The sequence below is a fragment of the Ipomoea triloba genome, chromosome 10 (assembly GCF_003576645.1).
Source record: "Ipomoea triloba cultivar NCNSP0323 chromosome 10, ASM357664v1".
Lineage (NCBI taxonomy): Eukaryota > Viridiplantae > Streptophyta > Magnoliopsida > Solanales > Convolvulaceae > Ipomoea > Ipomoea triloba.
The window spans coordinates 1,836,837-1,908,925 of record NC_044925.1 but is presented as its reverse complement, the minus strand read 5'-3'; the positions used below and the strand labels follow the sequence as shown (position 1 = coordinate 1,908,925).

Below are 72,089 nucleotides of genomic sequence, written 5' to 3'. Positions count from 1 at the left end.
AGGTTGGAGGGCCAAATTCAACATCTTACCATCAAAACGTGACCATGTTAATTGCTATAGACATTGGTTGCAAATTTCCATTGTCATCCAAAAGAAAAATAAAAATAAAGTAACACATTTACAACTAGCTATAACTTTTTAAGATAGTATTAAGTGTTTTATTTTGACAACTAAGCTAGTACAACTTTTAGCTAGTTAGCTAGTGCGTGTAATTTTGTAAACGTGTTTCTTTCGTATTGCATTGCGTACTTTCAATTCACAATGGAATACAATATTGTATAGGTTTACATGGGTAAAAAGCATATACGGAGTAATAATTAGTAATAAAACATCTTAATTAAGCCGGCCTACATTCTTAGGTAAATAGACGTATGTAAAAGATAAGTTTGGGAGAAAATCTAATTTAATGTTAACAAAAATTGACTTTGAAGAAGTACTTCCACCATGGAAATTGATAGGACGTACGTTAATTAATGTTGGTGTTGGTTGCAAATTGCAAATTGGTTTAGTCCATCTTGCTTTGCAAAAATAGTGGAGTGAGCTTTGAGTTTTATGATTCGTCAAATTGGTGAGTTTTTTAGTCTGTTTGATCAAGACAAATTATTGCATGGATCAAAAATAAAAAGTACATTATTTTTATACCGAAGGTACATTACTTTTTGTACTGTAGGTACATTTACAAAAATAATGTACATTTTATTTTTGGTCCACACAGCTGTGTGGACCATGGTCCATGCAATAATGATTGTTTGATCAAATGGTGGGCTTTAGTGATTTTGAAAATTGAAAAACAAAAAGAATTGTTCAATTTTGATGAAAAATAAATTTCCCAAATTCCTATATCTCACCCAGTTCTTTCTCCTTTTAAGTGGTTTCAAATGAGCAGGTTATTAAATCGTCATTTGTTTGGTTATTATTTGTGCTAGACTGAGGTAGGTCGATTAAAATATGAATCTGTTAAAGTTAGGTTAAACAACAAAGATCTTCGTTTGACCTATAGCCCAAAAGATTTAAAAACATTTGCTTTTTTTTTTTCTTCAAATTTTTAGTTTAAATCTATTACATTTTTTAAAGATGGATTAAAATATGAATTGGACTGAATTAGACTACAAAATAAAAAATGTTGCACGGCCCACAACCCAATTTTTTTAAAATTAAATTTTTTTATCTTCAATTTCTTTAATTTAAAGTTACTACATTTATCATTTTATCAATCACAATTTAAAAATACATTTAATTTATCATTATAATAAGTGATATTAAATCTTAAATATGGGTTGGGAAGCAAGAATATGTAAAAGAAAAGAGTAATGGTTCTTTTGGACAGAGCCCATCGGGCTCTTGAATGGTACACAGTAACCCCAGCCCGTTATCCTCCCACTGCAGAGAGGGGAAGGTTTTCACTGCTCTGTGAACCCAGCCTCATGCGATGCCCTTCACTTTAGGGTCCACGATGCCTCCACCTTCGTAGAAGCACCATGGGCCAGCTCTCAGCTTGGAATGGGCGGGCCAGAAGATTGCTACTGGTGACCGGCCTTCGGGCTTGACCAAAGTTCCATCACTCGTTGCCCCCGCACGGGTTACAAGCCCACGCTACTTGGCTCGGCGTGTATGATTTTCAGCTAGTATTACATATAGTGAGAAAATGGTTCTTTTCCCCTCGATGTGGGAGCTTCATTATATTAACATTAACACCTATAATTCTGTGAAAAAAGCACTAACGTATGACTTGTAGAAACATTTCGTTTTGTTTAGATAAGATTTGGAGTTCCAATCTCGCTGTTCTTAGTACCTGAAGAAGAATAGAGAACGAATTCAGGCTCATCGTTAAGATTCATGCCAGACAAGGAAACAAATTTAATGGCATTCGTAGGTTGTTGTAATTAGGGCGGTTAACGAACCGAATATGAACGAACGAAGGTTGTTCGTGTTCGTTTATTAAAAATTTTGGAGTATTTGTGTTCATTTGTCTTAATAAACGAACGCTTACCAAACACAAATACGAGTAATTTGTCGAAATCTCTGTTCGATAACATCTCTAGTTCTAATATATTTTCTCCCATTTGATTTATGTTTTTCAATGGATGGAGACTGTGGCTGTAGATGATAAACAAGAAACTAGCTAGTTTTTACTTATTGATTTATGTTTTTCAATGGAGATTGATGTAGATGATAAACAAGAAACTAGTTTTTATTTATTTATTTGTTTTTTTAATTTATAAATATTAGGCATTCATCTTCATGAAACCCAGAGCTAACGAGGCAGCTTGCTAACATGTTGTGGGGGGATCGTTTTGTCAGGTGGCTAAACAAGTGGTTATTGAGACTAATATTTGAGAGTCCAGCTTCGATCCAAAATAAATAAATAAAAACCATTCTAGACAGCCTTACATAAGTTACTTCCCATTAATCATTTCTTGGCATGTCATTGTTTTATTAGATATGTAGATTACTTCCTCGCACGAGTTTAGTTCATTAGTTTAGTAGGCGGGAGAAGAAACCAAGATTTAAATTTCAACAGCGACAGTGTAAAAATTATGCGTAAAGTAGGCAGAGCATTTGTGCACGCTGGCATTTAGCCCTATTTACTGGGCCATTATTTAGATTACTTATTAACTAAGAGTGAAAAATTATATTGTGGACTAACTGGCTCACTTTGCAAGATAAATCCATGTAAATAAAAATAATATTTTATATACATAAAAATAATATTGCAAATACATAAAAATATTTTTATTGCAAATACATAAAAATTTAATCAATAGTTGTGAATCTATATAGTACGTTACAGTAGTGTATCTATGTACCTAATACATGTAGATTTATTTTTTTTTAAAATAGAAAAAATTATATCAATATAAGTGTCATTTCAAAAATATTAGTAAGAACTTTTTAATGATATAGTGAATATTTTTATACATCTACTATAATATAATCTAATAAGAGTCAATAAAGTTAGATATATAACATAACTAAAAAAGGTTGGTATAATTGTTTGTTGAAATGAATGGTTAATATGATTTTGATTTTAGTATGTTTTTTCCTACTTTACCTTCTATTATTATATCATTTATTTTTCTTAAATACCGTTGTATTACGTCAGTGTAAACTTTAGTAAAAGAATATTTCATTAACAATTTATTATTCTTAACTTATTCATTGATTTTCATAAGGACGGTCTTAGGTTCAAAACCTATCCTAATCAGAGTTGATATGAACATATACTATGAATATGTTAAAGTGTATTAAAAAAAGAGTAATTCTACATGGACTCCCAAATTCAACTGACACCCACTCGCTCATCGGCCGTCGCCTACTCAACTGTCGCTATATGTGAGCTTCCAGTCTCCTAGTTTCCATCTTCACCCTCAGGTCAACCGTCTAGACGCCAGCAGCCGGCTTCGTGTTTACACTTTAAGTTTTTCCCCTTTTATTCTTAATTTAAGAACACATGCATCATATTCTCAGATAATTTAAGGTCTGGTGTCTCAATTTGGAAACCTTAATCTTTCTTAACTTGTAACCTCTCTAAGATAATATAAGATTTGTGTTTCTCAATTTGAGAAATCCTACTCCGAATTTGGTCCAGTCCCAGAAATACGAATGTGTGTATACCCTTTAGTTTCTCTGTCATTTTTCCTGAAAAAATCAAAATGTTAATTATAAGAGTATACCAAATAACATTTATGTTAAAATATAGAACTATAACAACTCTACTATAACCGCTTTTAATTAATGTTTCTTTAATTTTATTTAACTAAGCATTTGGAAAAAAATAAAATACTCTTCTATATGCTCATTTAATTTTTGTTAATATGTCTTTTATTTACTTAATTAAATATTTCCAAACAATAGTAACAATAGAGTTGTAGTACGAATATAAATTGTATTATTACCATATTTTACAATATTACGTTGCAGGGAAGTGTATGTACAATATTATTACGATTTGTAATTTTAATTTAGAATTGTATTACGAATAGGAAAGAAGGAAAGAATATATTGTATTATGAACTGTATTACCATATTTTAATGTACAATTATATTGTAATACGAATAGGAGTTGTATTATCATATTTTACAATATTGCACAAACCTTAATAGTATATGAGTGTTTTTTGCGGAAAGTTAAAATAGACGATTTTATTTTTATTAGTAGTATAGATAGATTTTTCAATATAAGTATTATATTGCAATATTAATCCGACTCGGGGATCGTTACGATTCGTCTCACAAATCATTATTTGTAAGACGATCTCACACAAGTGTGAGTCATCACATACTATTCTCACCAAAAAAAATAATTATCACATACTAGGCCTTTCAATTTGTGATCTTTTAGAATCAGGGTTGCAATTCAAAACATAATCTAATTACATGGACTTCATCAATAAATCCTACTAAGATTATGATGATTACATAATTAAATTACCACTATATCCTTTTTCCCATGAAGCCTCTTTTTATCTTTATCTCTATCTTCACAATACATGCGATACCTAGTATTTTTTGCTCCACTTTTTCTCATCTCATTACGTAGGGTTTTCAGGTTGCCGGAATGGGTGGCGAAGCGTTGGCGACGAGCTGGGCCGATCAGTGGGGCGATCCAAGTGGGAACCACAAAAAGGGCAACAAGGGTTTGGTGAAGGTGACGTCGGCGGCATCCGCGGGGTTCGATAAGGCCAAGGCAGCTATCGCCGTTGGATCTGTTAAGGCCAAGGCGGCGGCGACGGGGCCCGGGGCCGACAAGGTCAAGGCCGGAGCGAATAAGGCTAAGGCGGCGGCTTTGGTCGGAGTAAAGAAGTTGAAGAAGGGCACCTCTTTGGGGATCAAATGGATCAAGGCTAAGTACTCTAAAAAGATGACCTCCAAATAATTCTGTATTTGATCGATTTCTTTTTTGGAATTTCGCATTAATGATGCTTTATTGATCATTGTTATATTAATTCGGATTCTTTTAATATATAATTCATGTTTTATTTTAGATTTCACATACATATAGATGAACGGAAAATCATTCATTTATTAAGTTCAGAGTGACCATATCGGGTCAGGTCAATATTAGGTATGATGATTGTTCATATTTGTCTTTCTATATATGTGTTGTTTGGGTTTTCTAGTGAACATGAATGGTTGTTAAGTCTTTTAAGAGATTGGCGTAGGTGTTTTTAATGACTTTGACAGACATTTAGCTCTATATAGTATCAGATATTATTGATATCAGTGTTGATCAGCATCATAGATTGTCAGATTTTAAACTATTTTTTTATGAATGTATCAAAGTCTAAAAAGAAAAATACATGTACTAGGTTTGTTTAAGGTGATGTTGTTTTACCCATGAAAGATAATAACCAGCATTTATATGTATATATGAGCGGAAAATCATTCATTTATTAAGTTTAAGGTGTGATAATTGTTAATATTTATGTGATCAAATTGATACAGTTTAGCCAAAGAACATTTGTTGTTTGGATTTTCCGACCTATGGATTGATTCATAAGCGAAAATGTGTATGATATTGTTAATATTTGTATCTCCGAAAATGTGTTTGGTTTTCTACTCTTCTCTCAATTATTGCCTACTAAACCAGTGAGCATATGTTTGGTTTTCTATCTTCCCATGCCCCATATGTTTGGTTTTCTATATCTTCCCATGCCCCAGCTTAACAGAGCATCTGGAAGGATGTAAATCATGGTAATTCAGTTGAACAAAGAGGCTAGACCTTTGCTTACTGCGTACATATATAGAGCCTCCCTCACTTTGAGAGATTGCTCCCACACTGCTGCTGACTCGATACTTGGTTTTTCTTTCCAAACTTCACCACTGTGACCAACTGAGCTGCCTATGTGGGCATATGTTTGATTTTCTAGTAAACATGAATGGTTGTTAAGTCTTTTAAGCGATGGGATAGGTGTTTTTAATGACCTTGACAAATATTTAACTATACATAGTATTAATGCTTTTAACATCAGTGTCGATCAGTATTATAGAATATCAGAATTTAAATTGTTTTTTCCACTTCTACGGATGTATCAAAGTCTCTTGTTTAAGCTGATCTTGTTTTACCCATGAAAGATACTAATCAGCATATGTCTCTGGATTGAATGGCTCTTTTGTGTTGTTGATCTGATCTATAAGCCATTGAGCAAGTACGTACTGCATGCCAATTTACATCATCTATGGTTGTTTATTTGTTACCTCGAGGCTCGAGAGAAAAATTATTATAACTTAATGATCTTTTAAGTAGAAGGAGGACAAATTCTTTTAATTTAATTATGAGCTCTTGTTTTCAATTTAATACTTGAGGATCAACTGAGCTATCATGTGAGTGTTATTGTGAATCTTTACCAGACTGGGAAATGGTTTTAATTTAATTTGGTGGTTTGTGCAGTTGTTATCTATGCTTTGCTGCTCATATTTGGGCATTTGGTATGGGATGAGGGACGTGTTGATTTTGCAATCACAAACATATATAATGGGAGTTCTTTTATACCTATTCTTTTTTTATTTTCGGTAAATTATTGAAATAGTCTATTGACTATAATGATTCCATCACTTTAGTTCTCGATACTTAGCTTTATATATCTAATAAAATCCCTGACTATCAAATGTATTGTGTAAACCAAATCACTATAGTCATCAATCGATGAAAGTCGTAAACTAAAATGGTGAAATTATTATAATTGATCGATTATTTTAGAAATGTAATCTTTTATTTATTTATTTTTTTGTTGATTATTGACCTACTTTATGTAAACAGTCAATTAGACTCTTGAATTTTTTTTATTTTTTTTTTAAGTAAAGAAAAATTTTATTGATGAAAACGTCTAGGGGCAGAAAAACCCCGAAGATCGTACAAAAAGGATGAGCGAACCGAAATAGGCAGTAAATCAAAAGAAAGAAAACAGATCGGCCTGGTGCAAGAGAGTCCGACAGAAGCTAAAGCATCAGCAACTGAATTGGCTTCACGGTAGACATGGGTGACCGTAGAAGAGCTGAAGGCAAGATGGTCCTTAATACGAGCGATAGGGCCTCGTATTCGCCATGGAACCTGAGGAGCTGGAGAAGAAAGGAAAGAAGCAAGTAGTTTTGAATCTACCTCAATAAAATGAGGCCATTTACCCGCAAGGTTACACCAGTGGAGGGAAAAATCTAAAGCTAATGTCTCTGCCTCCAATGCTGAGGACGCATCAATAGAGAAAGCCAAGGCAGCAATAAGGTAGCCACGAGAGTCTCGAATGCATGCCCCACCAGCACTCCTTGTCGAAGAAAAGGCTGCGTCAGTATTGAGCTTTAAGCGCCCAGAGGGTGGTTTAAGCCATTTAATCCACGAAATAAAAGATTTTTTCTTGGGAGCAAAGGCAGCAATAAGATTTTCAGACAATAACAAGGAGTCTGAAGATTTTTCAAAGATTGGTGGACGAGCAATCGACAACTGAAAAAGTTGGCGCCTGATGTTGTTAATTAAATGTTGGTTGGTTGCTCTTGTCCCATCGAAGATAGCTGAGTTGTACGCTGTCCAAAGTCCCCAAATAATGTAGCTTGGCAGAATCCTGCAGAACGTATGAACAGCAGAGCTTCCATTCGCATGGATCCACCAAATATGACAAACTGAACGAATAGATGTAGCTTGGCCAAAATTAATGCCAAAAATTAAGCCAAAATGATGCCAGATTGCCAAAGCCACATCACAGGAAAAAAGGCAGTGTTCCATTGAGGCCTGCGAATTCCAACAAAATGGGCATACCGTGACCAAGTTCACTCCAAAACGTCGCAGGGTTTCGGGAAACGGAAGAGCGCGTCGGAAAAGTCTCCACATAAAGATTGAGATTTTTGACGGGATGTTAATGTTCCAAATAGATTGTGCTGAAAGAGTCTTGAATTTTTAAAAGTATAGCAATTAAACATATTAACATGTTATTTTTGTGTATCGATGTTCAAGAATTGATTACTAACCTGTAATAGTTGGTCATTAAGTTTCCAACAACTAAAATCGATGATCAGTGAACGGTCACTGGTGGCCTTCGTCATTGAAGAAAGCGACCAATAGATTGCCTTCTTCGTTAGTGAAGGAGGTGATTGCTGTCTGATGAAGACAACCGGCAATCGATATGTTTAATTGTAACTTTTAAAAATTTAAGGGTTTAATTAACTTTTCATATAATGTTAGCCTATTTAACCCTTGCCCTTTTCCTACTTTCCAAACGAACCCTTAGAGTTATCAATGCAATCAGAGGCCCGCTATTTAGTGAAGCCTAAAGTAGGTTATTGGCCCACCCTACCTACCGCATCCTAGTTGTTATATCGTGGACTATAGTCCACAAAGCTTTGTCGACCACGATTCAAAAATGGCACCGTTTCTTTAAGTAAGGAAATGGCCGTCACATCTTAACGGAGCTCCGTAAATGAAATTACAGTTCATCTCAATTGATACTGCCTAACATTTGTTTTTATATTATCAAATGAAACTATAGTTATATCAAAATGAAACTGTTGTTGTGTTAAAAAGAAAACTGTAGTAGTAGTAGTAATAATAATAATAATAATAATATAATAATAATAATAATAATAATAATAATATCTATTTTTGTTATTATTATTATTCCCCCAAATTCTTACTATTACTATTATTCTTATTGTGGTAGGCGGTATTTTGTAACTCTTTCTTTATTTTTTTTTAGAATATTGTAATTAATAATTAATTAATTATTGATGATTTTTAATATATCAAACCCACCATAAACTAAATAATACAGAAAAAGATAAATATAATACTACGTAGTGCCATTAAAATAAAAAAAATAAAAAAAATAAAAAAAAAGAGGCTCACTAGCCAAAATTTCGAGTCCATCCAAGTCAATGGGCTGCCCAATAATCTTTTCTAATTTGTGAGGAAGTCATGTGGAAAAGACAAACTATGAATATGTGTCATTTGGTGATGATGTATAGTCAGGAAGACATAGGATCAAAATACCAATGTTATGTGAGATATTTGAAGGGATATACCACTCCCGACTATGATCCACATAACTGCGTAAATAAATACAATATATACATTTTAATATACTAAAAGTATAGTATTTATGTACTGAATATAAATTATTTGATAATATATAAAAAATCATGTACTTTCAAATAATGTATTTTATGTATACAAATAATATATTTTTAATATATTAAAAATGTATTTTTTATTTATAATTCACACAAATGTGTGGACCATGGTCCATGCAATGATGATTGATAAACCACTCTCGTTGTTGTGAAATTAAATGTTCAAAAACTATACCTTACATACTACGGAGTAATAATCTCAAAGATTCATTAATTTAAAAATTTTAAATTATTAAATATGACAAATGTTAATAAATTAGATTATCTTAACTCAAGATAAATAAACTTTAACACGGAACTATCTTTACTTAATTAGATAACATTTAAAAGTAACAAAATTTTTTGTCTAGACGGTATAACAACTTTTTTTTTTTTTTTTTAAAAAAAGAAGAAAGAAATTGTTATTGTATTTTTAAACTTTTATTTTTTAATAGATGTATTCATTCATCAATCTTTACCTCATATATTCATTAAAAGTTTTTCTTCCAATAAAAAGAAGTATGAAATTGACTTTGTTGTAGGTAATAATAATATACAAGCCAGCATTTAGGTTCGATCCTGTAAACAAATTTCCTGATTAGAGTTAATGACTTTTGTAGACTTTTTAATATGAAAAAGTTTTTAAAAGTTTATAAATGTTTGTCCTATGGATATTTATAGATTCTTACAAAGTTGATGAAAATTTAAAAGATCCTAAGAAAGTATACGAAAACTCTACAAACGTCAATTATAATCCATTACTTTAAAAGTCTTTAAAAGTTTTAATTGAATACCCCTTTAAATTTTAAATAGAAACAGTAAAACGTTGAACATTAGGTTATATATTACAATCTTCTCATTAAAAGTTTGTGTTGTTAGGAAGGGGGTTTGCTTAGACATGATATCCCCACAACAACATCACATTTTAATTTGTACGACAACTAACACACTTTCTTCATGAATTCATTGGGAAGAACCGGCAAGCTAAGCCCCAATTCCAATAAAGCCATGTCTGCCCAAGGGAAGTGATTAGTCTTATTGGCAGAAGAAGCCTAGCAGTTAAATGCTCCATTTAAGCACTTATTAGGCCTTTGCACCTTCTTCAACAAAGTCAATGAATTCAAAATTATTCTTTCCCATTTTACTCAATACCGGTACCATATTCTATCCACTAGAAATACAAGTTAGACATTGTACTACATATTAATATTGTACTACATATTATTTTATACAACTCGTAGTTGTATTAGGTACAACACGACACTGATTTGATCTGTATTATTTGTCACTATAGTAGTCATTATTGAAACATGTACGTTACTGACTACTAGACGCATATAAGGAAATAAAATTGCGTCTTTATTACTTCGTACCTATAATCCGCAACTACAATCCAAGGAGGCGTACTAGCATGATCCCTCTCCTGTGTAATATCCAGCAAACTACATAGGAAAGTTAAACTGTACTAGGAAGATCTCGTGCGACGAACTTGACCCAAAGGGTATTGGCCTGGTAAGAATCAAATTCGTAACTTTTGACATATTGATAAGTATTTGATCTTGAGTCTTGACAATTATATTGATATCAGAGAATGCCGTAAGTCGGGGATTATTGACAGAGGCTTGAATTGAGGTACGGCATAGCTACTAGTTATAATTTTTGATACAGTGATTTTATCTGAAATATGGATATATACATAAAATATTTGTGTTTATACAATCTTTTGTAGCATTTGTTAAAATGATTCTTATTTCTTGATTGTTGGGGGATATAATTAGGCACAATATTATCAAGAACAAAACCAACATCCTCTGCCCTACTCCATACCCTAATAAATGCAAAGCATTAATAACTTCAGATTTGTCTCCCCCTTGAGTCCCTTTTCTCACGATTCCTCCACCTTCCTCTACTTAATATTTCCAACTCCCTTTCTTGTGAAGTGGTTGAACCAATTAATGCCAACTCCCTTCAACCCACCACCTTTTTTATTCTCATTATCACAGGAGATTCTCCCATCAAATTAAAAGTACCCTTCATTTCTCCTCTCTTCTTTCTCTAGCTACCCTCCATCTATCTATGGTCTCTTTCAATCTCTTTTCATTTCCAATCCCCCCATCCCATTTCATATACCTTAGCTTCTCCCTTTTTTGTTTCTTCTCTTCATCATTCACTCTTTCACATTGCCCTTGCTTGCCTTTTTTCGTTAGTGTTTTGTGTTCTCTAACTTTTCTTGCTTTTATAGTCAAAGGAGTGGGAATAAGATATCCCGGGAGAGGTAGTTGTAATGGTGGTGGTGCGAGAATAATCTATGAGGACAGATTTGGTTGATTGTTCTTGTACCGGCCAATGTATGCACGAGATATTAGTGCGGTTCAATGGGAAAGTAAAGCTCAAAAACGTTTTGACCTGTTCTTTTTTATTGAGCCGTGCCAATATCACGTGTCGCATATGCTGTAACTTTGTGCCGGGGTCACCATCAAAATGTAATGTGAATATCCCATGGTAAGATGGGATTTATTATTTTTTTCTTCTATTCTCATGATTCTTTTGAACCTTTTCAAATCGTTAACTTGCAGGTTGAACAAGGTTTAATGTATACACTTTTGTTACGTTGTTGGTGAAACATTAATTTTAAGTTTTTAACCCATTTATCTGTCGAATCTTGTAGTGAAAGTGGACACTAACTTTAAATTATTTACAAAAATGTTTTTATATAGTGGTAAACATGGTTTTTTTTTTTTACTCCTTCCGACATTATAATTTTTTTAAAAAAAGATTTTATTTGTTCAGTTTCTGACTCTATCCTAGTTAAAATGTATAATCAGAATGATAAAAAGTTCCAATGTCTCACTATTAGACATCTTGTGAGTTACACTTCTCTATCACATATTGACATAATACAATATTTTGATACATATAAATTTACCTAAGTTGTATAGATTATGTGTAACTGAGAATTATTATTATTATTATTATTATTATTATTATTATTATTATTATTAAACAAAAGAGGGGAGCGTTCCAGGAAAAGAAAAACACTACAATTATTATTTGTGTTTTGTTATATGGATGTCCAGATGGGAATAAAGATATGAATTTGAGTTATAAATGGGTAGATTGGATAGCGGGTAGCCGGGTAGCTATTAATTTTTTTTTTCGACATTTATGGTCTCCTCGTGTGTGAAATGGTTTACAGTTATACCTCTTTGCTATTAATTTTATTGGTTCTAAATCACCACCTATATATTTATAGAATTTTTATTGACTTCTTTCAATTCCTTTGTACGGAAAAAAAATTTGAGCATCTTTTTACCCCTTTTTTTAGGCAAACACCCTGCGAGATGTCAGGAAACAATAAAAATGGAGTGAAAATAAAAAGAAAATAAGTGTAGCATTACTTAAAAGTTATTCAGTGATTAATATTTTCACTTTATGATTATCAAAAAGAGATCGAAAAGTAAGAGTTTAGAGACTGGACATGATCTTTACCCTCACTTGTTTTTTTTAAAAAAGATTTTTGGGTATGCAATAATAACTAGTAATGCCACCAGTATTAGGTGTGTATTAATGAGTTTTAAGTGTAAAGGGATTTCTCTTCCAATGATTCTATTTCCAGCTAATGGTGGCGTTTTTGGAGATCTGAACTACTTAAGTAAGCTTTAATTATGGTCCATTTATAATACCTAACAGTCTGCATCACCTAGCATGCAACCAAACTATAGAGTTTGATGGGTCTTTAATTGTTTGAGCAAAAATCATAAATTTAAGTTTTAAATCATACAATGTATGAGTCATGAGTCATGACCGGTTGGGAAGACAATGTAGAAATATCCAAGGCAACAAAGTTTAAGATTCACAAAAGGCCAAACAAGCCCTTCAGGGCATAGTCCAGTGATTGAAAGGACAAATAGGCCGGGATAATGGCGGCCAAGGTTGATAGTCGTAGTGTGAGTAGTTCGAACCCTAGCAGATCTAACATTCAGACCCTACTCCACTAGTGAGCATCATGCGATTTGCTCCTTTAATCAATCCTTCACGATTGTGTTTAACTTTACAAAAGGCTAAACAAAACCAATTGTGTGAAACATCCAGACCCTACTCCACTAGCATATCATGTGATTTGTTCCTCTAGTCAATCTTTGAGACGAGGAACTAGAGGCCCTCGGAGTCACAGGTTGTTTGCCATGAATGCAACTAGCCAGGATTTGTTTGGCCTTTTGTAAAGTCGAACCCCACCTTGATGGCCTCTATCCCTAGTTCGAACCCCAATATATCAAATTGTGTGCAACATTCAGACCTTACTCCACTAGCGCACATCATGCGATTTGCTCCTCTAGTCAATCTCTAAGGCGAGGAACTAGCTAGATCATATAGACTCGTCTATAGACGCCCTCGGGGTTGGGATTCAACTTCACAAAAGGCCAAACAGATCCTGGCTAGCTGCATTCATGGCAAACAACCTAAACAGCTTGTGATCCAATTACCTATAATGCAATTTGCTTGAGCACACTACAACTTGTGCATAAAGAGGGGGACACTAGAACTCACAAGAACTATATGATCTGCATTTATTAACATTATTAATTGCAGGGTCCAGTCCAGTGAATGCTGCTTAGTGCTTACACTTCTGCCATTCATCCAGTCACCAAAAAGAAAAAGAGAGCTTTAAAAACCTTTTATTTCTACCACTCTCCTCTACTATGATCAACAACATATTTTTATGTTATTGCACACTATGCAGACTAAATACTCTTTTGTTCCTATCTCTCGTGCTATGTCTATCAGTGTATGTGTGTGTGTGTATGTATAGTTTCGCTTACTTAACGCGAAACAAGAGAACTGCTGGCGCGGGATTGAGCAGAATGCTGTTAATCTTCACCCCGATCGAGCTCAGAAAAAGCGTGTATGTAGCGTTTCAGAAACTAGCATTCCACAGCGCTTTCTCACCCTCGCCACACCGCCTGTGAACCTCCTTTATCCTGTCAACCGACCTGCAAATCCCGCTGCAGGTCCAGTCGAACGAGGCAACACAAATGTTGCCCGCTTGCGCCTTCCATTCACAGTCTGCAAGAAAGAATTAATGCAGATGAGATGAGAAAGCTGAAATTTAACTTTTTTATCGCTGTAAATGTTTCGTTCTGTCAAATTAATAGCTTTAAATTACCGGGTGGAGTTCCACAACACAGCCTTCGATCATCAATGTGCTGCACGTCGAGCCCTATAAACCAAGACCCCAACGAAACATCCTCGTTCGCAAACTTGTGCAGTACATGCCTACAACGATAACAAGATTATTTGCCTGGCCTTCGAGAATTTGATCATCATGACAGAATTTCAATGAAGGACTATGAAATTAAAACAGCAATTGAAACATCCTTAACTGGTTTACTGAAATATATGTAGCCAAGTCTTTCGAGATTGCATATAACTGTCCCGTGGCATGGCGAAAATATTTGTTGCCATTATCCCCAAATTTCCAGTACTCCGGTTCGTGGTACCTAACTCCCCTGCCACACGAAAATTAAGGTTCTAAACCTCAGACCTTAACAAATACTATGTTTAATTCAATTGCATAAAACATATCAAGGCTTCTCACTTCTGAGATAGGACAGGACCCGACTTCATGCACCCGATGTAGACACGAGGTTTCTTCCGGTGTCTGGCTAACGTTTCCCCTAGCGTTCCTACAATACAACTAAAGATTACAACGAACCCTCTGCGAAAACACCTAGAAAAAATTGGCATTGCCACTCGATCATAAGATCTTTTCCCGTTACCTATATTTACATGAACATCATCGTCGACCTTGATGTAGTATTCTGCATCCCATAACTTCACAGCGGTGGCAAAGTAAGTTCTCGTCTTAGCTGACAACTCAAGATATCCTTCGACATGATCCTGCATACATAGCCATCAAACAGAAATGTTCGGTTTTTTCTATTCGTTACGACATATGATGGATTAGAGCAGCGGGGAAAGGACTTACGAGTCGCAAGAAATCTCCATGCTTGCTATCCTCGGCATCAATAGCTCTATCCAGTATACCTCCCGACATTGCACTGCAGGAAATATAAACGAATAAACGATGCCATTAGTCAGAACTTAATTACACACTGTCATCTATATTCAAACGAGAAGTTAAAACACATAAGAACTGGAAAAATGAGTTCAAAAACAAATGAGAATATAGACCTTACCCATGACCAATGACGAAACGAATGATAATCCCTTTCTCTTCTTCCAATTTCTTCCTTTTTTCGCCTATTGCAACAAAACGGAAGAAGGAGAAATGTGAGAACTTACATTAACTTAAAATCGAAGAAAAACATAAGCTCAAAGACAGAGAAATTAAACCTTGTGGCATCCATGTAGCCCGAACTGAATCTCTTCGTTTTCTGCTGCTAAATGCAGTATTAATTCCTACAACCATAAAATATTTTCTTCTTCGGGACAAGCCGCTCTTCTCATTGTCCTCCATCACAGTACCGCCCCCGAGAATTGATCCCTGGGCTGCTTTCGCAGCAGCCAACTCCATCTCCAAACTCGAAATAGTTTTATCCAGTGTCCTGCAAAAGGTGTAATATAAACTCATTCAATTGAGTTCATTATATTGCATCAAGAACTACAAAACGAAATCATAACCGTGTATGTAAAGAAGGAATCGAAGCAAAACTCACTTGATAGCTTCGTCTTTCCTATGATCTTCCCCAAAAACGCCTTTGGATACCTTTACATACTTCGCCTGCATTTCAATGATAACATCATAAATGAAAGGAAAAAAAATGCAGATTAGGAACCTAGAAAGTGGAGAAAGAAGAGGGTTTCAAGATTCTCACATATTTTGTATCACAACCTTGTGATCCTAGCTTCAAACCTTCATCCTCAGATGTAGGAGTTATACTAATCTCTTGTGATTCAGGAAGTACTCTCCACATTCTGCCAGAAATTATTTGCAGTTTAGGTCTAAAACTTTAACTGCAGCAAGAATGTGATCTCTTCACATACAGTAAATCAAAACAATAATGCCTCTGAACAAAAGTAACCACGGCAATCCAGTCAAATTGGTCAAACTGTTAACTTGATAACCATACAAGGTAACTCCCAACGGGAGCGGCCTGTTGACCTTCTTGATTTAAACCAGTCAGCTATGAACAATCCATGCCAATTTACCCATTTGTGATTCTTTACCGACCAAGATCATAAGGTAGGTTAATAGTTAGGTTTCTCTCAGTAACTCAAAAGTAATTAACCCCATAGGGTAAATTCAATGGTTTCTCCAAAGCAAGTAATCTTTATATATATAAATCCAGTCTCCCTCAACACCTAATATGCATATTCCCCAATTCACAAAATCCCATAATTCTTCAATTCAAGAAAATACCAAAACTAAAAAGCTATATATAGGGGGTGGGGGGTAAATTTGGATTGAAAGAAACAAAAGATTGAAGCTTTTACCTATTGGTGAAAAACATTCCAGCACAGAAACTACCTATACACAGAAAAAGAGTCCATTTTTTAGAAATTACACTTCTTGAAACTTTCTCTGCTCCTCCACCGACGCCACCACCTCTGCTCTTCACAGACATTTCCAACACAAAACACCTTTCTTCTCGAAAACCCAGTTTGCAAAACTGGGTTTGAGGATCAAACAAACCCCAAATAGCTACACAAAAAAGAACTGTTTGAAACTTGAAGAGGTTGTTCTTGGAACAAATTTTGAGGAAGATACTATGATGCTACTACTATAAACCCCTCTCCAACCTATTATTACTAGGTTGCTAAAAGAGGATTCTTTGTTTTACTTGCAAATTGTTCCTTTCTTTTATACTCTGTTTTGTTTACTCTCTTTCTCTCTCCATAGACAGCAGAACACTTTGCAGGGAAGGTACTTGGAATAGAAGTGAGGGCAGACTCACTAACTACCAGAGATCATATACCGAATTTACCAAACTGTCCTTGTTAGAACAAAACAGTTAGCTTTATTAAATTGCCCTTTGTAACTGTAAAGTTTGACAGTTTACACCCAAGCCCACCCCTTAAATAGTTATTTCAATGAGTTAACATCATTTGGGTCCTTTGAGCAGAATGGGTTTGCCACGTTTAGTTTTAAATTTTTAAACTGGCCACCCATAGTCGTTCGACTTTCAAATTGTTAGTATCTGTGGTCCAAGTTAATTACTCATAGTCTTTCAACTATCAAATTTTAACGACCCATGGTCCTTATAGGAGGACCGTGACTGGCTAAATTTTGAAAGTTGAAGGACCATAGGTGATTAACTTGGACCATAGATGGTAATAATTTGAAAGTCGAAGGACCACAAAACTATACTCAAAGGACCTCAGATGACATTAACTCTTATTTCAGTTTTGCATCAATGAATACTGAGTGGATCAAATCAAAATGCGCGTTTATCCGTGGACGTGTATCATGCAAAATTATATCCGATCATATATAAAAGTGTACTGCAAACATGTGTACCTAGTGATATGTAAAAATACAAGTGGAGGACGGATATACTTTATAATATTGTGTGGTGCACTTTTAAAATTTGAACGTTTTTTCAGTTGCATTTTTTACATATTATCGGATGCGCGTTGTAGTTTTACGTAACACATTTTTCGTTCGCATTTAAATGTGTTGTTCTCACTTGAACTGTTGAACGTTCCTAATAAATAAAATTTATGTATTTACACATTACATTAATTGAGATGTTTTATTGGGAATTAATTCAACTAAGTTAATATATTAAATGATGCATTAATTAACTTGAATATTAGACTTATATAATGAAACAATAAAAACCAATAAAAAAAGTCATTAATCCTCGTCTGCATTCTGCAATGAGAACATATGCTTGAAAGCTTCTTACAGGCAATGTATAATTGTAGAATAGAATCAGAATATTAAAATGCTAAAAAATAAAGAAATTCTAAGCCATTGACTGATTAACAGGTGTAAGTGTGTAACTGTACAAGTACATCAGTATATAAATACTAAAATGGACAACCCATTGCTTCAAAATAGGTTTAAAAGTCAAGTACAATAACGTTGATAATGACAATCACTAATGTTAATTATTGACTATGGTTTATATATTAAGGTTTAATAATCCAATGAAGTCTCTGTTATTTGACCATGATTTTCTCTATTAAAAACATTAAATTTAGTTTAAACTGCAATGTCTTATATCTTGTATTCTTGTATTATCTTCCCCCTTCTCCCCACCTAAAAAAATGATCCCTTGAGATTTTTTATTTTTTTTAAAAGTAATGCTACATACCCTCATTTATTTCTCTTACACCCTTTCCTTCATGATGTGGCGTTATTTGATTATAAACTAAATTTCTTTTTTAATTAGTGATGGGTTAAGTCAATTTATTGGGAAAATATGGGAGGAGAAATTCATGGGAGAAAATAGCATTCTCAATCTATTTTTTGCATCCCTAAGAGTCAATACCTCATCACTAGAGTTCGATCCTACGACCTTTCCTCAAGGAGAGCCACAGATGTGTCATAAAAAATAACTAATTTTCAAACAATGGCAAAATTGTACTTTTAGTTTGATTTTCTTTCTTTTTACTTAATAACTCAAATGGGAAACTACCATTTTCGCTATTCATCCCCCATTTTTATAATCCAGTACTCTCTTAATTATTATAGGGACTACTATTGTATTCATTATTTTTGTAATTGATTACAAAAGTACAATTTTTTTCATTGTACAACCTCACACATATAGAAATGAGTAACTTGCCTAAATGTACTCCAATTGCAAAATCGGAGAGTATAATGACAAGCCTTGGATCAATTAAGATAATATTAATTTGCAAAAATATGATATGAATAACTAAAACGACAATTTCTCATTCGAATTGTCATTTTCCTATATTAGTATTGTTTAGGTCTTTGTCTAAAATAAAGACATCTACCAGAATGACTAAATTAAATAAGTTAAGTCACCGGGTAAGCTGCCTCAATTGGAAGTTGAACTTGTAACCTAATAGTTACGAAGTCAACCATTTGGTTGTGGATTTGTCATATTTCACACAATTTTGATATTACATGTGCACATTCAACTCGCATCCTTAATTTATTTTAATGGAGACAAATGCAGTACCAACTATGATAGCTAACACCAAGATATAAATTAATTGCTCAATGATAATAATTATTTCAATTAAAATAAAACCATTTAGTCAACATTGTTGGATGATGTAGATAGAAGTTGTTGAGCTGATTAATACTATTTTTTTTGTGAACCTAAATAGCAATTAAAGAGGACTTTATCATGGAAAAGTGTAAACCAACAAATAATTGTGAAAATGACACCGCTAGCTAGACAAATTAAGTATATTCAAACTAAATTAATAAGCCAAATAAATTATATGCTCAATAATGATTATTAAGTTATTTATTCATTTCTATATTTTTAATTTATTATTGTTGTTATTTTCAAGTAAGAATATGATCATGTTTGGTAAATAACGGATTTGTCAAATTTTTGTGGATTTAATTAATTTAGTGGTTTGACTCAATGAATAACGAATAAAATTAATTAAAAAAAAGCTATTTTATAAATAATGAATTTCATTTACAAATAAAGTGAAAGCCACTTAAATGGGAATTAATTGCTAATTAGAAATAAGAATTGAAAACGAAAATCATGCTCCATCTATTTGACCACCTCTTTTAGAATAGTCAAAGAATTCTTTGAAGTTATATATAATGTCGTATACTTTGTAAAGCATAATTAAACTCGTGATCTTTAGATACGAGAATCATATTTCACATACGTGGCCTCTCTTTTTGGGACAATCAATGAACTATGCTCGGTAAAGCATAATGCACAACATCGTAACCCACAATATTATAAAATTAACAAAAATTTGTGTGAGACTGGTGTAACGAAATAATCTTGCGAAAAAAATTATTTTTGGAAAAATACAAGCACAAGCAAAGATCAGGTTTCGGGTGTTAGTACGAGTCGAGCGAGACACTCTTTCCTTAAAACCTTATTTGCTACCTCCCAAAGGTGTTAGGAACATTGTAGCCTAGGTTTTTTCAAGATAATACTACGACTCAATGTTTTAGCACTCAAACAAATGAGCCCGACGAACTAGACCACAGGAAGGTTTTTGGAGTAAGTTGAGCAGAGTTTTGATGAGAGTTGAAAACGTAGGATTTGTTGTGTCTAAAATTTGCTGCTCAACTACGCTTAAATAGGAGATGCAAAATTAATATCAATTAACATGGCATTCAACACTAGTTTAATACCCAGACTGTAACTTTCCTAATAAACAACCATTACTTGCGTACTCAATGTTTGAGCGCAAATTATATTGTGGACCATAAACATGTCTGATATTGCAGTTGTGTTGAACGGATAGTGCAGTTGTGTTGAAAAGATACTGTAGTTGTGTTGAAAGGAAATTGCAATTGCGCGGGACAGAGACTGTTCATCCGTTCAACACCACTGCAGTATCCTTTCAACACAACTGCACTATCCGTTCAACACAACTATAGTATCAGTTCAACACAACTGCAGTTTCAAACGGATGACACGACCTCTGTTTCGCGCAACTGCAGTTCCCTTTCAACACAATTACAGTATCCGTTCAACACAACTACAGTATCAGTTCAACACAACTGCAGTATCAGCCATGATCCATGGTCCACAATGCATTGTGGACCATGGTCCACGATATAACGAACAAATGAGCTAGAACACAGGACGAACATAGGAAGGTGAAGATTGGTTGTTGGAGTAAGTTGAGCAAAGTATTATATTTTTCCTTAAAAGTATTACACTTTCCTTTATAAATTACAAACACTTTATTCTTAATTAGTATTACAATTTTTAGTACAAATATTACATTTATATCCTGACTAGCCGGTTTCACCGATAGAGATCCATGAAACGGTCTCACGATAAAAACACTCTATGAGATTTTCTATAAACTGACATGTCTATTTTATCTTATTTTTTTTATCTTATTTATTTATTGTATATTTTGTCATGTCTTATAAGCGCGTAAAAAGGATAAATTTCTCCAATAATGGACCTACTTGCCTTTAAATATCAAGTCGACTTATCTTTTCTCTTCATGCTGTCTGCTTGACATTTAGGTAATCGTCATTACTCATACATTCAATTCGTTTACACAATATATTTGTTGAAAATAATTCATTACAACATTTTTCTCAAATAATATTTTGCAACCATAATTGATATTCTTGTAATCTCAACTCCACAATATGATTGATAAATTTTACATATTCTGATTCTGATCGTGACTGCCAAGGCTACCCAAGTACAAACCAAACACCCCTTTAATAAACCACAAAAGAAGAAAGTAAAATAAAGAGAGATTATTGGTCAAGAAATCAGCAAATCATCTAAAGCAAAATTGGTTTTTCCTATGGCCTTAGCTTCCTGATCAGTACACTGCGATGTTGCAAACATTTTGCATAGGAGAGCTATTTGCAATACAATTCAAGTTCTGTCTATAAAGGTCTTGTATATATATATATAGTGGTGCAAATATAATCCTCTTGTATTTTCAGTGTGGGACAAGTGCTTGATTTAAGTCTTCCCACTCTCATTTTCTAACTTAAATTCTACTTTGAGAATCAATTTCTGGTTCACCCAGTATCGGTTTTAAGCGTATAATATATCGATTTCTTCGTCTTACTACGAAGAACCCGAATATGCTTTAACCGAACTAATTCTGAACCGATATCAAACCAAACTATAATGCTAAACTAAATGGTATCATTTTTTTAATACCGATATCAAAACTGAAATTGAAAAACATTGAACCGAATCCTGAAACGCACCAGTTGTTTGGAGACATTGGGAATTAAAGTATGTGCTCCATCTCAACTAAAAGCTTAAGCTGATAGTTGGACTGCACACATTATATGTATGCTCACACGCCCCCTCAACGTGTGCGGTGGATTTCCGAGCGCAACACGTGGAAGTCTCTTTTTGAGGGTGACGCGGAGATTCGAACCCATGATCTTTTTGCATGGCTCTGATACCAAATTGAATCATGTGCTCCATCTCAACTAAAAGCCTAAGCTGATAGTTGGACTGCACATTGGGAAAATTAAAATGTCGGCAGAAGCAAGTTATTAATTTCACTACATATTGGAGTAAAATAAACCTTGTCTACATACATTGCTTCTTAAGAAATTTTGACATTTTCAAATTCCAAAAAATACTCTCCTTTTTTTCATGCTGGAGTATGTTCTAATGTATGATTAAGATAAGCAACCTAACTTAGTATCCCTGTTAGTTGCATCGGATCTCATATTTCAAGGAATTCATATCAGCTTGATTGTGCGTTACATTATATTCTATTACATAATAACAATTAAATAATCTCAATCACACCTAACTAAACGTCTAAACTAATAGATTGACTACATATTTACGTTTTATGTAGATGATTATATGCTAAACACACTTCAATCCCCTTCAAGTATGCGAGCTAATTACTTTTTAATTGGCTCTCATGACCTATTGCATGGGTTTGCAACTAAAAGCATGTTGATAGACATGGACTGAACATGTATATCGATTTACAACTAAACGTATGTTGATAGGTGTGCGAGTTGTTTTGATGAGTTCAATGACCTGTCACATGGGTCTGTAAGACTGTAACTAATAGATGAACTATATATTACTCTCTCACATGCATGAGTCGATTATTTTTTTATGAGTTCCAAGTTTTTATCGTCGAACACGGTGACTAATCATCTAATCCCTCACTGAATCATATACATCTTTAATGGGTGAAATAACTTACCTGGAAATTCAAGGATACTCCATACCCAAAGTTAAGAATGGAACTTTTAATTTAGGGAAGGATAAATGAGTCTCTTCTACTTAACCACACCCTAGGTTCAACTAAACAGTTGTTCATAGATAATTGTTATATATGCTTAGGTAAGGCTGAAATAAATACTTATCAAATTTGAAAAATAAATAAAATTTGAAAAAAAATTATTATTTGACTATATGTCCTATTTTTTTTTTGATACATGGAGACTTTGGTGGTAAAATGACAGAATTTGCCGTCACTTTCAACTTTATGTGGTCCACTAGCAGAGTTGCATCTATAAATCTCGAATATATGAGCATTTAACCATTGAAGTTAACCTTTAAAATGACTTGCTCATTATTATTGTTGGATTTTAAATGTGAAGAATGTAAAATTATTATTGCGTAATTTTATAGTAAAATACCCCATCAATAAAAAGTGAACATTACAAGATAATTTTAAAAGATGAAAATAATAATTTTGTTTTTAATTTTTATTTGGGTTATTAAAAAGAGAAACCTAGAAAGAAGTGTTGAATATGTCCTTGAGAAAGTTATCGTAAATGAGACCTGACGGAAACTTAACTAAATTAGTCGTATTTTTGAAAAATATTATTATTGAAAATTTACAGATTTTCAATCACCCGACCTAAAAATGGTCAAAAAGTTAAGATTTTCGATCAAAAATAAATTTTTCCACCACTTTTAAAATCTGAATTAAAAATCTTCTCGATAATCGGTCAAAGTATTAGAATTTTTTTATCACTTTTCTAACCTTGTATGGATATCAATATCAATGCATTACCATAGAAATAAAATAAAAATAAGGAGAAAATTAAATCTTTGAAAGGTAGGAAGGCCAATCATGAAAAGTGGGTGGTAAGAAGTCTAGGTCAAACTTCAAAGTAGTTGAAGTAACACAAATAATGTTATATATGGAAGCTAAGGTGATGATGCATTTGGTCAACATGTGGATGGATGCCAAGTGTTGTAGATTACATTGCCAAGAATCATGTGATGCAACATGGGAATTCTGAGATCCAAGATGAAAAGGATTAAATTAAAATAAATAAAATAAATTTAATGGTCTTGGATAAAGGGAAAAAAAATAGTTTTCATTATCACATTATGCGTTAGGCTGCATATAGATTAAGAAGTCCATTGCCCTAAACCACGAGCAATAATTTCAATATGATTACTATAAATATTTATTGTTGTATATAGTAAAACAATATTTTTAGTATTTTATGCCAAGGACCTTGTAGTTCAGTGGTATCAAACCTTTTCCTTTATACAGGAGGTGGTGGGTTCGAGCCTCAGTGGCAGCAATGCTGATTAGTTATGAACAGATACTGCATGAGTAGCTCAACTGGTCACATGGGTAATTTTACCATAAATATCTATCCTACGTAACGATTTATTTTTAATTCAAATTGATATTAAATTTTCTAACATAAATATTACAATTTCTTTCATAAATAACATTTCACATATAAATATTACAATATTTACATTAGAATTACACTTTGTAAGTATCTAAATTTTAGTTATAAATATTACAATATTTATCATTAGTAACAATCATTTTATTATCCTAAATAGTATCACAATTTCACATGTAAAAATTACAATATCTATTAAGTATAAGTAACAGTTTATTTATTTCAAATTGGTATTAAATTTTTTGTAATAAGTATTATGATTTTTATCATACATGACAAACAACTATCATAGATTCGACTTGTCTCATAGATTAAAATTTGTGATACGGTCTTAATTAATATACACATGTGATTCTAATGATTTTTCTTTTAACTTATAAATAAATATTATTGTGAGTAATTGCCAACCACTAGATATCATAAAATATGTTTGCCACAGTCTAATTTGTTTATAGATATATTATTTATAAAAAAATTTAGTCAATCAAGATAGATACTTATTTTGTAATTTTCTCAGTTAAGAATATCAACGGCTAGCAAGAAGCCAAGAACTATCAAATGTACCATTTGTAAGTGGCCACATACCATGTTTAGAAACCATGAAATGGTTATGTTTATCCTTTGCATTACTGGGCCTTGTTTCTGATCCAATTCGATGAGGAGAAATAGCCCAACTGCTAATGCTGAATGTTAGGGCTTAGCATGAATAGGCCCATTTAACACTCCATGAAATCTGGTGGCAAACTTGTCTTTTATGGATCAATTTGAATTTTTGTTGGTAATATTGTAGAGAACTTTTAAAGATTAAGATCAACAACTCAACAATTGATACTGGACTTGGCCAACATATGCCTATTCTATTCGGGACTGGACTGGCTCTGATATCAATTGATGAATCTCAGCATTGCACTATACTTATTTTCTCAGTAGGTCACCCATCTTTTAAGTCAAACACGCTTAACCACAGAGTTATTTAGTTATCTAGATGTTATATCCTTCTTAAAACCAATTGGTGTTAAGTATGTGGAAAGTAACCATTATTTAACCACATTCCTTCATAGTAAACCATAACGTCACATCTCGAATCAAGGAGTTGAACTTGGCCGACCTAACTGACACCCAACAATATGTGACTATAAGGTCAAAAGTGTCGTAGCTCGATTTGTGCTAGATAAAGGGAGTTTGCAATTCCAAGTGATATCTATCTACTAAATAAATCTAATAAGAGTCAATATAAAGTTAAGCCTATAATGAGAACTAAAAAATGTCGGCCCAATTGTTTTTGAAATGAATGGTTCATATTAATTTGATTTTAGTTTTTTTTTTTTTTACTTTACCCTCTACTATATCATTTATTTTTTCTAAATACCCCCGCTTTCCGTCAGTATAAACTTTAGTAACAGAATATTCCGTTAACTATTTATTATTCTTAACTTATTCATTGATTCTCATAAGGAAGGTCTTAGATTCGAACCTTATCACAATCAGTATTGACATAATTGTTAAGTATATATACTATGAATATGTTATATTGTATTCAGGATGGCGTCATATCAAACATACAAATATTAAAATTAGAAAAACAACAAATGAAGTTAGCTTTTATTCCTTTTTCTTTTGTATTATTTACCACATGCCAACTCCTTTTTTTTTTTTTTTTTGTCAAAATCCCAAGATTTTGTACATTTGAGAAATAAGTTTTGATGTGATAATTAAATATTTGTTGACAATTACTATGTAGTGTGATGACACGATTACTCTTTCATTAAATAGGGTACCACAACAACGAATCTTGATGGTGGAGTCATTGATGACATAGTTAGGCGATTAGTTACGTATGTACTGTTAGTTATAAGTCTCTCGGTGTGTACCGAGATATGAATATGACAATTGGTCTTTCTTGGACTTGATGCCAATAGGAGGAGGATGAGAAATGACATTTTTGGGGACCATTTTCTTGTCTTTTTGGATTCAATTTCGCAGCACTTATAATTAAAGTGCCATAATAATAGATTAATAGGAATAGTAGTGAGCACCCTCCACCCTAAAGTGGCCTTTATGACCATACCAACTCAGAAAAAGGGTGTGTGTGTGTATATTCCCTTACACTTCTCAATTCTAATACTTTTATTTTGAGCAAAAGATCTTATGCCACAATTTTTTGATCCATAAAATGGTATGAAAGAAATGTAGGAAAATAAGTCGATTTTATCTCATTATAATTTTAGAAAAAATAATAACACCAAGAAAAGAACAGAAAAAGGAAATTCCAAGTCATATGTAAACACACTTTCCTTAATACCGATTCTCTACTTACCAAGGGTGCTAGAAGCTTTGTAGCGTCAATTTTTCAGAATAAAATGAATTACGGTAAAATAGTTTGAGCACTCAAACAAAATTACGATCAACAAACTAGAACAACAGCTTGAACACAAAGTTTTTCCGAAATATATGGACAAAGATTTTGGGAGAAAAGACAGCGTAGGAGTGAAAAATTAATTGCATATGTATGTATGTATATGTATCGATTTTAAAATTTAATTCAAAATGTATGTATCACCCCTAATACCAAAAATAAAAAGTAAATAGGACAAATATATAGAGACAAATTAGCTAAAGAATGTAATGCATGCATGTTTCATTATCAATAGTCTAGTTGTGTACTTTCCTCATATTGAAAATGTTGCCTTTTAACAATTCCTGGTATAAATTAGGTACAACGTTGCAACCAAACATGTTGCCCAACCCCACATACACAAATATAATGTACAGCATGTTCTAACTATATACAATAAATTAAATGAAGAATGATTGTTTTGAATGATTTTTAAATGAAGAATGATTGTTCAATATACAAGCCATCAAAAATAAATTATAATTACTAATATATATAATTTTATGTGTTTAAATAAATCGTAATCACTTATAAAGAGTTATTACTTACTTACAAATTAAGATTATTTAATTTGTTTTCAGTATGAGTCCTTGATAACATATGGGCTAAGGAATAACATTAGGGGTTCTTCACGTAGTCAGACAAGCTCCGGCTAAGGTGACCTTTTTCTCTTTTTAATTGGGTGATTGTTTAATTAAGAAGCTAGATAGTTAACTAATGCACAGTAATAAATTTAAAAAAAAAAAAGAAAAGAAAAAAAAATGATCACCTTAGATTAAGTTGGTCCTAGAAATATGCTTATAATTTTCTTTGTTAAAAGTTGCGGCTTTCATAATAATTATTAATATTACTGTATATCAAAAGTTGTAACTAGTAGTAAATAAATAATTTTATTTTCTATACTTACATTGAAACCAATGCTATATTTGAATGACAAGATGTTGATATTGACCTTTCAAACCTCTGCCTACACAGCCTTCTATATCAGTATTACTTAGAACGGGAGATGGTAATAACGAGTTTCAATAGTTAAGTCACTTGTTGGTGGGTTTCCTACACGCCAACTAATCATGTTAGAAGTTCATCTATCATATCTTTTGTTCTTTTTAATTCACCAATCAATACAGGACACTCTATACAAAAATTTCTTGGTCATGCATGCTGCTCAACTTCTTTTTTGTTTTCGTTTTTGTTTTGTTTGTGTGTGTGTGTTTCTTTTTTTTCTTTTTTTTTTTTGCTTGTAATTATGGCTAAACATGTCAAGAACTTTAAAGAAGGCATAAATGGGTTAATAGAGGTAAAGAATATTTTCTTGTGTGTGTATGTAATACAAGTATCAAATATTATCTATGTATCATGCTAGAAATACACAATTTATTTAAGAAGGTAAAATCCTTTTAACAATTGGTCCTTTAATTGCTTTTTATTGAGATAAGAAAGAATAAAAACTTCATTGACTTGCTTGATACATTTATAAAGTAGTATTGTACGGAGTAACATTCAATGTATATTAAATATTAATTTTTACCGAAAAGAGGCAACCCCTCTCCTCCCACCCCAAAAAAAAAAAAAACATATTATTTTTCAACTTTTTTTTTTTTGTGTGACAATGGAATCTGTCATCACTATTCAACATTATTTACATAATATTAGTAGTAGTATATATATATATTTTTAAAATAATATATTAGTTATAATTATTTAGTATACAATTTTTATTTGATTTAATTTGAATAAGTTTATATTTACAAATTATATATGTTAAAATAAGAAAACTACATATTCCAGTTGGTAAGATAGTTGGATTGGTAATCACACAATCATTATATCATGAACCATGTATGAGCCACTTAATAACCGATATAATATACATTTTTAATAAAGTACTTTTTTTTTTTGAAATATAAAGTACTTTTTTTTAAACACACTAAAACTACATTTTTAATGCATTATTTGGTAATATGCTAAATAATGACGGAAAAGACATATCGATCTCCATCCAACCTAGTCGAGACGAAGGAGGCAACCGCCTCCTCAATGAGGAGGGAGTAGTACCTCTACCGCCAGTATAATGATTGATAAATTTATAAGGTTAAAAGTATAGTACGGCGAAATTAAGAAACTTAATAAAAAGAGTAACACTAGAGACCCCTAATATTTTTTTTTCCTCCAATCAATCCCTCATGATATGGCAACATCTAATTTATAGCTAAATTCTATTTTAAATTAGTGATGATGTCAATTAATTTATGGCAACCAATGAATGAATGTCACATCAAAAGGGAAAATACAGAATGTGAAATCTAGGAGGCAAAGAAAACATTTTACATTGCACGAAGTGGCTCTCCCAACTGTGAGGTCATGAGTTCGTGAACATATAGTATATTATAATTGAGTCGGTAGTACTAAAAAAAATAAAAAATGAAACATTTTCCATTAAAAAATACACATCGTATTGGTAGGCATTAGCCCACAAATTTTACTGTGGATCGCGATCCACAATGCATGGTGGTCCATGCATCAAAACGACGTCGTTTTGATTAATGAAAATAAACGGCAAAAATGGCTCCGATCCGCACCGTTAACTCTGTGTGTCTAACATATTCAGTTTCATTTTATATACAATGCAATTCCCTTTCAGCACAACTACAGTTCTTTTTTATATAACTACAGTTTCATTCGACATTATACACTCAAATATGTGAAAATGTTATTCAGTTTCCTTTCAACACAAATATAGTTTCTTTTATAATACATTGTAGTTTCCTTTCAACACAACTACTACAGTATCATTCCAATATAACTACACTTTCATTGGACAATATACACCCAAATATATAAAACTGTTATATATTCAGTTTCATTTTATATACATTGCAGTTTCCTTTCAACACAATTACAATATCATTTTGATATAACTACAGTTTAATTTGATAATATAAAAACAAATGTAAGGCAGTATCTTTTGAGATGAACTGTAGTTTCATTTACAGAGCTCCGTTAGGACTCAACGGCAACCATTTCTTTACTTAATAAAATGACAGCGTTTTGGGACCATGGTCCACAATGCATTGTGGATCATGATATACCGTATAATGGTAGGCATTAGCCAATCCACGTGGTTCACAAGCACCATTGGGCCCCACACAACACCAATCTGATGAAAGCTACGTCCTGCCCATTCACACATCGTTCTTTATTCTCAAGATGACGACAAATCGACAATAATACTCCACTAACCATCCGTTTGGTCAAATAAAAGTGACGCATAAGGTCTTTTTGTTAATAATTTTTTATAATAATTTTAAATGTTAATAATATTTGCTTTCAAGAAAAAATGTTAATAATATTTTGTATTATTATTATATTATATTTTATAGATTCATTAGAATTTCAGGAATGTAAAAAAGAATAGTGTTGAATTGTGAATGTTGAATATGATAGTGAGATTCACTTTAAAAGTGAAAGAGAATTGTAGCGAAAATAATTACCTAGCACTTTGATTATTCATTTCCTTTTCAGCGTATCATAATTTAGTATAGTATAACTCCAAACAAACAAAAAAAAAAAAATTGTATCTAACATGATATATTGGATAAATAATGTTAAATTAAGAGATCTATTGGTTTCCCATTAATCAATTAATTAATGTATATTACTAAGATGGCATTTGTCTAATTGAGACTATCAGGCTATCAGCATTTCCTAACCCCCAGCCTCCAATATATATATATATATATATATATATATATATATATATATATATATATATGGTTCACCATCAAATTTGGTATATAAATATTTATTACAGTCGTCTTATAAATTATGAAGTGAGACTTGAGAATTTTTTTCATAGATAAAATATTGGAATGCAAACTCAAATACATGATTGTTGGAATAAAAATTTACTGCCATGAACATGGGAAATTTGGATTTGGGTTAAGATCCTTAACCTTATTCATAAAAGTGAACAATTTAGTGTTTTGTCTCAAAATTAAATTGGTTTGATTTACCTCGTCATGGGCCTAGGGTGGGTTAATGGGGTCTAAGATATAGTTCTGTGAAACCAAAAAACCTGAGTTATATAAAAAATTACATTCAATTTTTTAAAAATAATAATTTCCAATAGGAAAATGGATTGTATAAATAATATATAATACAATCTCATCTTTTGAGTGATAAAAGCTGCAAGATTGTAGAACTGTAAAGTGAGAATAAGAAACTTAACAAAAGAGGGCTAGGCAACTATCTAGGCAAGAATCATTCTTTACTGAGCTTGCAAGACTGTTCTAACACACCCAAAGAAGAAAAAGAATTGCATCTTACAATTACTCTATGTACTTGAGGGCATTTTCTTAATTATATATCTTAATTATATAAGTGCCATTTACATTCATGAATATCTTAAACTTTGCCATTCTATTAAAAAAGTACTGTTTTTAGGCAATCTTTTGATGTGCACTTGTCATTAGTATTTTTTATATTGTCAGACTGCTCAGCCCTTTGAAGCTTGGATAGTGCAGTGTGCATGGTGAGCCCAAAGAAAATTCATGGATTAAGGTTTATACATTGTTTGTAGATATTGTTAATGTTAATGGTTATTCATACAACCATATATAGGCCTATAGTGTAATCTAGTTATATTTGGAATGTTGTGAGTTTTGGCATTGGCTGGCTAGGATTTTTTTTTTTTTCCTGAGGTTGGAATTATTGGTACTTTTGTTGTCTTGTACTATTTGGATTTTTTTGGTGTGGAATTTGAATGGTTTAAGAGAGATAAAGAAAATTGCCCTATTCATAACATGTGAAAGTCATGAAAACTCTCTTCATTCAAGATTCTTTGGGTGGGGGCTCTATCAGCTGCCCAAGCTAGTGTTGAAATTTTAAGCTTTTATCTTCTTCATCTGTTTGTTAGGTGGAGCTTGTTTTCTTGCAGACATGGTGATGGTGAGTTTCTCTTAAAAAAAAAAAAAAATCTTGAAATTGGAAAGTTGTCTTCTTGAACAAGTGAATTGTTGGTATTCAAAAGAATCAAAAACTTTTTAACATGAATTTGAGCTTTGAGCTTTACTTACAAGATATGTCTTTTAGCAGGGGCTTGATTTCTTGAAGATATGGTGATGTGAATTTCTCCTCAAAAAGGGCAGTAGTTGGCTGCTAGCTAGTAGAGAGATGGGGGTCCATGTATGGCTGAGGAGAGCCTTTCTGTTGGCCATTTCTTGCATATGGGTGCCTCTGGCAGTCCTTGGAGGGAATGAAAACGACACTGCTCCTTCGTCTTCTAGGCCGAAGGAGGTGAATGTTGGGGTTATGTTCACAGTCCATTCGGTTATTGGCGAGTCTGTGAAGCCTGCCCTGGAAGCTGCAGCGAATGATGTCAATTCTGACTCGACCATTCTCAATGGCACTAAGTTGAACTTCATAATGCAGGATACAAATTGCAGTGGATTCATTGGAATGATTGATGGTATTTCTTTACCTGCTCTTATTCTATCTGCAACAGATTTGGTTCTCATCAGGCTGTGTTTTTGTAGCTCTGCAGGTGATGGAAAGCAACATAGTTGCTGCAATTGGGCCGCAATCCTCAGGAATAGCGCATGTAATAACGCATATAGTGAATGAGCTTCAAGTCCCGCTTTTATCATTTGGGGCAACAGACCCGAGCCTCAATTCTCTGCAGAACCCTTTCTTTCTGCGCACTGTCACGAATGATCGCTTCCAAATGCTGGCTGTGGCTGATCTCATAGGCTACTTTGGATGGAAGGAGGTGATTGCCATATTTGTTGATGATGATAACGGCAGAAATGGGATATCTGTTCTGGGCGATGCTCTTGCTGCGAAACGTGCCAAGATTTCTTACAAGGCAGCCTTACGCCCCGGAGCCACCAGAGAAGAGATCAATACCTTGTTGTCCAATGTGAACCTGATGGAATCGCGAGTTTATGTGGTGCATGTAAATCCTGATTCTGGGCTAAATCTTTTCTCGGAAGCAAAGAGTCTGAATATGATATCGAGTGGCTATGTCTGGATTGCTACGGATTGGCTTCCTTCTGTTTTAGACTCTTCACAAACAGTTAATCTCGAGACAATGGATCTCCTGCGCGGGGTAGTTGCTCTTCGCCATCACACGCCTGATTCTGATCAGAAGAAAAGGTTTGCATCGCGCTGGAGAAGTTTCAGTGAGAAAGAAGCCTCTGCGGGGTTTAATTCGTTTGCTCTCTATGCTTATGATTCAGTGTGGCTACTTGCAAGAGCTCTTGATGTTTTCTTCAGTGAAGGTGGAAATGTGACCTTTTCTAGTGACCCCAGATTGAGTAATACCAAAGGCAGTGCCCTCCAATTGAGATCTCTCAACATATTTGATCAAGGCCAGAAGTTGCTTGACATCCTTACCAGAGTGAACTTCACAGGTCTTACTGGTCAGGTCCAATTTGATGCAGAGAAGAACCTGATTCATCCTGCATTCGATATCCTCAACATTGCTGGGAATGGATCGCGCATTCTAGGCTACTGGTCAAACTATACTGGCCTCTCGGTAGTTGCTCCAGAGATTCTATATGCGAAACCTCCAAACACTTCAACCAGCAATCAGCATCTCGACAGTCCTACATGGCCTGGGAAAACTACAGCACTGCCTCGAGGGTGGGTATTCCCTGACAACGGGAATCCATTGCATATTGCAGTGCCATTTCGCGTCACATTTCAAGAGTTTGTAAGTAAAGATGATGGACCTTTAGGGGTGAAGGGATACTGCATTGACATATTCGAAGCTGCTATAGAGTTGCTGCCTTACCCTGTTCCTCATGTCTATGTTCTGTATGGAGACGGCAAAAGGAACCCCTACTTCAACAACCTTGTGAACGACGTTGCACAAAATGTAAGTACTGCTACTTCATCTGCAAATTTCTAGTTAATACTTTTCCTTGTGTTCCACACATAAACAGCATAGTTTTGTCAATCCTAGTTCCGAGAAATCTGGGAGGATGAACATTGTTCTTGGTATTTACTGATTTTCACCTTGCTATTTAGAAATATGATGCAGGTGTTGGGGATATTACCATAACTATGAACCGGACTAGGATTGTGGACTTCACGCAGCCTTTTATGGAATCTGGACTAGTTGTAGTTGTGCTTGTCAAAGACAGTAAATCCAGTCCGTGGGCATTCCTCCAGCCATTTACAGTGGAAATGTGGTGTGTCACCGGCCTTTTCTTTTTCTTCGTTGGAGCTGTTGTTTGGATTCTTGAGCATCGGATCAACCATGAGTTTCGTGGTCCACCTAGCCAGCAAATTGTTACAGTCTTCTGGTTAGCATCTCTTGACTTGCTTATACCTGTCATTACTCATCTCAGAAGCTAAAGATCTTCACAGCATTGTACTTTTGCATTGAAATTTCCCTTTTTGAGTAATACTTCTGCATTTGCGCGCAGGTTTAGTTTGTCAACAATGTTCTTCTCACACAGTAAGTGAAACCCATCTGTTTGTCCATCATCTTCTGCTTGATTTGGTTGCAGTTTTCTAATCATCAACTGTGAAGACTAATGAGAACTCATGCTTGAATGCAGGGGAGAACACGGTGGGCACTCTAGGACGTTTGGTGCTGATTCTGTGGCTGTTTGTGGTTTTAATCATAAACTCGAGTTATACAGCTAGCTTGACATCGATCCTCACAGTGCAGCAACTCGCAACAGGGATTCAAGGGATTGACAGTTTGATCTCGAGCTCTGATCCCATAGGAATCCAGGATGGGTCTTTTGCGTACAGATATCTCATTGAAGAGATGAATGTTGCAGAGTCCCGGCTGCGCATACTCAAAACTCAAGACGAGTATATCCAAGCCCTCAACAGAGGTCCACGAGGGGGCGGGGTTGCTGCCATAGTTGATGAGCTACCTTACATCGAGGTTTTCTTGTCCAGCACCAACTGCAATTACAGGATTGTTGGGCAGGAGTTCACCAAGAGTGGATGGGGCTTTGTAAGTCACCAAGCTTCATATTGCAGATGAGTTCTGTCAACAATTTATAACTGACCTTTCGGTTTTGGTTTCCCAGGCATTTCAAAGAGACTCCCCTCTGGCTGTAGATATGTCAACTGCAATCCTGCAACTCTCTGAGAAAGGAGAACTCCAAAAAATCCACGACAAATGGCTCCCCAAAGATGATTGCGCGATCCAAGACAACCAAATTGATGACAACCGGCTTTCTCTCAAGAGTTTCTGGGGCCTGTTTCTGATCTGCGGCGTGGCTTGCTTCATTGCTCTTCTGTTGTTTTCCTGCAGGGTGTGCTCGCAGTATCGCAGGTATACACCCGAGGCTAGGCAACAGGAGATCCCTTCTACGCCTGAGCCCGGGCCATCCAACAGCTGCAGCCTTCAAGGCCTGATCAAATTTGTTGATCAAAAAGAAGCTGAAATTAAAGAAATCCTGAAAAAGAAGGCAACTAGTGAAAGCAAGCCACAACTTACTCAAAGCTCAGATGTGCAGGAAAGTGCACCCTGAGAATGACATTCAGTAGGCTTTGTCACACTTGTTTTTGTACATGATCAATACAATTCCTTGCACTTACCTAATCACTGCCCCATGTCACATCAGATTTGTTCTGTAGGGATAGTAGAATGTGTTTACACCTTTGTAGGAAAATATAGATGAAACCGGCGAATAGATTTGTAATTTTGTTTGGCAAGGTGCACAAGATTCCTGCATCAGACAAGTCAAGACTGGGAGGAACTGCCTTGATGTTTCACAGGGAATGGTTTCTGTTTCATCTTGGGAAGAGAATGATTTGTACATTGTAGATTCAATCAAACATGGATGTTCAACAACAAAATGAAATCATGAATAAGAGTCATTAAATTGTCAACTTCTTCAGTAACTTGTTGGGAGAAAGGGGAGGGGAGGGGAGGGGGGCAGTGGGGAGGGTTGCTGTTGTTTTTATTCTCATTTACACACATATATATATTTACACACACACACATATATATATATGAACAAATAGAAGTGAAACACTAGTTGATACTGGGAATCTTTATTGCTCAAAATTGTGAAAATGACACTTTACTGATAATAGAAACAAGACAATATTGTATTCAGTATTTTTGGTACAGAAACCTTGTCATAGACAAGGATTGGGGCACAGGAAGGAAAAGACTCTAATATCGACTTGAGTTTAGAAGACGCTTCACTCAAGTTTTACTTCCCTCTTCGGTGGATCTAACTGCAGATAAGTGAATGGCTCTGTGGGCTCTTCCCTGCAAACCAAATGAAAAATTAATCATAGTGAGTTCAAGTTCTTGATATCAGTAGTAAGCATAATTTCAAGTTTCAACTTAGCTATCTTCCACCTGGTCCAATTCGGAGTTTCAAGTTGAACCTCCTGATATATCTCACTATTATCCTTGTTTTTCAAGTACACATACTACATTACAGTTCAGTCTAATTTTAGAAGGGCACTCAAGTATAAAAGCTTAAAGATAAGGAAGATCCTTCTCAACAGCTAGCCATGCACACAGATAGTCACATTCTTGCCACAATAAAATGATTTTAGATGAATTGCAAAAAGTGTCTGACAGTTTCAAGGAACGTTTTAAACTTTCTTATGGAGTATTTCTATAAGTTCCATGCAAAAAGTGTTACTGTTGTATGCAAAAGTGTTTGATGGCTTCGAGGAAAGTCTTAAACTTCCTTATTTCTATTAGGTCCACACTAGAACATGTGTTGTATCATGTACGTGAAAGTGTTTGACGGCTTCAAGGAAAGTTTTGAAATTCCTTATGCTACTAGGTCCATAACCCTTTCAAGAATATTTGAAGAAAATATTCCAATTTTTCCTCTTTTCTGCAGGATACATGGTCCATGCACCTCTTTATCAATATTTTTCCATGTCCTAATATGCTGATGTAATAAATTGGGAACCGTTTTAAGACTGTTAACAAAACTTGAACAAAATCTCAAAGAAACAAAAATGAGCAACTTCATGAAAAGTCAACTAAAGTGCAGAAAGATTGATTATCATACCCAGGCTTAGAGCGCATACACTGCCAGAACAACTTGAAAGGACCAGGAACTGTTTTGAATGGGTTCCCTTCAAAACATGCCTGCAGAATTTTGACCCAAAAAAATGTTAAATGTATTAGACAAATGGTAGAAGAAAGATGAAACGTACTTTTAAGGCCAGCCAAGATAATCTAGAATCCATGGCCCCATAGAAACGTCTAAACAATTAAATAGCTTTAAGACATCTGAAGATAATAAAATTACACAAAGAACTTCTAAAATATACTATAATAGGCCCTAAAGAAGAATTATTAAATTGCATAATTGTGAGGGATGAAGGATACAGTAGCTTTCATGGTTGAAATTCTTCCTTTAGTTGAGTAGATTATAGAAGATGGGCAGATCCATTATTTTACAAGCTTAATCATAAAAGGTTTCAAAAAATCATTCCAAACTTCCAGTTTTATATTTATTAATCCATAACATCACTTTTAATGTTTTAACTTGTTTGGGCTACATCTTAGGGGGAAGCATCCCCTGGCCAATTCAACGAAGGGTTATTGGATTTTCGTTCTGTTTTCACACTAATCAGCAGTATGCAGTGTTAGGTTCACAACATAAAGTGAAATGTCCACCAGATCATTGAACTAGCCAATGAAACAAAACAACTTAACTACTAAACTTCTTAGAACTACTAGAACAAGTAAAGAGTCACAGCTCACAACATCCATCAACTCCTGTAACAAACCAATCAAATATGCAATGGTTCCAAAGTATCAAAGTACTTCCACCTTCCCACTCGTGCATTATTCAATGCCTTCCAATCTTCCATTCGCAATATTTTCTCCTCTTTAATTTAGTTAAATGCTTTCCAGGAGGGTCGGGGAAGATGTAGAAGTTTGATTGGATTAAGAACTAATTGGTCAAGTTGTGGCTAATGATGACAAAACAAAAATGACTTATTTTGACTATGTGCAAACAGGCACTTCAATGTTATAGCCTTACAGATGTATGAAAACAATTCATTTTATAATTTTTCATTTGGTGATGAACAAGAGAGCAAGGATTTAATTGATTTATAGTTCCCTTTTCACAATACATGTATATTTTTAACCCTTGGAAATTACAATCCGGCCTAAAGCTATTAATATAAAGAATACCTTTTTTATTTCTTTTTCATGAACTGAGTATTCTTCCCAACTAGAACAAGGAATGTCAAGGCAAATTATACCACATTACCATAGACCAACTATGGACCCGGTTCAAAATGACATTTAGATTATGTGTGTGCAATAATTAACATATTACGTGCCACATAATTTATTAACTGTGGTGACATAATATTTTAACTGTAGATCCATACTATGTTAATTAATTGTAGTATATAGATAATTTATTAATTGATGTTAACTAGTCATATAATTTGAATGTTGTAAAGTGATCCCTGGTACATTGTGTAACAATTGGAATGTCAAGCACTTGGCTTTACCACTCTACAAACGCCCAATCCCAAATCCAAACAATACACAAAATGCATCCATAAAAAAAACATTGCATATATTGGAAAAAGGAATCCAAAAACCAAAGAATTTCATTCAAGCATTTCAACAAACAGAAAGAACGCAAAGATTTAAAGAGGGTTTAAGGAGGAAGATGAATTACTTGGATGACATCCTCAGCACGGTCGTTGCATCGGTGAGGCTTTGGCTGTCTTGTGTCTCCTTCTGGTAAACCCCATGGACTCTCCCTTCTGGGTACTGCTCTTTCACTCATCTCCGTTTCCCTTCTGCTCAAAATCTGTTCAGAGATTGGGATTCGAATTAAGGAGAAAAAAATTAAAATACTCATCTCTCGGTCGGACTCATATTTAAAAATTAAAATACATATAGATATTTAGGAGAAATGCCACGTGTGTTCATTTTTATACAATTATACCCATGGTATAATTCAATCACTTGTTAGTTTTTTTTTTTTTTTTTGAATACTACTAACTCTATTACCACGTCTGTATTGAGACTCGAACCCACCACCTCCCATATAAAGGGAAGGGTTTGATGCCACTGGACCACAAGGTCCTTGACATCACTTATTATTTATTACTTTGGTTCATTTAAAATAAGAGAAAATATTATTTTTAGCCCCTTAACTATAATACATGTATCAATTATGGTACTTGACGATTAAAATTTTTAAATTAGGTTCATGACTATTCAATTTGTTTCATATTTGGTTATTGACTATAAAAATTTTCAAATTAGATGCATCACTATTCATTTTGTATCACATTTGGTCTTGCCAATTTTTCAGTCAAATTTTCGACTAAGTCATTGGTGACCAGCTAATCCAGAAACGAGGGAAGAAGGGGGGTGGGGGGGTGGCCGGCGTTGTTTTTTGTTTTTTTTTAATTGTTTAAAATAAAAATTAAATAAATTAGTCGGTTACCGATGACTTGATCAAAAATTTGACCAAAAAATGTAACGGTAAGACCAAATTTGATATAAATTGAATAGTCATGCACCTAATTTGAAAATATTAATAGTCAAAGACCAAATGTGATACAAATTAAATAGTCATGTACCTAATTTGAAAATTTTAATAGTCAAAGACCAAAATTAATACATATATTATAGTCGAGGGACTAAAAATGATATTTCCTCTGAAAAAAAATTTTAAAATTAAAATTCCATAAAAAATTACTAGAAATATTTATTTTAGTGTTTGGTTGGGAGAAAAAAATTATTAAGAAATAATTAGTATAAAGAGTAAAAAGCACTTATACACAAAAAATATGTAAGGGTAATATTGTCTAACGCTTATTTTTTCTTCTCAACATATGTGCAATTTAAAGAATTGAAATTTAAAAAAAAAATCAAATTTCTATCAACCAAACATGATAGAAAGAAATGTATTCAAATTGCACACATGAGCAGCTCAACTGAAGATTGGAAGCAAAGATCAGGGATCGAATCTCACTAGTAGCAGTGTGAGGGCAATTTATGGTCCCTGTGGTCAAGAAATACATCACATTATTCAATGTCAGCTCCTTCTCAAAGGTCATCTTCAAAATCACCTTGCCTGTGTCTTCTAGAACAAACTGGGCAGAATTTCTCATCCACACCTTCTCGCCCTCGATTATCTGGAAAGTACAAAACAACTAACAATTGCAACAAAGATGCCTTGTTCCATTGGTGTTGATGAACCACTTGCACTAATTGGAGCTCATCTCACCCTCTTTCTGACTACTTTGTTCAACCACATTAGCCTGAAAATTCTTGGTTTTCTTCTTTAAAGCCTTGTAATCAAACGAATAAATGCAAGATTAACATATTTAAGTACATGAATACCAATACAATCCTAATCCAAACCTGTAAACCTACTACTCAAAATTGTAGAGCATAATCACATAAATAAAACACATTATTTAATAGCAGCATAACATAAATCGAAGCAAGATAAATTATGGGAAACTTCCCTATTCTAGAATCTAAGTTGAGGTAGGGAGAATCCACCCAAATCCAAGAGTGTAGAATGAAAAATAGTACAATTTCTTCAAGAGAAAAAAATAGTAAAATCTAAGCTAAACCTATCTAGGATTTTTAGAGAGAAACCTTATATGTCTGGCCTACTGTTGTTGCCCCCTTTTAAATCTGGAAAAATGAGAATTTATATCACAGGTCCAGGGTTCGACGCATTGGCGCCGCACAGGCAGTCACACGCCCGTGCGGGCACATTGGCATGGCACGAGCTTGCAGTGCTCGTGTAGAATGCCTGTTCCAACCTGTCTTTTATGTACTGGCTACGCACAGGCATGTAGTTGCTCGTGCGTGCATTCGCCTCCACTCCAAGGTCTCTACTTTGCTCCTTTTGCGCGTCTTCTTCCTAGTCTGCCTTCCTTATGCTCTTTTCATGTCTTTTTGCTCCTTTTTGAAATACTTTTGTTTCCTTTAGCTAATTTTCTCTCTCCAAAGTGCAATTGAGAAAAGTTAAGCATAAAACACATCATTTAGTTTGAAAACCCAATTGAACATACAAAGGGGTAAGAACGGGGTGAAATATAGCATAAAATAAGATTTATCAACCTACATCGTAAGGATATATCCTTGTATGCCACAATCAGTCTACGAACAAAAGTTCATCGGGTTTTGGAATGTGCAACTTCATTGTCATTCTCACCATTGTTGTTATTGTTATTCGCATTGTTAAGTGGAAAATTGGGCGAAGACATTTTTTACTACGGGAAATAAGGAAATAAGGTACGGTTTTAAGCTTTGTTGGAAATAATTCGAAAATACAAGCACTAAAATGAAAGGTTCAGATTTTCAAATTTGAGTCGTTTGGATGAAGAAGAACAAAAAGAAAAAGTTATTAGATCAATTAACTTCTTCCGGAGGAAGGAGTGTCTTATTGTCCCAAGCTGCTTGGGCTGCAAATTTTCATTTGTACTATACAATTCAAGCTCCTTCTAAAGGAAATTGTGTATATATTAAGGCAAACTCACATATCTTTTCAATGTGGGAAGAAAACTTCTTCCGAAGCCTTCTCTATCTCTATTTTTCTAACTAAAATAGGTCTATTTTGAGACTCAATGTCTCATTTACCCATTATTCATTTTGACCGTAGAATATATCATTTCCTTCATCTCACTTTAAAGTTAAGCACCCGAATCCACTTTCGACCTTACATATATTTGTATAAAAAAATAACTACTTAAAATGTCATTTTTACTATTTTTTCCAACAACATCGCATACATATAAATTATGAATATTAATCTCTCTATAAAGTTTCCAACAATCAAACGTTAGATTCCATAAAAGACACAAAAACAAAACAAATTTTCACTAGAATCCTAAAAAGGTTAAACATGCAACCTTAATAAGATCATACATCCCTGTTTTAGAAAAGACAACTCGTGATCTTTTCCACCGTTTCTATGGTAAGCTGGTTTATCATGGTAACTGATTCAGGAGAAAGCTTTGTAGTAGGAATAGAATCAACAAGAAGTTGGAAGACAATCGTTAGAAGAGACCCGTCACTAGAGCCCGTTTTAGAGCCCGTTTCAGGTGGTCGTCCATCCGGGAGTATGACAAATCCACAGGGAAGAAGAGGTATTTGTTTTGAATCACCACCTTGAGAAACCAGTTTCATATCCGAGGTTTCAACTGGAGCATAGATAATGTAGGAACCTGTCGAGCTGGAACTGGTTTCTTGTAGTATCATCGTATTGCTCATGCTCGGATTCTCCACCTAATTTTTATTAACAAAAATTGTTTAATATGGGCAAAGTATGCATAAAGAAAAACACGAGTTAATACTATCTAGGGTCCTTCCAGTATAATTTTTTTGTCGGATTTAATCATAATTCTTTAGACTTTCAAATTGTTACAATTTGTAGTCCAAGTTAATTATCAATTGTCCTTCAAGTATCAAATTTTAACCAATCGTGGCCCTTCTAGCCGGATCAAGACTGGTTATATTTTGAAAGTTGAAGGACCATGCGAGCGGTTACATTGGACCACGGATGGTAACAATTTGAAAATTGAATGACTGCGAGTGGTCATTACGAAAATTAAGGATTCAACTTGACAAAATCACTATGCTCGGAGGACCCATATGACATTAACTTAAAAAAATACTTATGGTATGTGATATACCCTAAATAATGAGACCGAGTTTTCAATTTCTCCGCCATAGATGATGTGAGCCACCTCTGTCAAAGCACATGAAGAAGAAAAGATATCCCACTACAATTAAGAAAAACAAAAGATGTTAGTGTAACCATGATAAGTTCTTAATTATATTAGTTGAGATGTATCACATGTCAACACTAAGTACAAAAAATAACATAAGAGACTAATATTTAGTCACTTTTGTTTTAAGAATGGTAGTGTATTCTTTAAAAAATTTTTACGGTGACAATAAAATGAATTCGCCACTGTTCTTCAACAACAACAGTAGCAGAAAGTGAATATTAAAGAAAAATAAAATCTGCCACAATCCTTATCTAAGAATAGTGGCAGATGACTCACCTTTTCGCCACTGTTCCACAACAGTGGCGGAAAGTCAACGGCATTGAGCACCCTGTCATTCGCCACTATTGTACAACAGTTGCCGAAAGTCATTTGCAACACTGATGGATGTGCAGTTCTATACCAGTGCAAAAATAGAAAATTGTTTAGTTATGAAAAAAGTACCTTAGCTCGTTGGTGTTTATCATTAAGGAAGTCAAACACCCTTTTTGGTTCAATGGGGAGCCAAAAAGAAGTTGCAGCAGAGAGATGAACCCCAGAAGGAATTCCTGCTTCGTTTAACACTTTTTTTGTCATGATTCTAACATTATCAGCACCAGCCCATAAAATCTGCCACTGCAAGGGTACTGAACAACTCACTACGGACATATAGTTGTTCACCATTCTTTCTACAAGCTTAAATGTGGACTTTTTTCCATTGGGAGTTATCACTACAAAATTTATAACAAAATAATTAAAGAATCATATAAGTAAACTATTTAGTAATTTTCAAATATTATAGCATGTAAATTAAAAATCTGCAGTTACCCAAATTTTCATTAGCGGGAGGAGTAATTAGAGACATTGTGCACGCAGTACGTTGACATCTTTGATGCAATGTTGAGACCCAACGTTTAGCCCCAAATGCCATGTCAGAATTAAGCAGTGCCTCGTAAATACTAACAACTTCATTGTCATCATTATCTACTTCAATGTGCTCCACCCAGGTAACCTAGACCAAATGTCACAAAAAAAAAAAAAAAATTCTAATTAGCATAGTAAACTACTACTTATTAGTGCACTATTTGTGCTCCTTACACAATCTTATTTGATTGACAAGTGTGCGTGTGTGTATATATATAGAGGTCCATAACCAAGTGAGAACTAACTTTAACCTACGACCTGCGAACTTGTGAAGGATTACACGAAAATTACTATATGATTGCACCGCAAGGTCTTTCAACCATGTTCAAGAGCCATAGCAATGCAATTATGTAGTAGTTGCAGTGCAATCCTTTACAAGTTCGCAATTTGCAAGTTAATGTTGATTCTTAACTGATTATATATATATATATATATATATATAGAGAGAGAGAGAGAGAGAGAGAAGGGGGGGGGGGGGGGGAAGATGATTAATTAGGATTATATCTACCTTTGTACACTCATTTGGAACTTCTTGAATTAGGCACCCAGATGGTCTTCTCATGCATTTGTCTATTGGATCCATGCACAGATACCTGTCTATAGAAAAATCTACTATTGCCCATGTTCCGTTAGTGATTTTCTGCAAAGTAGTAACTCCTTAGTGCAACTTGTGGTGTCGGTATTTTAAACTCTGCATATATCTGTAACGTGTGATTCATAAATTTATTATTATTTACATTTGAAAAAAATTAATTGTATTAAAGTATAATATGCATCAAACCACGTAGAAAGACTTATGACATTGATAACTAACGTAACAATAATTTAGTGAAATTTTGGTAATCAACCATGCATACAAAAGAAAAATAATAGTATTCAAACTTTACCACTTGTAAAGCTCTATCATAATTCCCTGCCGCACCAATTGATATAACTCCAACTGTTACAGCTCTAGAGACAATGTTAGAAAACATTGTTGCCCAACGATCCTAGAGATCATAAAGTAAATTATAAAATATTAATTAGTACTAATTAATGTGAAAGAAATTAAACATGAACATGATATGAATTGAAGATAATACTTGTATTCAGAGATTATATTTAAAATGGAATAAAAGTTTTGGGTTTATGCTTATTATAGTGAGATAAAATTTCACTTTTAGTTCTCAACTATTGTGGCATTGTCTAAGGCCTAAGGCCTTGTTTGGTAAAATAGTTAGCCTATCATCTATTTTTGGCTTGTTTGATCACTATTAGTTGTTTGACTTGGTTACATAATCAATATAAGTGTTTGGTTAATTAGCTTTTTGTAACACTTTATTGCGGCAAAAAGCTAAAATTCAAAAAGCTGCTCAAATTAAAGCAGTTTTTTTATTAGCTTTTTGAGAAAGTCATTTTGTATAAAATCCGCTATAGCTAACAACTAATTTACCAAATACTCCGTATCTTTTTACAATCAGCTAATACTATCAGCTAATCAAACCCACTAACCCAATAATTAGCTAACATCTATTTACCAAACACCCCCTAAATGTNGGGGGGGGGGGGGGGGGGGGGGGGGGGGGGGGGGGGGGGGGGGGGGGGGGGGGGGGGGGGGGGGGGGGGGGGGGGGGGGGGGGGGGGGGGGGGGGGGGGGGGGGGGGGGGGGGGGGGGGGGGGGGGGGGGGGGGGGGGGGGGGGGAAGATGATTAATTAGGATTATATCTACCTTTGTACACTCATTTGGAACTTCTTGAATTAGGCACCCAGATGGTCTTCTCATGCATTTGTCTATTGGATCCATGCACAGATACCTGTCTATAGAAAAATCTACTATTGCCCATGTTCCGTTAGTGATTTTCTGCAAAGTAGTAACTCCTTAGTGCAACTTGTGGTGTCGGTATTTTAAACTCTGCATATATCTGTAACGTGTGATTCATAAATTTATTATTATTTACATTTGAAAAAAATTAATTGTATTAAAGTATAATATGCATCAAACCACGTAGAAAGACTTATGACATTGATAACTAACGTAACAATAATTTAGTGAAATTTTGGTAATCAACCATGCATACAAAAGAAAAATAATAGTATTCAAACTTTACCACTTGTAAAGCTCTATCATAATTCCCTGCCGCACCAATTGATATAACTCCAACTGTTACAGCTCTAGAGACAATGTTAGAAAACATTGTTGCCCAACGATCCTAGAGATCATAAAGTAAATTATAAAATATTAATTAGTACTAATTAATGTGAAAGAAATTAAACATGAACATGATATGAATTGAAGATAATACTTGTATTCAGAGATTATATTTAAAATGGAATAAAAGTTTTGGGTTTATGCTTATTATAGTGAGATAAAATTTCACTTTTAGTTCTCAACTATTGTGGCATTGTCTAAGGCCTAAGGCCTTGTTTGGTAAAATAGTTAGCCTATCATCTATTTTTGGCTTGTTTGATCACTATTAGTTGTTTGACTTGGTTACATAATCAATATAAGTGTTTGGTTAATTAGCTTTTTGTAACACTTTATTGCGGCAAAAAGCTAAAATTCAAAAAGCTGCTCAAATTAAAGCAGTTTTTTTATTAGCTTTTTGAGAAAGTCATTTTGTATAAAATCCGCTATAGCTAACAACTAATTTACCAAATACTCCGTATCTTTTTACAATCAGCTAATACTATCAGCTAATCAAACCCACTAACCCAATAATTAGCTAACATCTATTTACCAAACACCCCCTAAATGTAGCAATAAAACAATATATAGTTGAGGACTAAAATTGGAATATGCTCATGTTATAAATATGGGTGACTTATCAAGATTGATAAAGGACTTAATTACCACGTTCATGAAAGCATCAACGAGCTGAATACGGTTTATTTTCACACATGCGCTTTCACGAGAAGCCTCGGTCTTAAACCCTGCTGTAGGGTTTGCTATTGCAATACTTCTTCCTTTAGAGCAAAGCCTTCCATACACTTCTTTGTTTAGCACAACTATATTAGGATTCACGCTTGAAACCCAAAGAGGCTCTTTCAGTTGTGTCATCTGAAGCAACTCATTCATGGCCGATAGTGCAAGCTCGGTTATGACTGGTTTCTCGACATCTTATAAGAGTATGACTAAAAGCGATAATACTTACATTAAGATAACCAGAATATATAGTGATACAACTGAGAAAGCCTAGGAAGAAGTTACATATTAGTAGGAACAATAAATGACCTATTCTACTGCAAATGAATATAACTGTTAAGGTAATACAATTAATCCTTAATACATCTATCCGTCCCTCGATTATTCGCGTTATCTCACCATTGTTTCCATAAATCTTTACTACTTCTCCAAAAGAAGGAGGAATTGTAGTGAAGCTAACCTCCGAGGGAGCCTCGTTTTGCATAGGTAATAAAGACATCATGCCAAACCTAAACCTTGTAGCAATTGAAGAAATCCTATAAATCTGTAGTCAATACACACATACACCCATAAGATAAATGTGAATTTATAATCATAAAAAAAAAAAAAAGAGTTAATTCCACCAGAGGTTCTTGTGTTTTGGTGGCAATTTTAAACTTAGTTTCACACTATCCTTTTTGTCATTTAACATTCCAGGGTATTATTTTTTGGACACTTTTAGTCATTCTCATAACTTTTTCAATTTTTAGTAAGGGAATTTTTGTATCATCATATTTTTCTTTGGTTAATTTTCCGATTCAACCGGTTTAATTGGTTTAGGACTTTACTAAAAAGCAGTTGAAAAATATGGTTACTAAAAATCAGATGTTACCTAAAGTCCTAAACCAATTAAATCGGTTGAAACCAAAAACATAACAAAAGACAAATATGAAAAGACAAAAACACCCTTACTAAAAATACGAAAAGTCATGAGAATGACTAAAAGTGTTCAAAAAATAATAGCCCAAAATGCTAAATGCATGACAAAAATTGGGGTTAAATTTGGAATTGCCACAAAAAAACGAACGACCACGGGTGGAATTAACTCTAAAAAAATGTATATATAGTAGAAATTGATAGAAATATTCATGAATACCTGGTTTCTAAGTCGAGTATTTTCTAACTTCAATTGATGCTCTTCAACCACAAATCCATTGATGCAAGGGACACCACACTGGCGGCAACGTATACACGCGAGAGCTATTTTGTACTGTAAATTTTCTTCTTGGAGCTTCTCATATTCCTTGTGAAGTTGTAAGTTATATTCGTGTTCATTTAAAGCCTATGAAAGAATTGAAGAAAAAATTACTTTTTCAAAATTATTTGAATTGATTGCATAATAATGATAGTATACATACTAAATTGATGTTTTAAAATTATATCATATTGTATTTAACAACAATATTAATATAAATTGTGCTTTATAAGTATATGAAAACATTTCATCAAGTATATAATATAGTTACATGTGACAATATTTCAAAATTAAAAATCATTAATTGTGAAACATATACCTTCAGTTGGGTGCGTTTGTTCTGGAACCAAAACTTAACCTGATTAGGCTCCAGTTCTAGTGCACGACTCAGTTCGTTTCTTTGATTTTCATTCGGATAAGGACAGACTCTAAAAAATCTATAAAAAGATTTTAAAAAAATAAGATAAAAATAATATGATATTATCAAACTAAGAATCAAAAAAAAAAAAAAACACATAATAATAGTTTATGCTTTGAATTTTAAGATTTTTTTATTACGTTTCTAATTCTTGAATTTGTTCATGAGTGTATCGGTGATGGCGATTTCTTCCCTGTTGATTCGTTGGTTCATCGGAATCAACCATAACACCGTCGGGAGGGGTGGCGGCGTTGGCCGTAACCGCCATCGGCATTATAGCTTCCGATGCGTTTGAAGCCATCTCCTGTTGCTGATTTCTACCACCCAAATTGCTAGTTGATTGTAGAAAAGGGTAAAAGTTTTTCAATTAAGCTTTACAGACGGTCAACTAACACGAAATAATGACAAGATTATAGACGGAGGATCAGAATCGTCCATGTCAAAAGTACATTAAATTTTGTTTGTGTCAAAATCTTAAAAGCATATATAATCTAAGGAGATTATGTTGTGAATCTAATTTACTAACGAAATTTTTTAATTATACATTTGAAACATTTTGAACATGGGTATTGAATCTAAAGTTTGAAACATTTTAAGCAAAGTTACACCAACAATATTATCAAAGAGGATAAATTTAACCTGTCTTGATCCTCTTAAAAGGATCACGGTTAAAATTTAATACTTGAAGGACCATATATATGGCTGATTAACTTGGACCATGGAGGGTAACAATTTAAAAGTCAAAGGATCATGGGTGGTCAATTTAAATGTTTAAGACTAAACATGGCAAAACTACTATACTTGAAGGAGCTCAGATGAGATTAACTCTTTAAAAAAATTATTTGAAATATTGATTTTATTGTTTCGTCAGAGAAAAATAAGTTCTTAAGAATTATTAGTATAAAAACTCAAATATCTTGATATGTGAGGGTAATATAAAAATTCATGTTATACCTTTTTTCTCAAAAAACGTAAAAAATAAAATATATAGGAAGATTAAGAAACTCTTTTATTTTTTTTTCTAACATTAAGGAATTCATTTTTCACTTAATAAATTCTCCAATAATCAAATAAGATAAAATCTATTTTTCTCCCATTTGAGAAATGTATTATATTCTCCTATAACCAAACAACAATATATATGTTTTTCTCCCATTTAAGAAACATAATAAATTCTCCTATAACCAAATAAGGTAAAATCTGTTTTTATCAAATTTGTGAAAAAAGAAATTATCAATTTATTTATTTATTTATTTTTTTTTTGGTAAATCAAACAGGAGAATTTATTATTGAGTATGAGCTATGTCACCTGAGCACCAAGCCCTGCACCGTCATTTCCACTTATTTCCATCATTTCCTGTCGACTCATCGGAATTCCAGTTGACATATCCATCCCTACCTTCACAAATAACAAACCTTAACACATGTCAATAAATCAGTTTACCTTAAAAACCCTTCAAATGAAAACTGCCAAACAAATCATAAACAAATAAAAATCTAATAAACAAATAAAAATCCGAGTAGGCAGACACCGACTAGGCACTAGTTGTCTCAAGGTCGAGTTGATTTGAGCCCTAGGCGACTTTTAGTCGGCTGACTGACTAGGCGCCCTAGGTGTCGAGTTGGGTGCCTAACTCAGCCGATTTGAGCGCCTAACTTAGTCGAGTCGGAAACCTAATTCGACTGAGACAGTGCCCAACTAGGCCAAGTGGTTTTTTTTGCCACTACTCCTCTTGCATATTTCTCCAGCTATGTACTCAACTAATCATTTAACATATGCACTTTACTAGTTTGGGGATTATAACAGTCTAACAACTCCTAGTCCTGAGTGAAAAAATGAAGACGATATATTTGAGTTACTTGACCGTTTAGGCGACGCCTAAACACCACCGCTTAAGCGCTCTAGGCGCCTCTGGACGTCCGACTAGCGCCTAGCGCATAACATTGATAGAAACACAATTAAGAAAAGTTGGCATACTTGTGAAAAGAACTTTAGTATGAATAATGCTGAATTCTAGCTCTTTGAGATTGAGAGGAAGAAAGGTAGCTAGTTGTATATATACACAAATGCAGATAGACAACGTAACGTATATATAGTTGCGTCTTAAGAGCGGGTGGGCAGCGCCGTTTTTAGGTTTTGGTGGCCCCGTTCTTGTAAATAAATAAGGCCCTACTAAAAGCGCAATCTTTAAAACCAATACCCTAAATTTTTAAATAATAATAATAACAATAATATAATAATGTGGTAAAATGCCGTTGTGATAGTACTGTCAAAGTGGGTCGAAGCCCGTAGGCTAGCCCGTACCCGCCCTGCGGTGGGGCAGGTTAGGGCTACAAAAAACATGGCCCGCGAAGAAGCGGGCCTAGCCCGCTAAGGCCCGCGACCCGCATGGGTTAGCCTGCGGGCTGCGGGTTGGCCCGTGACCCGCAATTTTTTTATTTTTATTTTTATAAATATATATTCATATTTATGTGTACACAACACTTTGTGTACACATTAAAAAAAAAAAAAGAGCCAAAAGCACGTGGGGCCCGCCAACCGGCGCGGGGCGTGCTAGGGTTGTATGAATCCTAGCCTGCGGGCCTAACGGGCCGGCCCGCAAAAGCCCACCATAAATTAAGTCCGCGGTAGGGCTTAATTATTGATTTCGTTCAAAATTTAATCATCTATTTATGGGTATCAATTATTATGACAGAAGTGTAAAAGTAAGCATTAGTAGTATACCTTAGTGCTATCCAGAGAAGTTATAAGAGTACAAGCAATTCCTTCAGTACAGTCGTACAGATCACCTGGTACAACAGAATTCTCGGTTGTCTTCCTATGTAGCTGAGAATGCAGTTGAAAGTAAGTAAAAATAATGCAAACTTGCATTTTGGGCCCGCCAACCGGCGCGGGGCGGGCTAGGGTTGTATGAATCCTAGCCTATGGGCCTAACGGGCCGGCCCGCAAAAGCCCACCATAAATTAGGTCCGCGGTGGGGCTTGATTATTGATTTCGTTCCAAATTTAATCATCTATTTATGGGTATCAATTATTATGACAGAAGTGTAAAAGTAAGCATTTCACGCATTTCTCCACTAGCAGTTCACTGTGACGGATTCGTTAACGGGTCGACACGATAAGGCTAAATACGAAAACGTCACGTTAAGATTAACGAGTTCAAATTTTCAACCCGTGAAACATAACGGGTAAACCTGTTAAGGACTTAAGGCTAAAGCCTAACCTTAAGTTGGGATTGCCTCCACTAAGGCTCGAACCCACTCCCATCATCCATGTGGAAGTGTTAACGGGGACACCGGATGCCACTAGACCACAAGATCTTGGCAACAGTTAAATGTCTATTTAGTAAACATTACGTTTAGTTTAAGGATAAATGGATAATAATGTAAAAATTGGTTCTTCACAATCCCACTAATGATGAATTCAATAATGTATTAAGTTTGTAAACCCAATTTGCTCATCTCAACAACAAGCTAATTTTTAAATTATTACCCTTAAATTTAATGTTTATTAAATGGATATTTAATGGGAGGACCAAATTTGGAACAAAATCAATAATCAAGAAACCATTTATGGTCCAACTGAAAGTTGATTATGAAAATTGGTAAATGTCAATAATTAAGGGGCCATTTATGGTTCAATTGAACGTCGATGATAAAAATTGGTAAACGTCAATAGCCAATAAACCATTTATGGAATTAACTCTTTCTAGAATTAACTCCATTTCATTATTGCGTAAAGTTTTTATTAAATTTTGATCAATTATTATTGTGTGGATTATGGTCCACACTATTGTGTGGACCATACTATCAAGTAATGTACATCCAGTACACAAATAATGTACTTTTAGTATACAAATAATAACATTTTTTTAAATGAACCAAACTTATTTCATTTAAATCATACTTTATTGATTTATATGTAATTTTTTTTTTGTGACCTTACCTTCCAATTGGAAGTGCCACAATGATATGCTCAAAACACAAGGTAGTTGGCACAATTTTTATATTCATTAGCTAGCTGTTGATATACCTTCTTTGGGATGTTCTATATTAAGGATGATTTACATCATGTGGACTGACTGTATCCTCTGTTGCAGTAGTTGTCTTAGTCCTGTAGAATAGGTCTTTTAGTTGTTGCAGCTACCTCCTGTTTATGCTCATGTATCATCCTATTTATACTTGTATTATTTGTGCTGTGAATAAATGAGTTTAACAGTTTCCTTCATGGTATCAGGCAAAATATTACCCTTTCACATATTCCATTTTGATCGAGGTGCAGTGGTAGATATGGAGATTAAAAAAAGATAAGGGTAAGGTACTAAGGTGGGGATATAATTTAAAAGGAAGTCAATCTGCCTTTTAATATAATCTAATTTTATAATTTCTTTAGAGTTAATTCTAAAAATAGTCTCTCAAATATTGACTTTATTTAATAGACAATACATAAAATAAATTAAATAATTGATTATGTCATAATTCTTAAATTGGTTTGTGGTTACCAATTCACTGAAACCGGTCATTTGACTATACAAAAATTTACTCAAGTTAGTCATGAGTAATGGAGGATAAAAGTAAAATTTTACATAGTTGATGGACCATTTTGTATGAATTAATAGTTAATGACTAATTTAGAAATTATGAAATAGTCAACCGGCCATTTTAGATATTAATTCCATTTTTTAATTTTTGTACTCAACTTTTCAATTCAACCATAAATAGTTTTCTAATTATTGATTTTGTTCCAAATTTAGTCATCCATTTTGGGTGTCTAATTATTGATTTTGTTCCAAATTTAGTTTTCTAATTATTGATTTTGTTCCAAATTTAGTCATCCACTGTCCCCATGGACAGTACTTATACCGTGGACCATGGTCCACAATGCATTGTAGACCATGGGTCATGGCTGATACTGCAGTTGTGTTGAAAGGATATTGCAGTTGTGTTGAACAGATACTACAGTTGTGTTGAAAGGAAACTGCAGTTGCGACGAAACAGAGAACGTTTAATCCGTCAGGAACTGCAGTTGTGTTGAACGGATACTACAGTTGTGTTGAACGGATACTGCAGTGGTGTTGAATGGATACTGCAGTGGTGTTGAATGGATGAACGACCTCTGTTTCGCGCAACTCAGTTTCCTTTCAACACAACTGCAGTATCAGTTCAACACAACTGCAGTATTCTTTCAACACAACTGCACTATCAGCCATAACCATGGTCCACCATATAATTTGCGCCCCACGGACCCATCAAATGTAAGCCTTTCCTAGTAATAAGAATGTAATGAACTAACCCAATGGGTAGCTCAAGTGGCAAGCGAGCTCTCTTTGTATGAAAGAATTTCGGGAGAATATCTGGATTCAATTTTCACAAGTGACGATTTTCCCTGGACCAACTCCCGTGCCTCTCGAAGCGAATGCAGGTGTACCCGAATTGTTAAATGGACGGAGAAAGACCGGCTGTTTTTACCAACGAAGTTGGGATCATATAAGTTTTTATTTTTTAAAGAATGTAATGATCTAAAAACAATTGAATATTGTATAAGTATTTGCTTTAACATTAGTAAAATATAATGACTACTAATAATGTAATTATACGTGTACTTTTCATTTATATTCGTAGTTGAAATGTGTGAAATACTAAAATTTACATTTTTCATACATACTTTCTCAACCTACTGAAGTTCAATGAGCCAACGGCTCCACTAGGGATCAAACCTATGACCTCTGACCTCTCACTTAGAAGGGTCACAGCTATGCCGCTTGACCACAAGACCTTTGGCTTTTGCTCAATGCATCTCTAATATTAAAAAAGAAAAATTGATGCATCCCTAATGGTTATTTTAGTTGACGACTAAATTTGAAAAAAAAAATTGATAGTTAGGGGATCAATTGTCATCGACTTACAATTGGTCTCCATAAATGTCCCTTTGACCATTAATCTTTGCTAATTTTCATCTCTGACTTTATTTTAATCATAAATGGTCTATTCACAATTAATCTTGTTTCAAATTTGGTCATACGGTTAAATGTTTTATTTATTAAACATTAAATTTAAGGATAATTATGGTTGTTAACGAACCGGACATAAACGAATAGAGATTGCTTGTGTTCGTTTGTTAAGATTTTTGAAAACCATATCCGTGTTCATTTGTTAATCGTTTATTAGTGTTCGCTAACGTTCACGGACGTGTTTATTAACGTTAACGAACAAGTTCACGAACACCATAATGACCTAAATTATTCCCTAAAAAGCCCCCCCTCCGATCCCCCACCCCAATTGTACCATTATAGAAATACAAACAAAAATTATTAATTCCTTAATGACCTAAATCATTCCCTATAATGCAAAAACATATTCATAGTGCATGCATATGTTCAACAATTTTGCCAACTTTATTTGGGACGGGGTTCGAACCTAAGACCCTCATTATGAAAATTAATGAGTAAGTTAAGAATAATAAATAGTTAACGGAATATTTCGGTACTAAAGTTTACACTGACAAAGTGCATGAGTATTTATGAAAAGTAAATGATATAATAGAGGGTAAAGTAAAAAAATAAAAAAAAAAATACTAAAATCAAAATAATCTAAACCATTCATTTCATTAAATAATTGGACGGACATTTTTTAGTTTCCGTTATAGGTCTAACTTTATTATTATTATTATTATTATTATTATTATTATTATTATTTTGGATAGGGTAAGTATTTATGTCTTTTGAAGATTTATTTCATTTCTATTTCTTAAATCAATCAAATAATGTAATATCATTCCTACAATCAATTATTTTCCTTGCTTATTTCATTTCTTATGAAATAACTTCCATATTCCTTTAAAATTTTTGTGAACCAAATGTGCGTGTTATAAATGTAAATGTAACGTATTTTTCAATAGCAGAAAATTAAATCTAATCAATTTTAAAATTTAGGACCATTTTTTAACCACGATTATTGGAAGACTAAAATTCGAATCAAATCCTATGAATTATGATGCCTTTGAGTGATTGATAGACTACAACGAAAAAATAAGAATGGGAAATTAATAAGAAAATGAAAAAGGTAAATAATTTAATATGTTTTCTAATACTTATATGTTTTTACATTTTTATATTAATTACTCCATAATTTATTCAATTCTTTACTACTTTCGTAAATTTAAAAAGGTTATGGTGTAATTATGTTATTTGGTTCCACTTAAAGTACTCGTTGACTTTTTTTATTTTTTATTTTTTTAATTAGTGCAAGTACATAAATCATGCAAAAAGTAATAAAAAAATAAAGACAAGATTATGAAAATTTGAAAATGTTTTTTCCTTTACCGTAGTAAATTAGTTTTTATAAAGGATATTCATTTATTTATTTTCCATTTATATTATAATGTAATTAGAGTCTGGTTCTAATGAGAACCATACATCATGCGAGACTTGTGGACAAATTCAAATCATCGATCTAGAAATTTGAAGGTTGAAAATAAAGAAAACAATGAAAAAGAAAGATAAGCTCATTTTCTTAAAGATTACTATCAAAAGTTTGTAATATTTATGAAAAGGGTCACACTCCCCACTTCTCTTTTACTTGATTTCTTATCAATCAGATTTTTTGCAAATTGATGATTTGAATTGTCCACACGTTCTCATATGAACTAGATTATATTCTAATACTATGCTTTTTGTTTTTTCCTCTACGAAGTAAAATAATTTGTTCAATGTGAAGTAATTTGACATATTTGACTTAATTTAACTAGAAGAAATTTCACTTTTGGTTTCTTGACTATTCGACATGTATCAAATTTGGTCCTTAACTATTAATATTTTTAAATTAGCTGCATGACTATGTAATTTGTATTAAATTTGGTCCTTGACTATTAATATTTTCAAATTAGGTACATGTGATTTTGTAATTCGTATCACATTTGATCTTATCGTCAAATTTTCTGACCAACTATTACCGAAATTTCAATGAGTTGGCCTGATTTTGGTCATGAAATAAGGATTTTTAGGTTGAGTAAAACGTCCTGAGCGGAAAAGCTCGACTCCAAAATGATCACAAACATCCTTTTTTTTTTTTTTCACTGCCATCTCTTTTTCTCTTCACTAGCATCCATTTTTTCTGCACTAACATCACTTTCTTCTTCACTAACATCCCTTTTCTTTGCCATAGCATTGTTTTTCCCTCTTTTGGGACTAGCATTTCTTTTCTTCATGGTAGCAGCTCTCTTGAATCCACCTAAATTAATAAAACTCTGTGAACTGGAAAGTATATGACAAAGTGAAAATTACAAAGAAAATCAAGAGAAACTAACTTACCTTCAGTAGTAATGCATCTCTTTGACTCTTTCCCTTGGAACTTGACGTATGATGTTGAAAACCAATATCCTAACATCATTTTTCTCCTCATCTGCATCCATCTCATCCTCGTCTTTCTTAACTTGAGTGACCATATTGACTTCAAACTCCACCAAAAAAGTGTTATATATCTTGAGAACTAACATCACCATCATTATTATTTTTCAACCCCTTCACTCGAGCTTCTTTACCGTCAACTATTATCTTTTCACAACCGGATGAGTCAAGTACGATGAAGTCAAACATAGCAGGATGGTCATAGATAAAAATCAATTGATCTCCATTGAAGAAAGAGTTATCCTCTACGAATTTTGCCCAACCATGCTTGAAAAAACAATCATCTTCAGTTTCTGTTATTTCTATGTTCCAAACTTTCTGCATACGATTCCTGAGTATAACCTTGGGCGAATATCTTCTCTCAGGCTCTATGTATAATTTCGGAATTTCCTTTTAGAAGAAACATGTTAAATTTGTTATGTTGATGAAAAAACACAATTATTTTCAATATTAGGAGTGTAAGGTTTAGGCTTAGGCGACAATTAAACACATAAAAGCTAGGCTAACGCAATTTTAATTTAGTCAAAAACCAAAAAGGGTTGAGTGTGTGCAAAGTCTGCACACAAAAACACTTGTGCAAGCTAAAACCCTTCATGAGACCCTTAATTTATCTTTAAGATTGTAAATAAAATAAGGATGTTATGAGAATTTTCTATCAATGTTGTCAACTATATTAGATGATCATTGGGCAGTTGATGAGCGCCTAATACTAGCTAGCCATCCAGTCAGGCACCTAAGTTCTTAACCATAAACAAAAAAACATAAATAACCAATAGATGTTTAGAGTTTAACTTTTAATTCAAAAAAAAAAAAAAGTGCAATAGTAAAAGCCAAATCACTTAAAGATCAAAAGTTGAAAATTTGGCAGTGGCTTATACTGTGCGCGCTGTCGAAGGCAGAAAATGAAATTGAAACCAAAAATCATTGGTGAGCAGCAAATGCTTTGTGCAAAATAAACTATTAAAAATTTTTTGAAAAGAAGCCAGGAAATCAATTAGTTTGTCAGGTTGCCTAAAAGGGTAGATTTTGCATATAGACACTTAGCATCTAAGCAGCTACTTCAGCCAAATTCTACATTAGTGTTTTCTGTAAAAGGAAAAAAAAATTACTTTGTTCAATTTATAAAATTTAAGATCATTTTCAAGAATTGAACAATTAGATTTATCCAATTAAACACATAGAAGAATGCTATATTCTAGTTTAAACATCTTTAGATTCATTTGCACAAACACATACACAAAGGCGGCGAAAAAAAAAAGAAGATTAGAGTTGTTTCTGCAATGCAAATCAATTTTTGTGAGGTTGTTTTTTGGCAAAAAATCTTGAGAAAGCTAAACATCCACTTTTGCACGCTAGCCATTTTGAACGATGAAACAAAGTTTCTTATTCACCATTCAATTGAGTAAAAATCATGATATAGATTTCTAAATGATATCCAACCTATTTATCGTAACGGATGCTTTTATGATAGCAATCTCAGGCAATAAATTTATGTGATTTTAGAACTTATAAAAACAAAAGCAAAGTAATAATTAGAGGGTTGACAAATCTGGAGTAAATTATAATTTATTCAACTAGTATTTTCGCCCACGCGATGCACGGAATGGATTTGTTATAATATATTAAAAATATTTGGATTAATATATAATTATTTAAATTAGATCATCAAATATTATATAGTGCAATTGAATATATAATTTATTCAACTAGTATTTTCGCCCACGCGATGCACGGAATGGATTTGTTATAATATATTAAAAATATTTGGATTAATATATAATTATTTAAATTAGATCATCAAATATTATATAGTGCAATTGAATATATAATTTATTCAACTAGTATTTTCGCCCACGCTATGCACGGAATGGATTTGTTATAATATATTAAAAATATTTGGATTAATATATAATTATTTAAATTAGATCATCAAATATTATATAGTGCAATTGAATATATAATTTATTCAACTAGTATTTTTGCCCACGCGATGCACGGAATGGATTTGTTATAATATATTAAAAATATTTGGATTAATATATAATTATTTAAATGAGATCATCAAATATTATATAGTGCAATTGAATATATAATTTATTCAACTAGTATTTTCGCCCACGCGATGCACGGAATGGATTTGTTATAATATATTAAAAATATTTGGATTAATATATAATTATTTAAATTAGATCATCAAATATTATATAGTGCAATTGAATATATAATTTATTCAACTAGTATTTTCGCCCACGCGATGCACGGAATGGATTTGTTATAATATATTAAAAATATTTGGATTAATATATAATTATTTAAATTAGATCATCAAATATTATATAGTGCAATTGAATATATAATTTATTCAACTAGTATTTTCGCCCACGCGATGCACGGAATGGATTTGTTATAATATATTAAAAATATTTGGATTAATATATAATTATTTAAATTAGATCATCAAATATTATATAGTGCAATTGAATATATAATTTATTCAACTAGTATTTTCGCCCACGCGATGCACGGAATGGATTTGTTATAATATATTAAAAATATTTGGATTAATATATAATTATTTAAATTAGATCATCAAATATTATATAGTGCAATTGAATATATAATTTATTCAACTAGTATTTTTGCCCACGCGATGCACGGAATGGATTTGTTATAATATATTAAAAATATTTGGATTAATATATAATTATTTAAATGAGATCATCAAATATTATATAGTGCAATTTAATATATAATTTATTCAACTAGTATTTTTGCCCACGCGATGCACGGAATGGATTTGTTATAATATATTAAAAATATTTGGATTAATATATAATTATTGTTATAATATATTAAAAATATTTGGATTAATATATAATTATTTAAATGAGATCATCAAATATTATATATTAATATATAATTATTTAAATGAGATCATCAAATATTATATAATGCAATTGAATATATATTTTAGATCATTTATCTTTTTTGATGTTATAAAAATAAAAGCAAAGTAAGAATTAGTGGGTTGACAAATGTGGAGTAAATTATAATTTATTCAATTTTTATTTGCTTAATTTGTTTTTGAATTACTGTGGGCACTTAGCTTCTAACCAGCAACCTAGTCAAATTTTACAATAGTGCTTTCTGTTGAAGGAAAAAAAATTACTTTGTTCAGTTTATAAAATTTCAGATCATTTTCAAGAATTGAACAATTAGATCTATCCAACTAAACACATAGAAGAAGGCTATATTCTAGCTTAAACATCTTTAGATTCATTTGCACAAACACGTACACAAAGGCTAAAAAAAAAATGAAGAAGAAGAAGAAGAAAAAGAAGAAGATTAGAGTAGTTTCTACAAACCAATTTCTGTGAAGATGTTTTTTGGCAAAAAATCTTGAGAAAGCTAAACATCCTCTTTTGCACTCTAGTCATTTCGAATGATGAATCAAAGCTTTTTCTTCACGTACGCTTCAATTGAGTAAGAATAATTGATATGATTTTTGAAATGTAACAAACAAGCTACGATGGTAATCTGGAATGGAACTTCATTGCAGTCAAAAGGAAGAAAAGACAGTAGTGCTTTACAGACTGATCAACTTATACAACTGTCAGTTGCAACGGAAAGAAAAAGGAAGGAGAAAATATAAGAATGCCCTCACCCTTTTCTAGCCTTTGTTTATATATACTATCTAACAAAATGATACGGTGCGAATTTATCGTAACGGAGGCAAATTTATGGTAACTAATGATATTGATGATAGTAATCTGATTTAATAAAAAGTAAATTTATATGATTCTAGATCATACAAATGTAAAAGCAAAGTAATAATTAGAGAGTTGACCAATGTTGACTAAATAATAATTTATTTGACTTTTTATTGACTTAATTTGTTTTAGAATTCCAAAGTAAACTAAACAAACCACAATCTCTGAAGGATTAGACATGAGTAGGGGTGGCATTTCGGTTTGAACCGAGCGGAACAGAATCAAAATAGAATAGAACCCTTATATTTTGAGTTTTGAGGTGTAATCTACAGCTAAAAACGTCCATAATTATGGTAACATATTTAATGCCATAACTACAGACATTGACAATTATTGTGTACATGTGGAAGGCAGAGGGGAGATTTACTGAATTAAATTTGGTAACTTAAATATAGGTGATATTAATTGATACTATAATTTTATTATTTTATACTAGTATTTTTACTCGTGCGTTGCACGGAATGAATTTGTTATAGTATTTTGAAAATATTTGGATTGATATACAGTTATTTAAATGATAACATCGAATATTATATAGTGCAATTGATGAAATTGGTTAGATCGATTATGTTTTCTGATATTTTCCTTGCTTGAATTAGAGTAAATAATTTTCCAATTACCCGTGCGATACACGGGTAACTTTTTTATTATATATTTAGATAATAAAATTATAGATAAATTATTAAAAATTTTAATATTGAACATCTACATTTATTTGATTATAAGATAGTGCAAAAAATATCACTCAATTAATTGAATAATATATGACTTGTTTGTCTACAATTATCTTAAAAAGATCAATATGCAATATGAAAAGTTTAATATTTAATTAATTGACTACAAAAGTTTAATATCTGTGTAATTATTAGCTTAATTAATGTAATAATTATTATTCAATTATCCAAATACCTGTGTAATTAATTTCTTAATTACCATTATAATTACCTAATAAATTATACTGGCTGAAAATATTGTAATATTTGTGTATTGAATAATGGTAAAAAATATAATAAGCATCCAAATACTCTTAATTATTTCCATTCATGTTTTCTATCATATATATATAGGGAAATAAAAAATGTAAAAAAAATATGGACCCTCTATATGGAGGTTGGTCAAAATAGAAAACCAATAATACCATACATAATATTACAAATTATGTTATTATGTTATCACGTAATTAATGTCTTTTCTACACGTTAGTATGTTATTAAGTTAATACGTGAATATAAAAATAATATTACCAATTAATAGACATTAATTAATTTCCATTTTACATTTTCTTACCAAATAAGTTTTATTAATTATTCTACATTGGTTTTTTTCATTGCTTTTATTTGTTAGATTTTTTGTTAGAATGGTCATTGTTGGAGTTTAATTTCAAGGAAGATTTGGTTCTAGCAGGAGGAGACCTATATTTTCTTGTCAACCTGCAAATTGAATGATCATATAAATTGATGAAGGAGCATTTAATACAAATATTCACAATAAGATTAGAGACCTGCAAAACATTGTATGAATAATAGATGCATTTGTTGACCAATATTCCTTCTGTATGTACTATATGTTGAAAAATAAGAAGTATGTAGCACACTAGTATTGAAGTCCATGATAAAGTCTAGTCCATGCTAGAGTATTTCAGAACATTCTGTATCTCTATATCCAGTTCAACATGCTTGTTACACTGACCAGTGAGTTATAATGATGAAGAACAGATAGAAAGTAAATGGCATGAGAAACAAGAGTCTACTATATGTACTTTCAATTCTTACTCCCTCATTTTTTATTTCATTGGGTTCTAATAAAAGTGTATACACAAAGATTTTGAGTATGAGAGTAAAGAATGTGAGTCCACATAGTAGTTTCTGAGAAACAATACCTATTACGTACACCACGGTCGTCACTTCCTGAGTAAAGATTTTGTGTTCATTTAGAATTTATGAATTGAAAGAGGAAAAATGTAAGTGTAACAAAATTTAGATTTAAAGGACATTTTATTCATAAATTATAAATATATAAAAATTAAAAAATTTATTAAATGAATGAAACAATTTTTTCTATTGACGATCTATCTCTATATTACAGTTCTGTAATTTATTGTTGCACATGTATGGCAAGATCAGTTGAAAGGCAAAGATTATTTTCCAAAAATAATTAGATTTAGAGATTAAGTATATTTACAATGTCTCTCAATATCAAAATTAATTATATATATAGAGAGAATAACTTTCTAATTCTAAAACATAAAATTTGTATGCAAATTAATTTGAAAGTCATTTTTTTTAGTTGTAAAAGAAAAGATTCAAAGTATACTATCGAATAAATAATATCGTCATTACATATGATATTTATCATCATATCGTAACGTGAATAAGAGTAATTGTAAAATATATACCTTCGCTTTAATTTGTTGCGCTTGTTTTGAAACCAAAACTTAATTTGAATAGGATCCATCCCTAGTGCAAGCAACAATTCCTTTCTTTGATTATTATCCGGGTGAGGGCACTCCTTAAAAAATCCAAAAAAAAAAATTTTAAAAAGTAACTAAATATAATATCACCAAATTAAAAATCACAAAGGAAAAGCTCAATAATAATTTATTCTTTGAATTTTAAAAATATAATTACATTTTAGTAACGGTTATTACGATTCTAATTCTTGAATTTGATGCAGACTATGTCGTTGACGCTTCCTGCCCCTCTGATTCAATTGTTGATCTTGATTGACCTCATTGGTGGCGGCGCCGGTTGTAACCCTCGTCACATGAAATTACAAGATTTATTATCTCTAATGGCTGACTTCCACCCCCAAAATGCTAGTTTACTATAAAAAATGAAAATTTTGATTACATAATCCCCTAAACTCCTACTAGGAAAAGTAGTATAGAGTGAAATGTTTGGGAGAAGTACATAGTGAGATGTGCTTAAATAGTTGAGTTTGACCTAGGGATGGTTACGGGATGGAGAATATGTGTGGTATATTCTCCGTCGACGCTCCCGAATACCTTTTTTATTCCATATCCCTAAAAGGAAAGTAATTTCCCTCCTCATCTATCCTTGTCCCCACTAGGAAAAATCATAGCTGATTATAGAATACTCCCTTTGTCCTATTTTATCTGTCATACTAATTTATTATTTATTGGTCAAACCAACTCTTTCTTCTGTCTATTTTCTATTTTTCTTTTATTATTTTTTACTTGTTTTTAAATTTGATTTTTTTGTGTTTAATAGTACGTACTTTTAGTATAGTTTCTAAATATATAATTTTTTATACTAATAATATTAATTTTAATATTATGAGAAATTTCAGTCAAGCCTTATTACACTCCAATAGGTTTTGCATACTAAATGAGTATTTTAACAATTTCATATGTTTCTTCTTTATAGCAGTCTCAAGATTTCAATCGCAAAAAAAAAAAGAAAAAAAAAAGATGAAGATTTTAGAATGTGTGTGTCAGATACATGGATGGGATGATATACCACGTTTGAAGAGAAAAAAATATTAAGAAAAAAATTGTTAATTCTTTGTTTTGCAAATGAAATATCAAGATTGAAGATGCTATATATAAATAATAAAAATAAGAAATTACTAAAATATCAAAACAATAACTAATACCCTAAAGTAGTTTAGTAATTTTGTTACTCTAAAGACTAAAACCGCAACTTGTTTGAAAAATTAAGGGTTATATTACAATGACAATAAAATGAGGTACTAAAATAACTTGAGAAGAATAATTCAAGGACTAAAATGCTATTTACCTATAATATAAAAGATCTCTAAAAGAGTTATTTAGATTGACAGAATTAGATCCAAATATAAACTTATTAAATTATAGTATCAATTAATATCACCTATATTTAAGTTATCAAATTTAGTTCAGTAAATCTCCCCTCTGCATTCCACACACAATAATTATATTATCAATGTCGGTAGTTATGGCATTAAATATATTAATATAATTCTAGGTGTTTTTAGTTTTAGATTACATCTCAAAAGTAAAAATATTAATGTGAAATATTAATAAATATTTATCCTTTATAAAGAAAATTAAAATTTTCTTTTCAATTGATGTATGCTTTAAAATTTTCAGGTTATAATACTTTTTCTAGTCCATATATTTTGTGTTGCACAATAATCTATTTTGAAATTTATAATACGCTTTCACCTTTCATGTGCACATTTTTTGTTAATTCGAAGTGTAGTTTTTTTAAAATAAAAAGAGAGAGGAGTAGCTCTGGACGAAATTAATGACTGAAACAAAAAATATGTATTCAAAGGAAAAATTATATCTATATATCTATATATATATTAAAACAGAAGTGTTAGCTTTCCCGCTCATTTTAGTCTAAAATATTTGAAATCGGTCAACATAATATTATATAATAATTCCTTATCAGAAATTCTAGCCTTCCTTATCATTCTTTACCATTCCTTATTTATGGCTAAAATTGACAAAATATTCAAAATATGATTCAATTCTTTATTATACACGTAAAATATTTTAAATGTACATATATTAACAATCAAATTACTATATGATGTATATTATAGTAGTAAAAAAAAAATTATTATATTATGTTAATGTACATGATTAAATTACTCTCATGATAATATTCAAAAAAAATTCAAACAATCAAATTACTATATGATATATATTATAGTATTCCAAAAAAATATTACTATATTATGTTTATGTATGTAAAATTCCAATAATCAAATTACTATATGATGTATATTATAGTATTAATCTATCTATCTATATATATATATATATATATATATATATATATATATATATATATAACTAGAAGTGCTAGCTTTCACACTCATTTTAGTCCAAAAAATTTGAAATCGGTCAACATAATATTATATAATAATTCTTTATCAGAAATTTTAGCCTTCCATATCATAATTTATCATTCCTTATTATTTAGAGCTAAAATTGACAAAATATTCAAAATATGATTCAATTCCTTATTATACACGAAAATTAATAAAATATTTTATTCAATTCCATTCATGTATGGATTCCTTATTTATGTACATATATTAACAATCAAATTACTAAATGATGTATATTATAGTATTCAAAAAAAAAATACTATACTATGTTAATGTACGTAATTAAATTGCTCTCATGATAATATTCTAAAAGAAAATTCCAACAATCAAATTACTATATGATGTATATTATAGTATTAAAAAATATATTACTATATTATGTTAATATACGTAATTAAATTCCTCTCATGATAATATTCAAAAAAAATAAAAATTCCAACAATCAAATTTCTATATGATTTATACACTTAAAAAAAAAAGAGCTAATCTATACATACCTGCTTTAGAAATATCTTATAATCCATGAAGTACTAAAGCTCTGGATATTTTACTTTAGTAATTCTGAAATAAAGCACTAAAAAGCTATAATTCTAGATAATTTACTTCATTAGTGATGTAAATTAAAATAAGTATAAAAATTTACAATAACAATATATAATATACTATCAATGTCGGCTTTAAAAAGATTTTCAATAATGTGTAATTCAAAACAGTTACATTGATATACTATTATGTTTTCTTTTTATACAAAGATGATAAAATTGCTATATATTTACATAAAAAATATATCATCGGTATAAATAATTTTTATAACTGAGTTGTTGGACAACGAGATAATTAGCTCAATTAATACAAATCATAAAAATTGATATATAAAATGTCTTAAATGTTCCGCACCGGATGCATATATATATATATACATTGGCTATTAATTGGGCAATTATTTGCTCAAATTCAAGCAATGATAACATTAGAAAATATAATCGATCAATTGCACTATATAATATTCGACATTATAATTTACATAATTGTGTATCGATCTAAATATTCTTAACATATTATAGCAAATTCATTCCGTGCAACACACCGGCGAAAATACTAGTTCTAAGATAAAACACATGCAATTGAAGAAGACAAACATGCACTCGAAGAAGACAAAAAGTACACTCCAATAGGTTTTGCATAGTAAATGAGTATTTTAACAATTTCATATGTTTCTTCTTTATAGCAATCACCAGTCTCAAGATTTCAGTTGCAAAAAGAAAAGGAAAAAAATTAAGAAAACAATTGTAATTCTTTATTTTGCAAATAAAATATCAAGATTGAAGAAGCTATAAATAATAAAAATAAGACATTGCTTAAATATCAAAACAATAATTAATACCCTCAAGTAGTTTAGTAATTTTGTTACTCTAAAGACTAAAACCGAAACTTATTTGAAAAATTATGGGTTATATTACAATGACAATAAAGGTACTAAAATAACTTGATAAGAATAATTCAAGGACGAAAATGCTATTTACCTATAAATATAAAAGATCTCTAAAAGAGTTATTTATTTAGATTGACAGAATTAGATCCAAATAAATATAAAATTGATGAGAGCAATTGTGTTTTGTATTATAAAGTGTCAGAATATAAGTGTACAGGTTACAGGTATATATATAAAAGGTGAGTCACAGTTAGACCGAAACTGAGACTCATAGTATGACTCGAATACGTAGAGTCCTAATACTCCCCCTCAAGCGGAGGGTATGGAAATAACCTGTAGCTTGTCTCTCAAAAAAGAAAATCGGGGTCCTGCTAGTGGCTTGGTGAAGATGTCTGCAATCTGATCCTTGGTGGAAATAAAGTTCACTTGAATGTCACCTGCTGCAACTCTATCTCGCACAGAGTGGTAGTCAATCTCTATATGCTTTGTACGAGCATGAAAAATAGGATTGACACACATATAGGTGGCACCTAGGTTGTCGCACCACAACTTAGGCACTGGTAGAGGAGAAACACCAATCTCACGCAGCAGAGAAAGTACCCAGATAACCTCAACACACACATCTGCCAGAGCTTTGTACTCAGCTCAGTAGATGACCTGGCAACAGTCTTCTGTTTCTTGCACACCCAGGACACGAGATTAGTCCCAAGAAAAACAGCATAGCCACTAGTTGACTTCCTATCCGCAGGACAGCCAGCCCAGTCAGAATCCGAAAACGCATGTAGATCAGTGGAACTAGATTGTCTGATACGCAGACCCATAGACAGAGTGCCCTTGACATACCTCAGAACTCGTTTAAGTTGTTCCCAGTGTGTGGTAGTGGGAACATGCATGTGCTGACAAAGTAGATTCACTGCAAAGGAGAGATCAGGTCTCGTAACAGTCAAATATTGCAATGCACCTGCGATGCTCCTGTACTGCGTAGGATCATCATATAGATCCGTACTGACAGATGCGGGTGAAGAAGTAGCAATGGGAGTAGCTAGCGGCTTGCAATCTGTCATACTAGCACGTTTCAGTATGTCAGTTATATACCTGCGCTGCGAAAGAAGCACACCATCAGCACACTTGATTGTTTCAATCCCAAGGAAAAACCCAGGCTCACCAAGATCCCTAATCTTGAAGGTATTAGAGAGCTTAGAGAGCAGCAACGTGAGCACAGCTTGATCATTGCCCATAACAAGAATATCATCAACATAAACTAGCAGGTAAACAATAGCTGATCCTTGAGAAAGATAGAACAGTGATACATCAGCTTAGAGGCCTTAAAGCCAACAGTCAACAGAAAATTTTGAAGACGAGTAAACCATGCACGGGGAGCCTGCTTTAGACCATAGAGAGATCTTTTTAACAAACAGACATGATCGGGATATTGAGGATCAATATATCCTGGAGGCTGACGCATATAAACTGTCTCAGCCAGATTGCCATTCAGAAACGCATTGTGCACATCCAACTGCCTCACAAACCAACCAGAAGAGAAAGCAATAGAGAGAAGTAACCTGACTGTCGTAGGCTTGACCACTAGACTGAATGTATCAAAAAAATCATGACCCGATACCTGATTGAACCCTTTAGCTACAAGTCGGGCTTTATGTCTCTCAATGGATCCATCAGCCTTCCTCTTGGTGCGGAACACCCACTTACAACCAATGATGTTCATTGACTCGTTGGGAGGGACCAGGTTCCATGTCTGATTCTACAGGAGAGCATTGAACTCTTGATCCATTGCCTCCCTCCACTCAGAATGCTTGACAGCCTGCGTGTAGCATGTAGGGTCAGCAGGAGAGACCTGAACAGCCAACCTCGCAGTGGGAGCAACAGATCTGCTTCTAGTAGCCATGGAATGAGACCGCTCCGTAGGACGAACAGTCCGACCGCGAGGGCGACCACGAGGCCGCTTCTGAGCCACATCAGCAGGTGGTGAGGAGGCCGGAATAGAAGGAGCAGGCACGGACTGTAGAACAGATTCAACCCAAGGGCAGGAGGGCTGGATCACTGGAGCCTGCAAAACAGTTTTAGCAGCAAAGGGAAAAACCCCCTCATCAAACCGCACATGACGACACACAAAAACCTTGTTAGTACGCAGATCCATACATCTATAGCCCCGAAACGATTCAGGATAACCAAGGAAGACACAAGAGGAAGACCTATATGACATCTTATGACGATTGTAGGGCCGTAAATGAGGATAACACAGACATCCAAAAACACGGAGAAAGGAGTAAGAAGGCGGAGATTTGTGCACTAGAGCATGAGGACTAAAATTGTGAAGTGTGGAAGATGGCATTTTGTTAATAAGAAAGACAGCAGACTCAAAAGCAAAATGCCAGAACCGAGAGGGGACAGAAGCACGAGCCATTAGAGCAAGGCCGGTTTCAACCACATGCCTGTGCTTTCATTCCACACGACCATTTTGCTCGTGTGTGTATGCACAAGATTGCTTGTGATTAATACCAAGCTGAGCAAAAACAGAGTGCAGTTTCTTATATTCAGCTCCTAAATCAGATTGAATAGCCTTAATTTTACAGTTAAAGGAACGTTCAACTAGGCAGCGAAAACGATCAAAGATAGAGTATAGATTAGATTTTAATTTCATGGGAAAATACCACGTAAATCTAGAATAGTCATCCACAAATAAAACGAAATAACGATAACCATCAGAAGAGATTACAGGAGCAGGCCCCCAAATATCTGTGTAAACTAAATCAAGCACATGAGAACTAACAGTTTCAACACGTGGCAATGGGAAACGCGCAGATTTGCCCAATTGACACGCAGAACAGACACGAGTAATAACTTTATTTGACTCATCAACAGAACAAGACTTTAAGACTCGACTAAGGACACGCTGATGCGGATGACCTAAACGATCGTGCCAAGTAGATACCGAAGCACGTGTAGAAAGAAACGCAGAAGGCGAAACAGCAGGAACCGGCAGAGTATAGAGACCACCTGAGCTATTGCCCCGTAAAAGAATGTCCTTGGTCCGAATATCCTTCACAACAAAGAAAGAAGGGTGAAACTCAAAAAAGACTTGATTATCGGATGCAAAGCGCTGAACCGATAATAAAGACGCAGAGAGAGTAGGGACATGCAAAATATTAGATATTCTAAGAGACCTAGAGGGCGTAGATAAAGATGCATGACCGACATTCCTAATAGGTAATTGCGTACCGTCACCGACACGAAGAGTGTCACCACCAGTATATTCGTTAGAGTTGGAGAGGGCAGCTATATCAGGCGTAGCATGGTGCGTCGCACCTGTGTCCGGCAGCCAAGTGTGAGTAGAAACGGAATCACCTTGGTGCACAAAATTAGCCTGGGGCGAAATAACAGAGGGCAATTTATAACATGCCAGTGCAGAATGCCCATAAGCCCAACAAATCTGACATTGCAGCTGTGCCCCTCTGCCACGTCCACGGCCACCATTGTGCTGCTGTCGACCAGCGCCGCCGCCACGCCAGGGAGCTCCACCGCGACCCCGAGAACCAGAGCGACCCGCGACGGGACTGCCAGCAGACCGCCCTCCACCGCGACCTCCACGGCCTCTCTGCTGCTGTCGGCCACCCTGAACAGTGAACACCGCCGGCGTCGCACCTCCAGGAACAGCATAATCATCGTCGACTATAAAGTCTTGAGCCCCCAGTAAATCGGCAAGCTCAAGAAGAGTCACCGGTTGACCCCAAACAGCTAAGGACGACGTAACACCCTTGAACTCGGATCGGAGGCCACGAAAAACATACAGGTTTTGCTCCTCCAACGTAACTTTCCGGCCGGCGAGAGCGAGGTCTTCAATGATGAGCCGTGCGCGTCCAAGGTACTCAGCCACCGTGGAATCACCTTGCCGGAGGCCATGGAGGAGGCTGAGCAGATGAAGCTGGCGGGATTGAGAAGCAGAAGCGAGAGACTGCTCCACCGCCTCCCACAGTTCCTTCGACGTCTGGCAGCCAACCGCAATAGAGAGTACCTCCTCAGACAGAGAGGAAACCAGCAACGACAACAACGACTGATCACGCCGCATCCATGCGACGTATTCCGGGTTCGGCAGCAACGACGCACCGGTAGACGCAGCGGGGAGAGTCTTAGGCGGACAAGGACATGTACCATCGACAAGCTCGATCAAGTCGTGACCACGGAGGAACGGAAGAACTTGGGTGCGCCAAAACAAGAAATTCCGATTATTAAGCTTGAGACTAATATAGTGATGAGCCGATGAAAGAGACGACGCGGGAGAAGACACCGCAGTACTCACAGCAACATTAGAAACGGTCCGTTCTGATGAGTTCACAGAACCGTCATTCGCAGCCATGGAAACCCTAGCGACTGATACCAGATGAGAGCAATTGTGTTTTGTATTATAAAGTCTCAGAATATAAGTGTACAGGTTACAGGTATATATATAAAAGGTGAGTCACAGTTAGACCGAAATTGAGACTCATAGTATGACTCGAATACGTAGAGTCCTAATAAAATTATTAAATTATAGTATCAATTTATATCACCTATATTTAAGTTATCAAATTTAGTTCAGTAAATCTCCCCTCTGCCTTCCACACACAATAATTATCAATGTTTGTAGTTATGGCATTAAATATATTAATATAATTCTAGACGGTTTTAGTTTTAGATTACACCTCAAAAGTCAAAATATTAATGTGAAATATTAATAAATATTTATCCTTTATAAAGTTAAATTAAAATTTTCTTTTCAATTGATGTATATTTTAAAATTTTTAATACTTTTTCTCATCCATATATTTTGTGGTGTACAATAATCTATTTTGAAATTTATAATATTCTTTCACCTTTCAAGTGCACAGTTTTTGTTAATTCGAAGTGTAATTTTTTTAAAATAAAAAGAGAGAGCAGTAGATCTAGACGGTCTCACACAAGTGGTACCATTTTTTTAATGATTTTTTTTTATAGTCAACAAACAATTTGGAAGGTGGCCGGCCTGGAAGTCAACAATTAGAGACAATAAATCCTATAACGCCTACGGTGCAGTCGTTATACCGTGGACCATGGTCATGCCTGATACTGCAGTTGTGTTAAACTGATATTGCAGTTGTGTTGAAAGGGAACTGCAGTTGCACGGAATAGAGGTCGTTTCATCCGTCTGGAACTGCAGTTGTGTTGAACTGATACTCCAGTTGTGTTGACGAATGAAAGGACCTCTGTTGTGCATTTCCTATCACTAATGATGTATTTTGTTAACACAAGTGGTGTAAACCACACCGACTGCACGGGAAGGCGCGGCTACATTTGAACATATATATATATATATATATATATATATATATATATATATGATTCAGATCAAATTAGAATAGACGCGCAAGAGAGAACTATGAATTAAAATAACTCTTTTTTAAATGCAGTGGCTTAAAAATAACTTTTCTAAAGTTTTGTATGCTTTATAATGTGTATTGCTTTATCCGATGATCCAATTTTTTTTTAAATGCGGTGGCTTAAAAATTATTTCATAATGTTTAAATCATCGGATAAAGTATATTTCATGTGGGATGATCATTACTATGAATTAAAATCTAGGGTAATTTTGTAAATAAAGCAATATACAGTATAAAGCATACAACTTGTTTGAAATACGATGTATATTTTTTGTT

The 72,089-nt window shown here is 33.4% G+C and overlaps 4 protein-coding genes across 5 annotated transcripts; 1 reads left to right on the top strand and 3 right to left on the bottom strand.

The window, feature by feature from the left end:
* Positions 1-13,637: 13,637 nt before the first annotated feature.
* LOC116031678 (probable beta-1,3-galactosyltransferase 2) lies at positions 13,638-16,965 on the bottom strand. The gene is made up of 11 exons (XM_031273940.1): positions 16,549-16,965; positions 15,930-16,029; positions 15,771-15,835; positions 15,448-15,659; positions 15,291-15,354; positions 15,080-15,152; positions 14,871-14,991; positions 14,690-14,777; positions 14,475-14,600; positions 14,258-14,367; positions 13,638-14,157 (listed from the first exon to the last, which is right to left on the bottom strand). The coding sequence occupies exons 1-11, from the start codon at positions 16,677-16,679 to the stop codon at positions 14,009-14,011; spliced, it is 1,239 nt and encodes a 412-aa protein (XP_031129800.1). The 5' UTR covers positions 16,680-16,965; the 3' UTR covers positions 13,638-14,008.
* Positions 16,966-31,159: 14,194 nt separating this feature from the next.
* Positions 31,160-35,623, top strand: LOC116032252 (glutamate receptor 3.4-like). Of its 2 annotated transcripts, none has more exons than XM_031274742.1 (7): positions 31,160-31,287; positions 31,851-32,223; positions 32,291-33,633; positions 33,786-34,063; positions 34,187-34,218; positions 34,322-34,731; positions 34,808-35,623. In XM_031274742.1, exons 2-7 carry the CDS (start codon positions 31,929-31,931, stop codon positions 35,252-35,254), a joined length of 2,805 nt encoding a protein of 934 aa, XP_031130602.1. In that variant the 5' UTR covers positions 31,160-31,287; positions 31,851-31,928; the 3' UTR covers positions 35,255-35,623. The 2 variants fall into 2 exon arrangements, with proteins under 2 accessions (XP_031130602.1, XP_031130601.1); XM_031274741.1 differs by lacking the exon at positions 31,160-31,287 and adding an exon at positions 31,485-31,703.
* Positions 35,624-35,753: 130 nt separating this feature from the next.
* On the bottom strand, positions 35,754-38,593 carry LOC116032870. Its single transcript, XM_031275610.1, has 3 exons — positions 38,411-38,593; positions 36,770-36,849; positions 35,754-36,003 (listed from the first exon to the last, which is right to left on the bottom strand). Exons 1-3 carry the CDS (start codon positions 38,519-38,521, stop codon positions 35,934-35,936), a joined length of 261 nt encoding a protein of 86 aa, XP_031131470.1. The 5' UTR covers positions 38,522-38,593; the 3' UTR covers positions 35,754-35,933.
* Positions 38,594-41,643: 3,050 nt separating this feature from the next.
* On the bottom strand, positions 41,644-48,255 carry LOC116032286 (homeobox-leucine zipper protein ROC1-like). Its single transcript, XM_031274782.1, has 12 exons — positions 48,095-48,255; positions 47,856-47,973; positions 47,438-47,623; positions 46,702-46,846; positions 46,231-46,496; positions 45,488-45,589; positions 44,288-44,389; positions 43,909-44,040; positions 43,305-43,488; positions 42,942-43,207; positions 42,402-42,491; positions 41,644-41,994 (listed from the first exon to the last, which is right to left on the bottom strand). The coding sequence occupies exons 1-12, from the start codon at positions 48,253-48,255 to the stop codon at positions 41,644-41,646; spliced, it is 2,103 nt and encodes a 700-aa protein (XP_031130642.1).
* Between the last annotated feature and the right edge of the window lie 23,834 nt (positions 48,256-72,089).

Bases quoted from the DNA above. Each gene is read 5' to 3' on its own strand.
- LOC116031678 (XM_031273940.1), bottom strand. From the start codon at position 16,679: ATGTCTGTGAAGAGCAGAGGTGGTGGCGTCGGTGGAGGAGCAGAGAAA. The intron at 15,660-15,770 runs GTGAGTTTTGCT...CACCTTTTGCAG, and splicing joins AGGAAAGACGAAGCTATCAA to GACACTGGATAAAACTATTT. The intron at 14,992-15,079 runs GTAAGTCCTTTC...CTATGTATGCAG, and splicing joins ATGGAGATTTCTTGCGACTC to GATCATGTCGAAGGATATCT.
- LOC116032252 (XM_031274742.1), top strand. From the start codon at position 31,929: ATGGGGGTCCATGTATGGCTGAGGAGAGCCTTTCTGTTGGCCATTTCT. The intron at 34,064-34,186 runs GTTAGCATCTCT...ATTTGCGCGCAG, and splicing joins CAAATTGTTACAGTCTTCTG to GTTTAGTTTGTCAACAATGT. The intron at 34,732-34,807 runs GTAAGTCACCAA...TTGGTTTCCCAG, and splicing joins CCAAGAGTGGATGGGGCTTT to GCATTTCAAAGAGACTCCCC.
- LOC116032870 (XM_031275610.1), bottom strand. From the start codon at position 38,521: ATGAGTGAAAGAGCAGTACCCAGAAGGGAGAGTCCATGGGGTTTACCA. The intron at 36,850-38,410 runs GTAATTCATCTT...AAAATTCTGCAG, and splicing joins GTGCTGAGGATGTCATCCAA to GCATGTTTTGAAGGGAACCC. The intron at 36,004-36,769 runs GTATGATAATCA...TTTGGTTTGCAG, and splicing joins TGTATGCGCTCTAAGCCTGG to GGAAGAGCCCACAGAGCCAT.
- LOC116032286 (XM_031274782.1), bottom strand. From the start codon at position 48,255: ATGGCTTCAAACGCATCGGAAGCTATAATGCCGATGGCGGTTACGGCC. The intron at 44,390-45,487 runs GTAAAGTTTGAA...TATGATCTCTAG, and splicing joins ATGATAGAGCTTTACAAGTG to GATCGTTGGGCAACAATGTT. The intron at 43,489-43,908 runs GTAGATATAATC...CATTTGGTCTAG, and splicing joins TTCCAAATGAGTGTACAAAG to GTTACCTGGGTGGAGCACAT.